Source organism: Helianthus annuus, chromosome 5 (genome assembly GCF_002127325.2).
Source record: "Helianthus annuus cultivar XRQ/B chromosome 5, HanXRQr2.0-SUNRISE, whole genome shotgun sequence".
NCBI classification, from domain to species: domain Eukaryota; kingdom Viridiplantae; phylum Streptophyta; class Magnoliopsida; order Asterales; family Asteraceae; genus Helianthus; species Helianthus annuus.
The window spans coordinates 47,000,605-47,072,693 of NC_035437.2; positions in this window are offsets into that span (position 1 = coordinate 47,000,605).

Genomic DNA, 72,089 nt, shown 5'->3' on the forward strand with positions numbered 1-72,089 from the left:
GATCAAGCCATGTTTCCATATCCGGCACAACGTTCATCTTCAATTCAGCTCTTGCCATATTTGTGAAAGCGCGTCCCTGGATCATGATATGTAGGGCATATCCTGCTAGATGTTCCTGCAAAATAATATTGTAGCAATCGAAAGTGACCGTTAGTATAAGGATCACCTCAATGTCCCATGATCCTGATCCTGAGGTCCGGCTGAGGATCACTGCCTGCCAAAGAAATAAGGATCACTGGTTAGGATCTCGTATAAGGATCATTCATAGTAAAAAATCCAGCCCTAACACAAAGACACAGTGATTTATACGAGGAAAAAGCCCTTGATCAATGTATGATCTCCGGCATAAAAAACCTCGGGTGATGGCAACTACCGATCACCAACTTCAATATAATAAAAATGTAGTTACAACTTCGGATGATAATGAGCTGAGTACAAGGATCACTGAGTGTCTAAGTGTTGAGAGTTGTGTCGTATGTTGTGTGTGTTCTTCCGAATGAGGAAGATGGGTATTTATACATGTGTAGGTAACTTATTTTAGGTAGATAGACCACTAATCAGCTCATTACCCCTTTAGAAATAAAGATAATCTAGCCTAAATTGCTGCCCTTAGATCAAGCCATGTTTCCATATCCGGCACAACGTTCATCTTCAATTCAGCTCTTGCCATATTTGTAAAAGCGCGTCCCTGGATCATGATATGTAGGGCATATCCTGCTAGATATTCCTGCAAAATAATATTGTAGTAATCGAAAATGACCGTTAGTATAAGGATCACCTCAATGTTCCGTGATCCTGATCCTGAGGTCCGGCTGAGGATCACTGCCTGCCAAAGAAATAAGGATCACTGGTTAGGATCACGTATAAGGATCATTCATAGTAAAAATCCAGCCCTAACAGTTAGCCAATGTGGTTGTTGTCCATAAGAAAAATGGAAAGTGGAGGGTATGTGTCGATTTCACCGATCTGAATAAGGCATGTCCCAAGGATCCTTTCCCATTACCCCACATTGACTCCATGGTGGATGCAACAGCGGGGCATGAACTGTTAACCTTTATGGATGCATCATCTGGATTCCAACAAATTCAGATGGAACCATCTGACCAGGAGGATACAGCCTTTATGACCCCAACAGGTTTGTATTGTTATATTGCCATGCCTTTTGGATTAAGAAATGCAGGTGCAACATATCAAAGGCTGGTGAATATGATGTTCAAAGATCAAATTGGACAAACTATGGAAGTATACATAGATGATATGGTAGTCAAATCAAAGAAAGTTGAGGATCACCTAAGGGATTTGGAAGAAGCATTTGATATCCTTGATAAATATAACATGAAGCTTAATCCTTCAAAGTGCCACTTTGGTGTTAAGGCAGGTAAATTCCTAGGATATATGGTAACTCAGAGAGGCATTGAAGCAAGTCCGGAGCAAATTAAAGCACTAGTAAACATCAAGTCCCCTGCCAATGCTAAGGATGTGCAAAGGCTAACAGGCAGGATAGCAGCTCTGAACAGGTTCATATCAAAATCCTCAGAAAAATGTAAAGAATTTTACGATATCCTAAGGAAGAACAAGAAGTTTGAATGGACTGAGAAACATGAGAATGCTTTACAAGCCCTTAGAGAATATATGTCCTCAGCACCAGCATTATCAAAACCCGAAAAAGGAGATGTGTTATCCTTATATTTGGCGGTATCCTCAACCGCTGTAAGTGCTGTCCTTGTGAAGGATCATGAAGGTACACAATATCCTATCTACTATGTAAGTAAGAGTTTACTTGATGCCGAATCCAGGTACTCACACCTCGAAAAACTTATTCTTGCATTAATCATGGCATCAACTAAGTTAAGGCATTATTTTGAAACCCATACTATTGTTGTTAGAACTAACTTTCCAATTAAGAATGTCCTCAGGAAACCAGAGATGTCAGGAAGAATGGCTAAGTGGGCAGTAAAGCTTAGTGCCCATGATATAAGATATGAGCCAAGAACAGCCATTAAATCCCAAGCACTAGCTGACTTTGTGGCTGATTTCAGTAGTGATCTACAAAGAGAAGCAGAATTGGAGGTCCAACAGCTGGATGAGACCAAGGATCCTTGGATACTACACACTGATGGATCCTCAAATGTCAAGGGCACAGGGCTCGGGATACTACTAAAATCGCCACAGGGGGACATAATACCCCACTCCATAGCCTGTGAGTTCCAAGCAACTAACAATGAGGCTGAATATGAAGCCTTAATTGCTGGCTTGCAAACTGCTAAGGATATGGGGGTGAAATATCTTAAAGTATATGTATACTCATTATTGATCACTAATCACTTTAATGGATCCTATGCTGTTAAAGGTGAAAAACTAACCAAATATTTAGAGATAGTCAAGGAATTGGCACTCTCTTTTGTCTCTTTCAGCTTAACACAGGTACCAAGGGAGGATAACACGGAAGCTGATGCATTGGCCAACTTAGGATCATCCTTAAAAATTCCAGAAGACATAAGTATCCCTATCATCCATATCCTGGCTCCTGCTATTGAAAATCAAGTGGCCATGGAAATAGAAGAGGATACTGCAGTAATCCCTAGTGAAGAAGCTCAATCTTATGCAGGATCATGGGTCTCACCAATCATGAAATACTTGCAACATGGAGAGATCCCGGTGGGAGAAAATCCTAGAGCTTTCAGGATCAAGGTATCTCAATTTACAATCTTAAATAATGTGCTATATAAACGATCCCTTGCAGGACCATACTTAAGATGTATTGAGGATCCTGAAATTGAAGAAGTGTTGAGAGACTTCCATGAAGGAGATTGTGGAAACCACACTGGGGGCAGGGCATTATTCTCAAGGATCCTTAGAACAGGATACTACTGGCCAACCATGAAAAGGGATGCTGTAGAATATGCTAGGAAATGTGATCCTTGTCAAAGACACAGCAATATCCTTCATCAACCAGCTGAATTGCTACACCCCATACCATCCTCTTGGCCTTTCATGAGATGGGGGATGGATATAGTTGGCAAGCTCCCTAAAGCACCTGGTGGAAAAGTGTTTATGCTTGCTATGACTCACTACTTCTCTAAGTGGATAGAAGCTGAAGCTTTTGCTCAAGTCAGAGAAAAAGAAGTTATATCCTTTATCAAAAGAAACATTATAACTAGATTTGGCATTCTCTCTGAAATTGTATGTGATAATGGTTCCCAATTCATTGGAAGCAGAACTACTAACTTTTGTGACAGTTGGGGAATCAAGATGATAACATCAACACCAGTTCATCCACAAGCCAATGGCCAAGCAGAATCATCCAACAAGATCATCATCAACAATCTGAAGAAGAAGCTGGGATCCAAGAAAGGAAAATGGGCAGAGGAATTACCTTATGTGCTATGGGCTGATAGAACAACTCCCAAGAATGCTACTGGTCAAACACCCTTTTCTTTAGTATTTGGGGCAGAAGCAGTGATCCCAACAGAAATGGTGATCCCAACTGCTAGAACAAGTGCACGTGATCCTGAAGAAAATGCTACAATCCTGGCTCAGGATTTGGATACTATTGAGGAAATCAGGGATCTGGCTAGGATAAGGATGGCAAGCTACCAACAAAGAATGGCTGGTGCTTACAACAAAAATGTTAGGATAAGGAAGTTCCAAGTCGGAGATATGGTGTTGAGAAAAACATTCCAAAACACTATCAATCCTGCTGATGGGAAATTAGCACCAAAATGGGAAGGCCCCTACTTGATTGAAGCTGAAGCAGGAAAGGGGGCATACAGATTGCTAACTATGGAAGGAAACTTATTACCAAGAGCCTGGAATGCTGTTCACTTAAAGAGATACTTTATGTGAACATGATCCTGCAAACATGCGATCCTTACATTGAAGTATCCTCAAAAAATCCCGGTGATGTCAGTAATCCTTACTCTGGTAATATCCTTATCTTAAAACTGTTACATTTCCTTACTTTTTACCAAAGGATAAGGATCCTGTATCCTTCATCCTCTTCTCACGAACCATTTGAGTTATGATAAGTTCAGGTATCTTCAGCATATCGTCAAAGATCTTCAAAAGCACCGCAGATCCTTGGGTCCAACCCCAGTTATCCTTGGGATTATCCCAAGTTTCCGCCAGCAGCGCATGATGATCCTGATATAGTTCACGTCTTTGGGACCAGTACCCACTTCCGGGGCTGACAACCTCATCGTACTGGCTATACCCAGGATCCTACGTATAATGGTAGACGTACCATACATCCGTTCCTAAGGTTTCTAACGTTGTCACGTTAGCTAAGGTTTTGACATTTTCATGTCACTAAGTTTGGATAGCCGCCAGTAAGGGCCATACTCCAGTTTACATACGATCCTTTGGGCTTGTCCCCAGTGATCCTCCGGGATCGTCCTCAGTTATCCTTTGGGCTTGTCCCCAGTGATCCTCCGGGATCATCCTCAGTTATCCTTTGGGCATGTCCCCAGCTACTAATTTATCTTTTACATTGGCTTAGTCCCAAGATATGTTCCATTTTTCAGGTTTTCGAAGATTAAACAATTAAGGATCCTTAATCCTTATTATCCGTTAAAGTCTTACTTATGGTTGTCCCGATTAAAGGTTAGGATCCTAACTTGGATCCTCAGGTATGATCCTTAACTATTTTTTAATTTCATTATTCATTTGAGTAACCCTTAGACCTTGACAACTGAACCTATGATCCTTAAAATAAACTACCTTGAAAATTTTCGATTATAGGATATTTGATCCAGGATCATATCCTAAATTTCTTGAACATGGTTTGCTCAACTCTCGTTACTCTAACAAATATGTTTCTAAAACAAACTGGAAAATAAGAAGATAATTAAAGGATAACAACACGAGATAAGCCAGAAAAATGAAGGTTATATTATTAACAAAAGGATCTTTAACCCTTTCAAAAAAGTCGTCAAAATTGCTAACCCACATTTCTACCAGCAAAACGTGGCCCGTCCACATGGGTTGGCAAAGGGTGTCCATTGTCTATGCGGTCTTAGCATTGTGCAGGAAATTAAAAGCGGCAGGATCACAAAGGCTTCATCCCCCAAACAGAGGATCCCTCCACCTTTTGCAATCCTACCTATTGTTCAAAGGATCCAGGATCCTTAACCCTAAAAACTATTGTTCGGAGATTACAGACCGGAAATTGTTCACAAACCATCAACAACCACAAAAAAACCACTACCAATCCTAAAAAAATTGGGCTCCGGCCTAGTCTCGAAATATCCATCATCGCCCAATCCAGCAGCTCACACCTTTGCTGCTCCGTCACCACCAGCTTCTCCATCCTGATCCTTCTCAGCATCACCACCTTCCAGCATGGGGATATCCTCAGCCTCATCCTCATCCTCCAGCTCCGCCAATCTTGCCTTCCAACCCTCCACGTCCCATGAGCTCTTGTCAAAGGCAGGATCCTGAGCCTCCGCAGCCATTTGTAGTTGTATCTTGTACATAGCAGTTGCGGCAGAGACCTTGGCATCCTGGATAATCTCCTGCTTCTCGCCATCCATGTCAATTAGCCTTTGAGCAGCCTCATCCTTTGTAGCCCGGAGCTCCTTCTCAAGGTCGGCTATCTTGAGATCCTTTAACACGCCCATTTGTTGGAGGTCGGCGATTTGGCTCTTCTGATCCTCGACGTGGCCAAGGTAGGTCTCAATCTCAGCAAGTTTCTGCAAAAGAGAAAAAAGGTAACTTCAGGATCAGGTGATCCTCAAAAAAGCAGGATATACAAGCAGGATATTCAAGAAGGATAACCAACAGGGGCAACGATCCTTACCTCATTGACATAGTCAAGAAACTGTTGGCGGATCAGGGGAAATCCTTGAAGATCCTCAGGAGCCTTCCTCTTTTTCCCCTTACCTCTAACAGGTGCTTTAGGAGCTGAAGCAGAGGGACTGGCAACAGAAGCCTTCTTTCGTGAAGACTTGACGTTGGCAAGTTCATCAATCCCGAACTTGGAGGCAGACTTGGCAGATTTGGCAGACTTCCCAACACCTACACAATCAAAACAAGATAAGTTCCCTTACTAATTAAACGATCTAGCATATAACTTACTTTTTACAAGGATACTTACTTGACATAGTGGCAGATGCGGAGGATACTTCCTGTGAATCTTGGACGGAGACTTGGAAACTTCTGACCTCAGGATTAAGCTTTTTAAAAGCTAAGACTCTTTCTCTTGCAGCAGGGGTTAACTTAAGATAAGCAATGGATATAGCTGCACAAAAAATAAAAAAAAAGGACGTTAGTGATCCTCATCGTATGAGACAAGTCTGACAGTGATCCTTCCAGGATCCTCTACCCTACCATGAGTGGCCCATTCCTTGGGCAGATCCTTCCCATCTGGGATGGTATCCCTTCTAACAAAGAAAAAGCGACGCTTCCAGTTTGTGTCATTCTTAGTAACCTTGAAGACAGGGTGATCCACCCCAGCTTTCCGTTTTAGCAGATATCGGCAAGAACCAAACGTGGTAAGATCATAAAGTGCAGCCAACTCTGCCATCCCCAAATCAATTCCTTTCTGCTCGGTGATCCTCTCGAAGGTATACAGGACCCTCCAGATCATCGGCATGGCTTGGATATAGGAGATGTCGGTTAAGGAAAAGAAAGATTGGGTGAAGGTTGGAAAAGGATATGAGTACCCTATGGCAAACGGAGTAGCAGGAAAAGCCACCCAGACGTCTGAAACAAAGTCGCTCAAAGCGGTAGGTGTGAAGGATTTGAAAACTGCGTTCGCCGGAAAGCAATGACGAATTCTGTCTACGTGAGCGTCAGTAAAGCAACACCTCTCCGTAGGAGAATCCTTGATGATCCCTTGGCTTTTTAGGGGACTACTCTTCTTGGAATCCTTGTGTGGAGAATTCCGGAGCAACATGCTTGTGACGGAACAGAAACAGAATAAAAGCAGAAAACAGAGCAAGACAAGAAAGAAAGAAAAGAGAGAAGAGGAGAATACCTGATCAATCTTCGGTAGCGATTATAAAGGGAAGATATCTCGAATTTAAATGCAGAGTGATCCTAACCCTATCTCCTATTTATAATCATGATTTGCAGGGATTGTCACATCTATGACGTAAGGGTTGCAACGGCTAGTTCGATATTAACGGCTAGTTATCCGAGTAGTCCGTTGAAGATAAAGATCAAAGCAAAATATAATTCGTTTATTTACAATAAACTCCTTATATTTTGGGGGCAATTGTTAGGGCTGGATTTTTATCATACGTGATCCTTATACGTGATCCTAACCAGTGATCCTTGTTTTTGTGGCAGACAGTGATCCTCAGCAGGACTTCAGGATCAGGATCATGGACCATTGAAAGGATCCTCATGCTAATAGTTACCTTCGTGTAATAAAACATTATTTTGCAGGAACATCTAGCAGGATACGCTCTTAGCATCATAATCAAGGGACGCGTCTTCACAATTATAACACGAGCTTAATCAAAGGTAGACGTTGCAAAGGATATGGAAACTTAGCTTGATTTAAGGGCGGCAATTTAGGCTAGATTGTCTTTTATTTCTAAAGGGGTAATGAGCTGATTATTAGTCTTTTTACCTAAAATAGGTCACCTACACTTGTATAAATACCACTCTTCCTCATTTGGAAGAACACACGACATACAACGCAACTCTCACACACTTAGACACTCGAAACAATAGTGATCCTTGTACTCAGCTCATTATCATCCGAAGTTGTAATCATTTTGTTCTTATATTGAAGTTTGGTGATCGGTAGTTGCCATCACCCGAGGTTTTTTATGCCGGAGATCATATATTGATCAAGGGCTTTTTCCTCGTATAAATCATTGTGTCTTTGCATATTTCTCATAAAAGTGATCCTTTACTTTTATAATTAACCAAGCATCATACCCCGTTTAATAAAGTTTGGTTACATTATCCTTGTGTGATTTTTGACCAAAACAGATACTATAGACGATTTATTAAGAACTTCTCTAGGATAGCTGTACCTTTAACTAAGCTGACCTGTAAAGCCGTTAAGTTTGAATGGGGACCTAGACAAGAAGAAGCTTTTAAGATTCTAAAACACCAATTAACGAATGCTCCAATTTTAGCTTTACTCGAAGGAACAAAAGACTTTGAAGTCTACTGTGATGCTTCAAAATTAGGATACGGATGTGTGTTGATGCAACGCAAAAAGGTAATTGCGTATGCCTCTAGGCAATTGAAAAAGCACAAGGAAAATTACACAACTCATGACCTAGAATTAGGAGCCATAATTTTTGCCCTTAAAATTTGGAGACATTATCTGTATGGAAGTAAGTTTACCATCTATACGGATCATAAGAGTTTAAGGTATATATTTGGGCAAAAAGAGTTAAACATGAGGCAAAGAAGGTGGATGGAAATCCTAAGTGATTACGATTGTGATATTCAATATCACGAAGGAAAAGCGAACGTAGTCACAGACGCCTTAAGTCATAAGTATCATGAAAAGCAAAGACGAGCCCATGTTCTTAGATTAAATCTACAATTAGATTTAATGGAACAATTGAAGAAAATTCAGGAAACGGCAATCAAGGACGATGCCGAAGGAATGAAAGGTTACCTAAAGGAACTAGAACAAGGAAAGGATAGAATTTGGATATTCCACAAGAAAAGAATTTGGGTACCTAAAAAGGAGAATTAAGAAATAAGATTTTAGAAGAATCTCATAAATCAAGGTATACTGTACATCCAGGAAATAATAAGATGTACCAAGATTTAAGAAATAATTTTTGGTGGATAGGAATGAAAAAGGATATAGCCGAATACGTATCTAAGTGTTTAACCTGTTCACAAGTTAAAGCCGAACATCAGAAACCTTCAGGACTACTACAACAGCTAGAAGTGCCTGTATGGAAATGGGAACTCATAACAATGGACTTTGTTACTAAGTTACCCAAAACCAGAAAAGGTAATGATGCTATTTGGGTAATTGTGGATCGATTAACCAAATCAGCTCATTTTCTACCAATGAAGGAAACCTTTAGCATGGAAAGGTTAGCCAAGTTGTATGTAGATGAAGTAGTATCCTTACATGGAGTCCCACTCTCCATTGTATCGGATAGAGATAGTCGTTTCACTTCCCGTTTCTGGACAAGTTCCAGGAGGCAATGGGAACTCGACTTAATTTAAGTACTGCATATCATCCTCAAACGGACGGACAAAGTGAAAGGACGATACAAACAATGGAAGACATGCTCCGAGCATGTGTAATTGATTTTGGTGGTAATTGGGATAGCCATTTGCCATTAATTGAATTCTCCTATAGCAATAGTTATCATTCGAGCATCGAAGCTGCTCCATTCGAAGCACTGTATGGACGCAAGTGCAGAACTCCCGTTTGTTGGGAAGAGATAGGAGAAAGTCAGTTATCAGGTCCAGAGATTGTGCAAGAAACCACTGACAAAATAACACAAATCAAGGAAAGATTAAAGACAGCCAGAGATCGCCAGAAAAGCTATGCGGACAATCGCCGCAAGCCGCTAGAATTTCAAGTTGGAGACAAAGTACTTTTGAAAATATCTCCTTGGAAAGGAGTAGTTGTCACACCCCCAAAATCCCACCTGCGGAGTACTACCGCTTGGAGGCGTGACTGACCAGGATCCAGCCACCAATCATACTGAACAAGCATATAAGTAGTTATAAAAGTTTAACCATCACGATTGGTATTCAAAAACAAATAAGTTTAAGTTGCAAGCGGAAGCCTAAGTTTAAAGTTATAACATAAGTTCCAAAAAATTTCAAGTTAAACATAGTCTTATAGCAATTCCTGTCCCACAACGATCCTCCTCCATGCAAGCTCCAGCTAAGTACCTATGGTCCTGCAAAGCATGTAGTAACGAGTCAACAACTAGTTGAGTGAGTTCACGGGTGGGCGTTCGTTTTAGTTGTTTCGAAAACAGTTTACTTTATCTGGCATCCTGCCGTGGGGGTTACCCCATAGTTTAAAAACGTGACCAGTTCGTTCCCAGTTACTCCGGCACTCCGGCCGTGGGGGCTACCCCATGTAGTTATCAGGCATTTCGGCCGTGGGGGCTACCCCATGTAGTTATCAGGCATTTCGGCCGTGGGGGGCTACCCCATGTGTATACTAGACTCGTTACCGTATCGATTGCTGACTGTAGTCATGTTTATGTGCCCTGAAAACATCAATGTCTATCATCATTGACGTGCCCCAGATCCATTAGTTCACGCCCGTCCTCTGCGGCACGGTGTGAGGCTTGTCAGACCTAAATAGCGCTATCTAACTAATGACCCGCTCGCCATTGGCCCGGCGATTAGTCGATACTAAAAGGAGGGACTTCGTGATAGAGTTTTAGTCTAGTACGTTTATCTGTCCATCCGGACGAGGAATTACATTCCTGAACCACTAACGTCCTACCCAAGGTAGACGAGGAACCCACGTTCCTTAACCCCGTTCCCAACCCAGGGAATCCCATGCTTTGTAAGGGTGTGAACTCACCTTGGTTTGCTCGGCAGTTAATCACAGAAAGTCAATCAAGTCGCAAGTAGTCAATAACGTCCTAACACGGATATCACGTATAATCAGATTCGAACCAAGTAGTGCACAAATGTTCAACACGTTTGGCAAGCACGTTTAGTAGTAACAGTTAACAGTCAACAGTAGCACATACGGTTCACAGGTTCAGCCCAACTACTTAGGCCCAAACACGTAAAAGCAGTTAACACAAAAGCCCATCAGTCTGGCCCATTAACTAAGGCCCAAAGTGTGGTCTCGAGTCGCAACCGGACTCGCAAGCATGGTCTCGAGTCATGCTGTATGTTGATCATGGATGGTTGCGAGTCGCAACCGGTGTCGCAACCGTAGTCTCGGTTCATCATGCTAAGGTCTCGAGTCGCAACCGGACTCGTAACCTGTGGTTTCGGCTTGTCCTGATATGGTTGCGAGTCGCAACCGCGTGGTCTCGAGTCATCACGCTGTGGTTGCGAGTCGCAACGGGTGATTGCGAGTCGGTAAGCTGTCATATTCACGTTCAGGTGCTGATGCAGTTGTAATCAGATTGATGGTACATTATAATCAGGCCCAAATCAGGAAACTACCAATAGCATTTCACTAACATGTTTCCTAATCAGGTTATTGGTCAAAGTGGATCAAAATCACAAGGGTTTTCATATTCTTAACTATCATTCAAAGTGTTCTTCACATATTCAAACACATATTCATCAAGATCATAACATTTTCATTCAACCATACTATGCATTTTCGGACAATAGTTATAACACCACACTAGATATCAATATTCATCTTGCTAGCAACACATTTTTAACTAAGTTTTGCCATTATCATAAACTAGTCCGATTTCATGAATATCAACATAAATGGTTCAAACTTCTTTTAAACACAAAATATCACAACTCTACATGAAGATGTGTTAACCGATTATCATCATTGTACATACAATATCATCACTTGTTAACAAGTAGCAAATCATTTCTCATGTATAAACAATCTAACCTTCAAACCCTAGACATAACATGAACATACTAACATTCAACAAAGCATCAAGAACACTAACCGGTTATGGGTTTCGAGGGTGTGTGAAAAGCTTCCAACCGGGTGTGTGTGTGAGCCGATCCAAGTCCAAATCCGAGAATGATGAAGTGTTAACCGATTGGATCCGAGAGTCTTGGAGGTGTGTTTGTGTTCTTAGTTTTTAGGGGAGAGAGAAGTAGGAGAGTGTGTGTGTTGTATTGTTCAACAAATGGCAAGAACTAACTAAGGGTAGTTTATATATAGGCTAGTTCCAAGTGTGCACCCTTAGTGGGTTTCGAGTGGGGTTTACGGCCCAAAGGCCCAACCGGCCAAAGGTTCTCGGCCCAAGGCCCAAAACCGATTACTAGTCACTCGAGACCTCATGGTCTCGAGTCGGGTTCCTTGTTGTTTCGTGTCGGGTTCTCGGTTCACATATAACACGTACACATATATATACAATACACACGTAACAAAGCACTTATCACATAAAAAGGTTCACGTTATCATTTTAACTAGTCACATAACGTACAAGCAAGTTACAACGAAAGGTTCTAAATTTCGAGTTGTCACATCATCCCCAAGTTGAAAGAAATTTCGTCCCGAAATTTGATGGCACTCACTGAGGAAGCTAGTTAAGTTGCATGGTTTTCCCGGTTTTCCTGGGGTGTCACATCCACCCCCCGTTGATCTGGAATTTCGTCCCGAAATTCCGTAGCTTCAGCCTCAGTAGCGTTTGTACTGTTCTCAAACAGTTGGGGATACTTTTGTTTCATCCGATCTTCGCGCTCCCAGGTAAACTCTGGGCCGCGACGTGAGTTCCAACGAACTCGTACAAGAGGTATTCTAGTGCTCTTGAGGACCTTAACATCCCGGTCCGTGATTTCGACAGGTTCTTCGACGAATTTCAACTGTTCGTCGATCGTGAGTTCCTTCAGAGGAACTACGTACGTCTCATCTGACAGACACTTCTTCAGATTTGACACATGGAAAACGTTGTGAACTGCACCGAGTTCTGCTGGTAATTTCAGTCTGTAGGCCACCTTGCCTATTTTCTCAAGAATTTCGAAAGGTCCAACGTACCGTGGGTTGAGTTTGCCGCGTTTACCAAAGCGAACCACACCCTTCCAGGGTGAAACTTTGAGTAATACCCGCTCCCCAACCTGGAGCTCAAGTGGTTTCCTGCCCTTATCGGCGTATGCCTTCTGACGGTCACGAGCGGCCGCCATGCGTTGTCGTATTTGAGCAATCCGCTCAGTAGTGTCTACCACATGTTCTGGACCAGTGATTTGACTATCCCCCACCTCTGCCCAACAGAGGGGTGACCGGCATTTACGTCCGTACAATGCCTCAAACGGAGCAGCTTTAATGCTGGTGTGGTAGCTGTTATTATACGAGAATTCCACGAGTGGCAGATGCCTTTCCCAGCTGTTGCCAAAGTCGATTACACAAGCGCGAAGCATGTCTTCTAAGGTCTGAATAGTTCGCTCGGACTGCCCGTCCGTCTGTGGGTGATACGCTGTGCTCATATCTAAACGTGAGCCAAAAGACTTGTGCATTGCCTGCCACAGTTCCGAAGTAAAACGTGCATCTCGATCAGAGATAATAGAAGTGGGCACCCCGTGCCTCGAAACAACTTCCTTGAGGTATATTTCCGCTAGAGTGGAGAATTTATCTGTTTCTTTGATTGCCAAGAAGTGTGCGGATTTTGTGAGTCGATCCACGATCACCCAGATAGTATCGTTCCCGCGCTGTGATCTAGGTAAGCCAGTAACGAAATCCATGGAAATTTGCTCCCATTTCCATTGTGGTATCTCTGGTTGCTGAAGTAGGCCTGAAGGTTTCTGATATTCTATCTTGACTCGCGCACAAGTCAAACACTTGCTGACGTAGGTTGCTATGTGGGCCTTCATGCTAGGCCACCAATACGTAGTTTTGATATCGTGGTACATCTTGTCCGAACCAGGGTGTACCGAGTAGCGAGATTTGTGCGCTTCATCCATCACAAGTTCCCGTAAATCGCCATAGTGCGGGACCCAGATGCGCCCTGTTACATAATAAGCACCATCTTCCTTCTGTTCTAAACGTTGCCTTGACCCGCGTAGAGCTTCAGCTCTAACGTTTTCTGGTTTCAGTGCTTCTATCTGAGCAGCTCGTATTTGCGAAGGTAGACTAGAATGGATCGTGAGTTGTAAAGCTCTTACGCGCTTAGGCGTAGTGTCCTTCCGACTGAGGGCGTCTGCCACAATATTGGCCTTGCCCGGGTGATACCTGATAGAGCACTCGTAATCATTCAGCAGCTCGACCCATCGTCGCTGCCGCATATTCAGTTCCTTCTGCTTGAATATGTGTTCTAAACTTCTGTGGTCGGTGTAGATGGCGCACTTGGTTCCGTATAGGTAATGCCGCCATAGTTTAAGTGCGAAAACAACAGCTCCCAGCTCTAAATCATGTGTCGTGTAGTTCTTCTCGTGCACTTTGAGTTGTCGTGAGGCGTAGGCTATGACTTTATCTCGTTGCATCAATACACAACCAAGACCTTGAATTGATGCATCACAGTAAACCACAAAATCTTCTGTGCCCTCTGGCAATGAAAGGATAGGTGCACTACAAAGTCTATCCTTTAGATGCTGAAAAGCTAACTCTTGTGCATCTCCCCAATGATAAACAACGCCTTTCTGTGTTAACAAGGTGAGAGGCTGCGCGATCTTAGAAAAATCCTTAATGAATCTCCTGTAGTAACCTGCCAATCCCAAAAATTGGCGAATTTCCTTTGGTGTGCGAGGCGCAGGCCAGTTCTTAATAGAGTCCACTTTGGATGGATCAACGTGAATCCCATCCTTGTTCACCACATGCCCTAGGAAATGGACTTCACGAAGCCAGAAGTCGCACTTCGAGAACTTTGCGTAAAGCTGTTCCTTCCGGAGGAGTTCCAGAATAAGTCGTAGATGTTGTTCGTGCTCTTCTTTGCTCTTAGAATAGATCAGGATGTCGTCGATGAAGACTATAACAAACTTGTCCAGGTACGGTTTGCACACTCGATTCATCAAATCCATAAAAACTGCCGGTGCGTTCGTCAGCCCAAACGGCATGACCAGAAACTCATAGTGCCCATATCGAGTCCTAAAGGCCGTCTTAGAGACATCCTCTTCCCGAACTCTCAGCTGATGATATCCCGATCTCAGATCGATCTTTGAATAGTAGCTCGACCCCTGCAACTGGTCGAACAAGTCGTCAATACGCGGTAGAGGATAACGATTCTTCACAGTCACCTTGTTGAGTTCTCGATAGTCGATACACATTCTGAAGGTACCATCCTTCTTCTTCACAAAAAGTACTGGAGCTCCCCAAGGCGATGAGCTAGGACGAATAAAACCCTTATCCAAGAGTTCTTGTAGTTGCGTGGAGAGTTCTTCCAACTCTGATGGCGCTAAACGATAAGGTGCACGGGCTACAGGCGCGGCTCCAGGAGCTAGATCAATCTGAAACTCGACTTGGCGATGGGGCGGAAGACCAGGTAATTCCTCAGGGAATACCTCAGGATAGTCGCGTACAACCGGAAAATCCTCTAGCTTCTTCTCCTTCTCTGTGGTATCAGTAACTAAAGCCAAAATCGCAGTGTGGCCCTTTCGTAAGCATTTCTGGGCCTTAAGAAGAGAGATAATGTTCTCAACAGCACTTCTCTTGTCGCCACGAATCATGAGAGGATCACTACCTAAACCAGGAATACGAACGATCTTCTCGTTGCAAAGAATCTCTGCTCGGTGTTGGGATAACCAATCCATCCCAATGACAACGTCGAAACTACCCAAGACAATAGGAATAAGATCGATAGAGAAAGTCTGGTTAGCGAGAATAAGCTGGCAACCCTTGACTACGTGTGAGGCTTCCAAGCTCTTACCATTAGCTAGCTCTACGGTGTGCTTGTCGCTCAGGGGTGTAGGAATACGCTTAAGCATCTTACTAACTTCTAGTGACACATAGCTAGTATCGGCACCCGAATCAAATAAGACTGTAACATAAAAGTCGTCGAGAAGGAACTTACCCGTCACCACGTTGGGATCATTCCTTGCTTCACCTTGACCAATCACGAACACTCGTCCCCTAGCACCATTGTTGTTGTTCCCATTGTTACCATTCCCCTGATTGTTGTTGTTGTTCTGGTTCAGTTGGGGACAATCCTTCTTGAAATGACCTTCAGCTCCACACTGAAAGCACCCTTTGTTGTTACCCTGCTGCTGTCGCTGGTTCTGCTGAGGTTGCTGACGATTCTGATTGACAGGATATGCGCTCCTGCAATCCTTTGCAACATGACCAGGCTTGTTGCATCGATGACAGTTGCCCCTGGTGCATGGCCCACTGTGGTGTAGGCTACAACGATTGCACTTGGGGTGATTTCCTTTGTATCCACCATGACTTTGACCACTAGATGACTGCTGACCGGGGCTCTTGTGATCATCCGTCTTTCTCTGCTGAGACTGGGTTTGCACTGAAGTTGAACCCCTGCTTGAAGTTCCATCCCATTTCCGTTTATCCCCACTAGAAGCACCAGAAGTAGTTGCAGCACCTATACGCTTCGGTAACTTGTTCTGCTCCACCGCTTGGTCAGTGAGACGGTGAGCCAACTGTACAACCTGCTGGATAGTAGTCAACCTTGCTGAAGTCACATGACTTTGGATCTCTGGCACCAAGCCCTTGAGATAGAGTTCGATTCGCTTGTAGGGAGGATCCACCATAGTAGGACACAACAAGGCTAGCTCATGCGATCTCTTAGTGTATGCCTCAATCTCTGACCCCGACATCTTGAGATTGTAGAACTCATCTTCCAGTTTGTGAATGTCGTCACGACTGCAGTATTCCTCCCTGATCATTTCCTTGAAGTTTTCCCATGGGGTGGCGTTGGCAGCAACCAACCCTAACATCTGCACTTGGGCATTCCACCACGTGAGAGCCAAACCCTCGAGAGTACCAGTAGCATACTTCACCCTGCGCGCTTCAGGGCATTCGCACATTTCGAACACAGACTCCAGTTTCTCAAACCAGTGTAGGAGACCTACTGCTCCTTCAGTTCCGCTAAAAGTCGTGGGTCGACAGTCCATAAAAGTCTTAAAAGTGCACACCGGTGCCTGACCTAAGGTAGGTGAAAGAAAAGACAGAGTTTAACACAAAGGTTGGTTCACGAGAGTAGGATCCAAATGATCCTAGGACAATTTCGGACTGCAGGATATACCTCCTGCGTGTGCAGCTGCGAGCGCTGCGGCAACTCGTTCGTTGATCAAAGCCGTCAACTGGGCTTGTGTCATGTTAACGCGTCCAGACATGGTTCTTCATAACAAGAGTAATACGTGTGAGAGAGGTTCGCGAAAGCACGATAGTAGGACAGAGTAAGCACGCACGTGTTCAAATAACAGTAGTTATACTAATCAAGCATACCATGAGCAATGTACTACGTAACTAACAAGTAGGCAATATACATACATTATATTACCTAGAACGTCGAGCCTTGCATGAGGAGCGAAGTGTCGTTGTGGACCGTTGAGCACTAAACCGGTTATAGTCTGGTTTTAACAAAAACGTTTCTCCTTTATTAAAACCAAGTTCACTATAACCAATGGCTCTGATACCAATCTGTCACACCCCCAAAATCCCACCTGCGGAGTACTACCGCTTGGAGGCGTGACTGACCAGGATCCAGCCACCAATCATACTGAACAAGCATATAAGTAGTTATAAAAGTTTAACCATCACGATTGGTATTCAAAAACAAATAAGTTTAAGTTGCAAGCGGAAGCCTAAGTTTAAAGTTATAACATAAGTTCCAAAAAATTTCAAGTTAAACATAGTCTTATAGCAATTCCTGTCCCACAACGATCCTCCTCCATGCAAGCTCCAGCTAAGTACCTATGGTCCTGCAAAGCATGTAGTAACGAGTCAACAACTAGTTGAGTGAGTTCACGGGTGGGCGTTCGTTTTAGTTGTTTCGAAAACAGTTTACTTTATCTGGCATCCTGCCGTGGGGGTTACCCCATAGTTTAAAAACGTGACCAGTTCGTTCCCAGTTACTCCGGCACTCCGGCCGTGGGGGCTACCCCATGTAGTTATCAGGCATTTCGGCCGTGGGGGCTACCCCATGTAGTTATCAGGCATTTCGGCCGTGGGGGGCTACCCCATGTGTATACTAGACTCGTTACCGTATCGATTGCTGACTGTAGTCATGTTTATGTGCCCTGAAAACATCAATGTCTATCATCATTGACGTGCCCCAGATCCATTAGTTCACGCCCGTCCTCTGCGGCACGGTGTGAGGCTTGTCAGACCTAAATAGCGCTATCTAACTAATGACCCGCTCGCCATTGGCCCGGCGATTAGTCGATACTAAAAGGAGGGACTTCGTGATAGAGTTTTAGTCTAGTACGTTTATCTGTCCATCCGGACGAGGAATTACATTCCTGAACCACTAACGTCCTACCCAAGGTAGACGAGGAACCCACGTTCCTTAACCCCGTTCCCAACCCAGGGAATCCCATGCTTTGTAAGGGTGTGAACTCACCTTGGTTTGCTCGGCAGTTAATCACAGAAAGTCAATCAAGTCGCAAGTAGTCAATAACGTCCTAACACGGATATCACGTATAATCAGATTCGAACCAAGTAGTGCACAAATGTTCAACACGTTTGGCAAGCACGTTTAGTAGTAACAGTTAACAGTCAACAGTAGCACATACGGTTCACAGGTTCAGCCCAACTACTTAGGCCCAAACACGTAAAAGCAGTTAACACAAAAGCCCATCAGTCTGGCCCATTAACTAAGGCCCAAAGTGTGGTCTCGAGTCGCAACCGGACTCGCAAGCATGGTCTCGAGTCATGCTGTATGTTGATCATGGATGGTTGCGAGTCGCAACCGGTGTCGCAACCGTAGTCTCGGTTCATCATGCTAAGGTCTCGAGTCGCAACCGGACTCGTAACCTGTGGTTTCGGCTTGTCCTGATATGGTTGCGAGTCGCAACCGCGTGGTCTCGAGTCATCACGCTGTGGTTGCGAGTCGCAACGGGTGATTGCGAGTCGGTAAGCTGTCATATTCACGTTCAGGTGCTGATGCAGTTGTAATCAGATTGATGGTACATTATAATCAGGCCCAAATCAGGAAACTACCAATAGCATTTCACTAACATGTTTCCTAATCAGGTTATTGGTCAAAGTGGATCAAAATCACAAGGGTTTTCATATTCTTAACTATCATTCAAAGTGTTCTTCACATATTCAAACACATATTCATCAAGATCATAACATTTTCATTCAACCATACTATGCATTTTCGGACAATAGTTATAACACCACACTAGATATCAATATTCATCTTGCTAGCAACACATTTTTAACTAAGTTTTGCCATTATCATAAACTAGTCCGATTTCATGAATATCAACATAAATGGTTCAAACTTCTTTTAAACACAAAATATCACAACTCTACATGAAGATGTGTTAACCGATTATCATCATTGTACATACAATATCATCACTTGTTAACAAGTAGCAAATCATTTCTCATGTATAAACAATCTAACCTTCAAACCCTAGACATAACATGAACATACTAACATTCAACAAAGCATCAAGAACACTAACCGGTTATGGGTTTCGAGGGTGTGTGAAAAGCTTCCAACCGGGTGTGTGTGTGAGCCGATCCAAGTCCAAATCCGAGAATGATGAAGTGTTAACCGATTGGATCCGAGAGTCTTGGAGGTGTGTTTGTGTTCTTAGTTTTTAGGGGAGAGAGAAGTAGGAGAGTGTGTGTGTTGTATTGTTCAACAAATGGCAAGAACTAACTAAGGGTAGTTTATATATAGGCTAGTTCCAAGTGTGCACCCTTAGTGGGTTTCGAGTGGGGTTTACGGCCCAAAGGCCCAACCGGCCAAAGGTTCTCGGCCCAAGGCCCAAAACCGATTACTAGTCACTCGAGACCTCATGGTCTCGAGTCGGGTTCCTTGTTGTTTCGTGTCGGGTTCTCGGTTCACATATAACACGTACACATATATATACAATACACACGTAACAAAGCACTTATCACATAAAAAGGTTCACGTTATCATTTTAACTAGTCACATAACGTACAAGCAAGTTACAACGAAAGGTTCTAAATTTCGAGTTGTCACAGTAGTACGATTTGGTAAGAAAGGAAAACTGAGTCCCAGATATGTTGGACCATTCCCAGTGATCCAACGAATAGGACCAGTAGCTTATCGTTTACAACTACCAGAAGAATTAGCTGGAGTACATGATGTGTTTCATATATCCAATCTAAAGAAATGTCTATCAGACGAATCCCTGGTAGTACCTCTTCAAGATATAGAGGTAAATGAAAAGCTGAAATTCATAGAGAAACCCCTACAAATAGAAGACCGGAAGATCAAGTTTCTCAAACACAAACGACTAGTGCTAGTAAAAGTCAAATGGGAATCCACGAGAGGACCAGAGTACACTTGGGAACTGGAATCTGAAATGAAGCAAAAGTACCCTCATCTATTTCAATAAATCTCGAGGACGAGATTTTTCTCAAGGTGGGGAGGATGTAACAACTGCCACTAAAATCAATAATTAGGACAATAATTAGTCAATAAGAAAACCCTAATTGAGACACCCAAGTAATTATGCATTAGCCCTAAAATTTTCAGAATAATCAGAATCAGGATCAGGGCCCCTAAAACTTGAGGGGGGCAAACCCTAGTTGAATAGTTATCTAAATAAAACGTTGCAAAGATCTGATTGGCTGGATTTTTGAATCACCAAGGCTAGTCCCGAGTCTAGGCAGCCTATGAATTAGACTGCTTAGCTTACGGACCGTAAGGGGTCAGGCATACGGTCCGTAAGGGAGACCCAAAAATTACTATAAATAGCCAACCTTGGGACTTGCACTGAGGAGTTGAAACGACGTTTATACCTTCTGTGTACGTCGAATTATCATATTTACGGTACAATAAACACACACACGATCACGAGGTGCTGCCGCAATCAGGGTAATAACTCGATCACTATTACGATTCAACGTCCGATCGATTATAACTATCCAACGATTGTCTGAGTGCTGCTCAAATTGAGCTTATACTTTGTTATTCATTGTGATTTCGACTTGAATGTTTGAGTGCTGTTCGAATTCGGACTATGCTCTGTCATTCGTTGTGAATCCATTGGATTGTTAAGTATCGCACTTGATAATAGTTGTGAGGGTTTAATCTCGTGAATTGATGTAACTGCTGAATTAGTTACTAACCCCGTTTGTGTGTGCATTGTTATTTAAATTAGGTTAAAAGGCTAATCAGTAAAGCTTATACACTGCTCGTAAATCTGCAAAGTGAGTCATTCTCTTTTTATCAAACTGTTTTACAAAACTCCAAATTATTTTCAAAGTTATAATTACAGGGATTAAGTCTATGTAATCACCAAATTACAGCCGGTATGTGGGGTTTTGTATACATTACTTGATAACCGTCACTATTGGACAACGAGTTAGCCAATGAGTGATATGACCATAGTCACAGACACCATCGGGCAAAGAGGCTACCAATGGATGTTCGAGTGACAAGTACTGTGGGTAGTTGGTTTGATATCAGAAACATTGTAATCGCTCTTGATACGGTAATTTATAACAAATGTGTCGTATCAGTAAAATGAATGATTCACTCAGTATTTCCCCGCTGACAAAACCTTTTTCAAACATGTTTCAGGTGATATGTTGTGAGCAAAGAAAGAGAAGTGCCGTGAAGCACTCCTAGCTTAGAAAAGTGCCTCAGTGTAAATAAATAAAAGAAGCATGTTTTGAAAATAAAAGATTTCCCGGAGAAATCATATTATTGTAAATTATGGGATTTATCCCTCAGCTATAAAACGGGCAGTTTGAATTATTAAAAGATCTTGTTTTAGAAAGACTTCCGCTGTCGCCTAAATTAAATACCACGGGATTCCTATCCCGCAGCTCCTGAAACGGGTCAAACCGGGTCGGGGGCCGTGACAGAGGGATCCTGAGTTTCAGGACGAAGCCCTTGGTCATCAGTTAGTATGGTTTATTTTGAACAATATAACAGTTGGAGGTGGATGGATATCGGTTTGAGATGAAACCTTCAACTGTTAAGTAAATATGGTTAGAAACTAATTGTACTTTTGGTGGATGGATCTCAGTTTGAGATGAAACCAAAAGCACAAACTTTTGCTATGTTAATAATATAACTTTCTTTTGGCCTTATCCATTGTTGTTCATTTTTATTTTTACAAAGCTTGTTTTGATAACTGATATTTGGTTCAAGTATAGTTTCAATCTTTAATCATACTTCAAACATTCCAACCAAATACCCTGAAATATATCCTGAGAACATATCCTGATCAGGATACTCATAAATGTTATAATCAAGCTTTTGTTAAACATAGTTTCAGAAATTTAGACAATTTAGACAAGGCTTTTAAAGGAACAAAAAGGAAAGTTCATATCAGAGATAGAGTACAACCCTATTCTTAAACTTCAATCCTTTTGGAACCTTTCCACCGAAGATGTCCCCAGTCTGGGACACTTAGTGAACTAGGCCCAAGCTTGATCCTCTGAGCTTTTCATAATGCCTTAGTAGGAATGTCCCCTGTTTATGTCATTGTTAAATACTTAGAAATCAATTGCAACTATTTGTACAATTTTCGTATTACAGGGGATAAACCCTAAAATATCCTGGAAATAGATCCTTAATATTCTGGGGATAAACCCTTAAGTATACTGGGGAAAATCCCAAATTTTCGTGCGCTACAGGCGGGAGTGTATAAACCCCAAGACTTAGAAAGGTGAAAACCTTTAAACCTGAAAATACCCTTTCGCGAGAGAGGGTGATCAATCCTCATATACCTTTAGGATCCAGGATATAACCAACAATAACGAAATTGTCAGCCACTTTTACATGGCTGGTCCCGCTATCTTGAACTATCCCTGGATAACTTGCGCTCCAGGTGGGGTGTTTAAACCCAATTCAAGAGAAAGGTGAATACCTTTAAACCTGTGAAGGGATCAGGATCCCTTAAACGTAAGAGAGGGGGCCAATCCTCAAATCTTTTGAATTATCCTGAGTGTATATCCTGGAGGCATATCCCGAAGCATATTCTGGAAAATAACCTTAAAATAAGGTGGGTGTTAGCCTGGCTAACACCCCTCCGATGCTTAAGTCAGTATTGGGTTCAAATAAAAAAGAATTATGTTTAAAAGAGATAGAATTCATACCATATTGAGTTAGAAATTAAATTCTAAACTCAGTTGAAACAGGCTTTGAGGTGTATAGCATTCCAGGATCTTGGTAGTATATCTCCCTCCATATTCTTAAGCCGGTATGCTCCTTTTCCGGATTCCGATTCAATCTCATAAGGTCCTGCCCACTTAGGAGCTAACTTTCCATCAGCAGGATTAATAGTATTCTGAAAAGCCTTCCTTAATACCCAATCTCCAACTTGAAACCTTCTAGTCCTAAGATTCTTGTTATATGCTCTGGATATCCTCTGTTGATATGCTGCCATTCCCAACTTTGCCGCATTCCTCGTCTCATCAATATTATCCAATTCTTGACATAGGGTTTCAGGATTCTTCTCAGGATCCCGAAGGTTGGATCTTGCTGTAGGTATCACCATCTCTGTCGGGATTACTGCCTCTGCTCCAAATACCAAGGAAAATGGGATTTGACCAGTTGCATTTTTCACTGTTGTCCTATCAGCCCATAAAACAAAAGGTAATTCTTCTGCCCATCTTCCTTTCTTAGCTCCTAGTCTCTTCTTTGAATTGTTGACAATTATCTTGTTCGAGGATTCTGCTTGTCCTTTCGCTTGAGGATGTACCGGTGTAGATGTGATCATTTTGATTCCCCAACTCTTACAAAAACCGGTTGTCCTCTTACTGATAAACTGAGAGCCACTGTCAAAAATTATCTCAGCTGGTACCCCAAATCTAGTCAGGATATTCCTTTTTATGAAGGATACTACTTCCTGGTCTCTGACTTGAACAAATGCTTCAGCTTCAACCCATTTAGAGAAATAATCTGTCATTACCAGCATAAATACTTTTCCTCCTAGAGCTTTTGGCAATTTTCCCACTATGTCCATCCCCCACTTCATGAATGGCCAAGGGGAAGCAATAGGATATAGTGGTTCAGCAGGTTAATGCAATATATTACTGTGTCTTTGACATGCATCACATCTTCGAGCATATTCTACAGCGTCTTTCCTCATTGTTGGCCAATAGTATCTTGTTCTTAACACCTTTGAGAATAATGATCTGCCCTCAGTATGGTTACCACAATCCCCTTCGTGTATATCCTGAAGCACTTCTTTAGTTTTGGGATCCTCCAAGCATCTCAGATATGGTCCTGCAAGAGATTTCTTATACAAAACATTATTTATAATAGTGAATCGTGATACCTTCATTCTAAAGGCCTTAGGGTTCTCATCCTTTGGGATGTGTCCTTTCTTGAGATATCTCATGATTGGAGCCGTCCAGGACTTAGGATCCTCCTTAGGATATTCATCATCAGGATCCTGAATACTTACTACTTCCTTATCCTGAGTTTTGAAAAGATCCACCGCAGGATATAGGATATGAAGTATTGGTATCTGGGTTCCTTCCGGTATCCTGACTGATGATCCTAGATTTGCCAAGGCATCTGCTTCAGCATTATCTCTCTTGGTACCTGTTCAAGTGTAAAAACATCGAAATATCCTGCTAATTTTTTGAGAATTTCGAGATACTCGATTAACTTCTCACCTTTAACTGCATAGGATCCATTAAAATAATTAGTAATTAACAAGGAATCAACAAATACTTGTAAACTTTTAATATTCATATTCCTAGCCAACTCTAATCCTGCAATCAAAGCTTCATATTCTGCTTCATTGTTAGTGGTAGGAAATTCACACCTAATAGCCTGGGGTAATATGTGCCCCTGTGGCGATTTTAGTAGTATACCCAATCCTACACCTCTTACATTAGATGCACCATCAGTATATAATGTCCATGATTCTAAGTTTTCTCCTAGCTGCTGTACTTCTAGGTCTACTTCATTTTGAATATCACTACTGAAATTAGCCACAAAGTTGGCTAGAGCCTGAGACTTTATGACATTTCTAGGTTCATATACTAAATCATAGGCACTTAATTTTACTGACCACTTAGCCATCCTACCTGACATCTCGGGTTTCCTAAGCACATTTTTAATAGGATAATTAGTTTTAACATGAATCCTATGTGTGTCAAAATAATGTCTAAGCTTTGTCGATGTCATAACTAGGGCCAATATTAATTTTTTTAAATGAGAATATCTAGTTTCAGCATCTAATAAACTTTTGCTAACATAATAGACAGGATACTGCTGACCTTCATGATCCTTTACCAGGACAGCACTTACTGCATTCCCTGATACTGCAAGATACAGGGATAATGGTTCACCATCCTCGGGCTTCATCAATAGAGGTGCAGTTGAGAGATACTGCTTTAATTCCTGCAAGGCTGCTTCATGCTTTTCTCCCCATTCGAATTTCTTATTCTTCTTCAGGATATCATAGAATTCCTTGCATTTTTCTGAGGATCTTGATATAAACCTGTTTAATGCTGCTACTCGCCCTGTTAATCTTTGTACATCTTTCATGTTTGAAGGTGACTTGATATCCAAGATAGCTTTAATCTGTTCTGGGCTTGCTTCGATCCCCCTTTTAGTCACCATGTATCCTAGAAACTTTCCTGCCCCCACTCCAAAATGGCATTTGGCAGGATTTAGTTTCATGTTGTACTGGTCCAGGATATCGGATGCCCCTTCAATATCCCGGAGATGATCTTCAGCCTTCTTAGATTTTACCACCATATCATCAATGTATACCTCCATGGTGCCCCCCAGTTTGTCTTTAAACATCATGTTCAGCAATCTTTGGTATGTTGCACCTGCATTTTTCAAACCAAAAGGCATAGCAGTATAACAATAAATACCTATTGGTGTCATGAAAGCAGTATCCTCCTGGTCCGAAGGTTCCACTTGTATTTGCTAGAATCCTGAGGATGCATCCATGAAGGTTAACATTTCATGACCGGCAGTAGCATCCACCATTGAGTCGATATGAGGCAGAGGGAATGGGTCTTTAGGACACGCTTTGTTCAAGTCTGTGTAATCTACAGACTCTCCATTTCCCATTTTTCTTTTGCACCACAACTACATTTGCTAACCACTTGGGAAATTTGACTTCCCTAATCATCTTTGCTCTTTAATAATCTTTCACCCTCTTCCTGAAAGATTGCGTTCCGTTCAGAAGCAAAATTCCTTCGTTTATGTTGGACAGGCTTGAAAGACCTATCAATTCCGAGCTTGTGTGTTATAATATCCTTGGAAATACTTGTCATATCTTCATGTTTCCATGCGAATGTTGACATCCTGCATTTCAAAAAGTCAGTCAATTGGTTTTCAATATCCTGAGGGATATTGGTTCCTACGTGCACCGAGATATCTGGATTATCCTGATCAAGGATAATTTTCTTAACATCCTGCTCTGAAGACTCCAAGATATCATGGGCTCGCATCTTTAATTGCTATCCTGCTTTGGGCTTTGTTGAGGATTTCATCGAAGAAGAATAACACCCCTTTGCTTCTTGTTGATCACTTTCCACCTTGACAACCTCCCAAGGGGTAGGGATCTTGATACACTGATGATAGGTTGACGGCACAGATTTCATATCATGGATCCATGGCCTGCCCAATATAATATTGTAGCAGGATAAAGAGTCCATGACATAGAAGCGTTCCATTGAGTTGACTCCTTCAACATAAACCGGCAACTTTATCTCTCCCACAGTATTCCTGGCCTCTCCACTGAACCCGACAAGTATAGTAGATTTTGAAGTGATATCCATTGGGGAAACATTCATCCTTTTCAGCGTTTCCAGCTGAATAATGTTGACAGAGCTGCCATTATCCACCAGTATCCTGCGCACAAAGTGATTAGCAACATATAAAGTTATTACCAAACCGTCATGATGGGGATCCTGGACAGTATCACTGTCATCACTGTCAAACGTTATCATTTTATCGGTTGTGAGGGTTATCGTCTTGGTCAGCTTAACTCCCCTTACTGCCTTAGCTTCCTTTGCATGTCTTTTTGCTGCAGAATAAGAGGTTCCACAGATATCGGATCCTCCTAAAATGAAGTTAATTATCTTGGCATCCGCAGGAGGTGATGTTGCTCGTTCAGGATCCTTCTCAGTATCCTTACCCTTATTCTTCTTTCTTCCCAGGAGATCCTTCAGATATACCTTGCTCAGGAGATAGCTTATTTCCTTACTCAGAGCAATGCAATCCTCCGTAACATGTCCAAAATCCTCATGGAAGGCACACCACTTGGACTTATCTTTCCAATCAGCTTTTTGTTGGTTCTTCCAAAGGCCACCTCGCTTTGTCTCCCAAACCCTGCATAGCATACATCAGTTCAGGTATATTAAAAGAAAAACAATATTCTGATAACTCAGGATACTCCTCAGGATCCTCGTCTTCAACAGCATTCACTTTCTTGCTGTCATTCCTGCCATAAGGCTTAGAGCGATGTGGCTTTTATGAGGATTCTGACTTCCTGTTAGTTGATTCATAGGTTGAGGATGAATTCATCCTCTCTTGCATCTTTTTGTCATCTTCCAGCCGAATATATCTTAAAGCCCTGTTTCGAGCCTCATCCAGGTTCATGCAAGGATTCACTACGAGATCCTGATAAAATTGGGAATCATTTTGCAATCCCATTTTGAAGGCCGGCACAGCTGTTGCAACATCAAGGTGTGGGATATCGAGGGATTCCCTGCTAAACTTGTTCACATAATCCCTCAAGGATTCCTGAGGTCCTTGAGTTATCCTGTAGAGATCACTAGTTAGTTTTTCAAAACTTCGTCTGCAAGAAAATTGACTATTAAACAAATTGACTAAATGAGCAAACGATGTAATTGAATGAGGTAGAACATTTAAGAGCCATTTTAAGGCTAATCCTGTCAAAGTAGAACCAAAACCCTTGCAGAGGCATGCTTCCTTGAGATCTGGGGAGATAGGATTAATTTCCATCCTTTCCCTATGTTGAGCAATATGCTCTTCAGGATCCGTAGTTCCGTCATAGAGCTTCATGTTGGGGGTTTGAAATATTTTTTGGGATTTCGGCATCACAAATAGGATATGCAAACCGGGATATCCTGTGGCTGTCTTGGGATACTTCTGGAATTGGCTGGACCACCCCAGGTACACTGGATATCATGTCCTTCAATTTTTAAAGCTCCCTAGAAAATGCTGATGTCATACCTGCATCCTGCAAAGATCCAAGACCATTAGTAACAAGAGAATTTGTATTATTAGACACGTTACCAGTCTGAGGATTCTGGCCATATCCTGAAGCATATCCTGAGCTTCTCATAGTTGACACCCAAACCGAAGAGGGTATCTCAGGAGTATGATTCTGAGTATGACTAGGCACAATATTGCCCCTGTTATCCTCGGTATACACTGCCAAACTGAAGTTCAAAGCCCTGTGCTGCAAAGGAGTGACGGTATCCTCAGCAGGCCTGCTTGAGCTGGATTTCAAGAGTTGTATCTCTCTCATCAGCATCTGATTGGTCTCCTGCTGCTGCTTCATCTGATCCTGTATACTGCCGAACAAAGTCAGAATTTCATCATTAGAAGCCAAAATAGGAGTACCCCCTAAGACAGCGGATCCTTGAACATTCCGAGTGGGGATAACATCCCGAGACAGATGAGTTTCTTTTCCTCTTGAAAGATCCTAAGGCTGTGAAGAGGCTTGCATCCTTGGAGGTGGTGGAAGCACCGAACCAATTGTTGCAGAGGTTGTGGCAGACATAGTAGAAGAGCTCATGTTTGATATTGAGACCATTGAAAATAGTGTAGCAAAAAGTTTCGAAAATAGAAAACCAAGTAATGACTTTGCAAAAGCTTTTAGTAGAAATAGCACCACTTGCCCCACGGTGGGCGCCAAATTGTTTTGGTCAAAAACTACCTAAGTAATTTAGTGATCAAATTAGTTAAGTGAGGTAGTGTGCTAGAAGTATTTGAAAAATATATGCTGATTAAGTTGTTAACAAAAATAGTTTTCAGGATACGGCTCAGGATATCGAGCTGTATCTACAATCAAATTGTAAGGACTCTCAAAATGTCCCTAAACAACCCATAAATGTGAACCCGGACCCTGAAACCCTACTGTACATGAAAAATCAAGAAAATCAAGAAAACTGGGTTTCAGGCGGGCCGCGTAAGGGTTAGCTTAGCCTTACGCGGGCCGCGTCAACTTGAAGTCCGACCGGATAAGAATCTGGGACCACGTGTTGACTATCTGGTGACCCTACTCATGACGAATCAAACCTACGCGTAGACTAGGCAGACACGCGGGCCGCGTAAGGGTCAAGCTAAGGTTCACGCGGGCCGCGTGAACCCCATTTTCACCTATAAATAGATTCGACCATTGCCTGTTCACTGGTGTCGAAACCAACTTTCAAAAACGAATTCCCACTGCTCAAAATCGAAATTTACTTTCAAGGTAGCTAGGCGCTGCCACGATACCGGGTATTAACTCGATCGCTGCTACGATTCAATGTCCGATCGATTGAAACTATCCGATGAGTGTTTAAGTGCTGCTCAAATTAGGGTTTATACTTTGTCATTCGTTGTGAATTCGATGGATGTTTAAGTATTGCACTTTGTCATTCGTCGTGAGGGTTTAATCTCGTGAGTTATCGTAAATGATGTATTAGTAAATGACCTAGTTCATGTGAATTGTTATTTAAATTAGGTTATCAGGCTAATCAGTAGGCTAAATTCCGCCCGCATAAATCTGCAATGTGAGTCATTCTCTTTTTATCAACTATTTTACAATACCTCAAATTATTTTCAAAGGTTATAATTACAGGGATTAAGTCGTGGTTATCTTAATCACTGGCTAATGGGGTATTGTGCACATTACTAATTTCTCACGGGTTAGGCTAATAAATCCTCACCGTGATAAACGTCACTACTTGGGGAAGGACCCAATAGTGGTATGACCATCGTCAGCAAGTGACACAGTGCCAGATAAAAATAAGATAGAAGCCATTGTAATCGCTCTTATGCTGTAATTTATAACTATGTGTCATTTTATCAAAATGAATGATTCACTCAGTATTTTCCTGCTGACAAAAATATTTTTAAAACATGTTTCAGGCGACCTACTGTAAATCCAGGAAAACGTGCTACGGAGCACTAACAAGCTTGAAGAGGTGGCTCAGTTAAAATGAATAAACATGTTTTAAATAAATCAGGGAATTTCCTAGTAAAATTCCTCTATTGTAAATTATGGGGTTTATCCCGAATTATGAAATAAAATAATCGGGCATTTCAAGTTTTTAAAAGATCCTGTTAAAATCTTCCGCTGTCGCATTAATTAAATACCACGGGTTCCTGTCCCGCGGCTCCTGACCGGGTCAAACCGGGGCTGGGGCCGTGACACAAATAACGAGCAAAAAGGTAAAGGATGACACGAGATGTACGAGGAAAGTCCTTGATCAATTTAGATCACCGGCACAAACCTCATGAGCTGACAATCGCAGCTGCCTTGTTCTTCTTATTACTTCAAATATTAGGATACAGTGCAGGATATGATACAGATCAACTAGGTGTTACAATGCGATTTGAATACAAGTGTAAGTGTGAGTGATTACAGCTAGTAGAGAGCAAGAGTGTTCGAAGAATTGTGTGTGTTCTTATCTGATCCGATCAATCCTATTTATAGTAAAACAAAGCTAACTAACTAGCCTACAAATCTGGGATAAAGCGAATATTCACTTTGTGAACGTTGTCGTCCACGTCTTCCGGCTTCAACGTTCCTATTTCAACATATTAGCCCGAGTCTTTGGGAGAAGAGGTCCACTTGAACGTTATAGACTTGCTTCATTAATCTGCACATGAGTTAATTAGTCACTACCAGGATACTGTGTCAGGATGTTACCAATATCCTGATCACAATAAAAGAAACATAGTCACATTATTATTCAGGATATATGAGTAGAAAACCACCCATAACAGTTACGTTCCGAAACCTTCATATCCCCTAAGGCTAATGTAAAGGCCCCGATGAACTTCCGGAAAGAAGTATATTTTACTCAAGGATCGTAAAAGCTTAATAATGATGTACGAATGCAAATAACGATTATGTGGGCTCATGAGGGATATGAAATTCATAGGTAGAATGAATGACATAGCCATGAATGTAGGTTTGTATGTATGTGTATAAATATATGTATGTAGGTACCTACGTATGAAGTAACATTGAATGTATACGAAAGAATAGGGCTTGTATATATATGTATACACAGCTTCAGTATGTTTGAAGGTTAACGTTACTATTCATATGACTTGAGAATGGAATGAGAGTACAAGTACGCTAATGTTGATCTTATGAAGCATTGACGTTGGAATGCAAAGATTAACTTATTTACGCGTGTAATTATTAATGAATTGTGATGTATGTGATTTAAGTACAGTAATTGAATGTGAACAAATGAATGTGACTTTCATGTATGTATTAATTATATAGTCTTGATGAGTACATGTTATGTGTGTTTGTATGTAGGACGTTTGTATGCGATAGGTATGTATGTATATGGATACATGCAAGTGTAATCATGGGTTGTAACTTTTTGAATGTAGATCAATGGTATGTACTTAAGCGAAGTTGTAGGTTTTCAGTACGTTGAGATGTTGTCTTGCTAACCTTATTGCTAATGAGAATGAAACAGGTATGTAGGTATGCAGGTATGTAAGCGTTGGGCCTTCGAAAGTGCGAGGTCCGGTGTAATGAACAAGTTTGAAAGGATAAAATTATGGTGTAGTAAAGATAGTTAGATTGCTATGTAGTTATTGATTATTTGCATATTCAAATAATTATGTATGATGTCACCTTTTACTAACGTGTTGGTCATGTATACTGTCACACCCCGACCACGTAAAACATCAAATCGTGGCGGAAACGTCGGGGAGTGTTGTAACAGAATTATTGTTTCACAACCATGGCATTCAAAGTTATGTTTTATTTATCAAACATGAAAGTTACATTGTCTTAAACGAAAGGAAACAAGAGTACATAACAAAATTAAACTAGTTCTAGCTTCATTTTTAAGTCACTAAGGCACAGGTCCGCCCTAGTGTGTCACGATCATCCTATGCAACAGCTCCTGAAAACACATGTGAAAATAAGTACGTCAGCATAAAAATGCCTATGAGATACATAGATTTTATGAAAAATAGGATTCATGACTTAGGTTTAAAGAAATGTTTAATGAAAATTAGCCATGAACCTTGTTAAGTGTTTTCTTTTATAAATCATATGAAAACTTGATAAAAAAATCAGATTATATAAAAGAAAGGTGTATGGTTAATAAATTAACCAAGTAAAATGAGTTGAGTTGTATAAAATAAAACTGTTTTGTAAAACAATGTCTTATGATAAATATATGTTATTTGTGTAAGATGTTATATGTCTAAATTGAAATGATTTAACTAACGCTACGATTTGTAATATCATACAAGCACTTATATATAGGAAGTACCAGCGGCGTATCCACCATACTTATATCATATTACACACGCCTCGTTACTTAAATCACTTAAACAAACCATCAAAGTAAAATGTTCATGTTTAAACCAATTGTCAAGTGTTATTGTATAAACCATGTCAAATGTTTAATGTCAAAATGTAAATCATGTAATGTGTAAACCAATATCAAAATTTTTATGTCAAATGTAAATCATATAATGTGTAAACAAATGTTGTGTATGGTAAGTAAAATGTGATTACTTAAACCAAATGTAAAAATGTACAAAACAAAGTATTTTGAATATATCAAAAGTCATGTTTTGCAAGATAAATGCATGCTTTACTGATATAAACACTTATGCGGGAAGTTAAACGCATACATTCAAGCATTGAGACTGTAGGATAACCTTAGAGTAAAGGTTATCAAAATGTTTTCGGATTCAATCATTCCTTATATCCAAACAAACCTAGGATATCAGGAATGGGAGTTGTCAAGTCCTATGGTACCATTACTTACTATCGAGCGGCGTAGCTAATGTTAATGAACGTATTTTAGTCCCATTGAACAAACCAAATGTAAACATGTTATGAGAAAACAATGTACTACGTATGCTAAGTTAACATACAAATCAGAAAAGTCATGTAAATCAATGTGTCCATATGCTGAGTAAACATATGTAACAGAAATGTAATGTAAAACAATTTGCTAGCATGCTAAGTGAACATACATAGCAAAACATGCAAGAAATCATGTACTATAAGTGTACTAATGAACATAGTAAGCATATGTTATGAAAACATGGAAAGCATGAAAGTAACAAGTAGGCACATGTGTTTCACCCCAAAACGTTTGAAAAACAGTAAAAGAGGGGTCTATGTACTCACTTGAGATTGCCTAGAAGTCCTTGAGTAACAACCAAGCAATGCTAGAGATCACGGAAATCAAACGGCACCTAATATAGGTAACTACGTTAATAAACCGGACCTAAATCAGAGGATCAGATAGAATGAGGGTTCGTAAACCAAATGAGTACGGGAACTCATGTAATATAGTTTAACAAAGCCTACATACTAAAATGAAACCTAACCTAAGTGCTTTCGACCCATTACGACCCGTTTAGGTAGCTTATGCTACTTTAACGCGTCGTTCGCGTAAAACGCGTTTGGACCACCTAACTAGTCCTATGACAAGTAAAATATGCCTTAACATGTCTAATATTGTTGCCAAATTAGTTTAGGTGTCAAAAATCCTGTTACATAGGCTTAAAAAGAATTTTGGCGCAAAAGGGCTTTTTGGTAATTTTCCTAAGGCATATAAATTACCTATCATACAACTACTTAACGACGTGACAATAAGGCATAACCTCGGAAGGTTATTCCCTATACAACTATGGTCACCTAATGTGTTTGGTCGGATCCTAATGAGCGACCAAATGGGTCGGGTTCGAAAGTATAAGCGATTGATTAGATCGCTTACCTTACGGCCCTATATAAGCACAAATCTAAAAGTGACGAGTTAAACATGTTAAAACATGTTTAACGAGTTTAGAAAACAGGTTTGGAATCAAAACAGAAGGTTTTGATACCTAAAAGTAGTTTGGTTACAAAATACGAAAGAATACGCATTTTGGCCAAAACTACGACTCGTCACTAAGCCTAGATAACGTGGTAATCAGTAGGTATAGTCGATAGGGACTATAACCATCGTGATTACGCTCACGTTATGAAGTTCAAACGAACTTCATGTTGACCATAAACTGGTCAATGCAGAAAGTCAAACACAGTTTGACTTTTAAGCTAAAAATGCATAAAAGAACGAAAGAAGACTTATAACGGGTCCAAGAACGGAAGTTTTGATCTGATTACTCTCAGGTATGAAGTAAATACTCCAACTTAGGGAGCCAAATCAGATCAAATGTGGGTTTTGCAATGAAGTGGGTTGGGGTATTTATAGATTTCTTAGGACTGTTAAGATCGTTCATCGAAAACCGTGCTTCGATCTCATCCGTACATCTGCACCCATGGTTTTGCAAAACCATGGGCACCTAAAAATGGCCCCTAGTTTCATAAAATACCATGTGCAAAGGTTGGAAACTGCTGGAACAGCTGTAAACAGATTTTCTGCAAACCTGGCAGATCCTCGCGGCCCGCGTAATAGACAAGCATGGGCTACGCGGCCCGCCTGGTACCCAAATCAGCAAACAAAGTTTTCTTTTTTACAGTTTCAATCCCTGCAGCTGTTTTAGCTCATTTCTGACACTTTTAAGGCCTGGTAGGCCAACTTTAAGGGCCTAATATGATGCCTAAACATTTTGGACTTGAAACATGCTAAAAAATATGGCGGATGTCGGTTCGTTTGGTCGTACGGACGCGTTATTTGCTTAATTACGACGAAATGCGCATGAACGCGAAAAACGATCCAAATTGCGCGACGATGGATTTTTCTTATGCCAAACACTAAAATAAAATCTTTTAATGCTTACATAAATTTTTGGATGTCTGGATGTATTCAGAACGTAAGTTATGCGCAAAAATGCAAACTTATGCACTTTTTGACGCTTTTAGTCCCTGAATGAGCATAAAGTTTATTATAGCATACCGAACCCCTCAAAGACTATTTCTAAGCTATGTAAAGGATATTTAGGGTATGTTTAACGTATGATCAAGTTCCGGAATGTCCGTTACAGTACGAATCGGCATACTTTCGCAGTTTGTCGAATTTAGTCCCTGTACGCGAATAAACTTGATTTTGCCATACCAAAGCCTTCAAAACTTATTTCTAAGTTATGTAAAGGTTATTCAAGGTATGTTATGCATAAATTGATGTTCTGGAGTATTTTTCACATTAAAATGATTACGTTTACGCACCTGTTTGCGTATAACTCTCTAGAAAGCGATATAGAGTTTGAATTTGAACAAAAATCACAACATGAAAAATGCCAAACATAAACAAACAAATATTGGGATCAAATAACATTATTTTATTGAAAAATGAACTGTTTACAATGATTACAAGCACAGATGTCACAGTCTCCCCTACTTGTGGAAATTTCGTCCCGAAATTTATTTAGAGGAAACTTGTGAGAATAGATGCGGATACTTCGCCTTCATTTGATCTTCACGTTACCAAGTAAATTCTGGTCCACGTTTAGATTCCCAACGAACTTTGACCAATGGAATGCGCTTGCGTTGAAGCCACTTGACTATACGGTCCATGATTTCCACAGGTTTCTCAACAAAATGCATCGTGTTGTCAACACGAATTTCGTCAAGGGATATGTGGAGGTTCTCATCAGCTAGACACTTCTTGAGATTGGACACGTGAAAGGTTGGATGAACATTACCAAGTTCATGAGGTAACTCAAGTCTGTAGGCTACCTTACCGATTCTTTCGACGATCTTGAATGGTCCAACATATCTAGGTGTAAGTTTTCCTGTCTTTCCAAATCTGATCACACCTTTCCAAAGTGAGACTTTAAGTAATACATGATCACTGACTTGAAACTCCAAGGGCTTGCGTCGTCGGTCCGTGTAACTCTTTTCACGGCTTCGAGTTGTTTGAAGGTTATCACGAACTTTCTTAACCTTATCAGTTGTCTCTAGAATGAGGTCAGGTCCAGTAAGCTGAGCCTCACCGATCTCGTTCTAGCAGACTAGTGAACGACATTTTCGACCATAGAGAGCCTCGAAAGGAGCCATATTAATGCTGGAGTGATAACTGTTGTTGTAGGAGAATTCAATCAATGGAAGATACGAATCCCAACTACCACCAAAATCGATCACACAAGCTCTAAGCATATCCTCCAAAGTCTGGATTGTTCTTTCAGTTTGGCCATCAGATTGTGGATGATAAGCTGTGCTCAAATTAAGTTGGGTCCCCATAGCAGATTGCATGGTTCTACAAAAACGAGACGAGAAGCGAGCATCTCTGTCAGAAATAATGTTCAAAGGAACACCATGTCGAGATACGATTTCATCCACATAGATTTTGGCAAGCTTGTCAGCAGAAAAATCCTCACGGATTGGCAAGAAATGTGCTGACTTTGTAAGACGATCAACAACTACCCAGATGGCATCATGACCTTTCTTTGTGTGCGGAAGTTTGGTAATAAGATCCATAGCAATGTTTTCCCATTTCCAAACTGGAATCTCTGGTTGCTCCAATAAACAAGAAGGATGTTGGTGTCCAGCCTTAACCTTGAGACAAGTAAGGCATTTTGAAACGTATAAGGCTATGTCTTTCTTCATACCAGGCCACCAATACTGAGTACGAAGATCCTTATACATTTTGTCTGAGCCAGGATGAATAGAATAACGAGACTTATGGGCTTCATCCATAAGCAAGGTGCGAAGATCATCTTGGCTTGGGACCCACAAACGGTCCATGAAATAATATGATCCATTGTCCTTAAGTTCAAGATCAGGCTTAATGTGATAGGGTAATTCCTTACCCATCAAGTCTTGTGTAACACAAGCATGTTGAGCCTGAGAAATGCGGGTTTGGATATCAGATCGAGCTTGAATATCAGATTGAACACAAACACAATGAAGCTTGATACGTTCTTTACGACTCAAAGCGTCAGCTACGACATTCGCCTTACCGGGATGGTAGCGAATTTCGTAGTCATAGTCGTTTAGAAGTTCAACCCAATGTCATTGCCTCATGTTGAGTTCTTTCTGATTGAAGATATGCTGAAGAGTTTTGTGGTCAGTGAAAACCACACATTTTGTACCGTACAAATAGTGTCTCCAGATTTTGAGAGAGAACACTCAAGATCATGAGTGGTGTAGTTCTTCTCATGTATCTTCAACTGCCTCGATGCATAAGCTATGACTTTGTTCCTTTGCATGAGAACACAGCCAAGACCCAAGTTGGAGGCATCACAATATACGACGAAATCATCATTGCCCTCAGGCAAAGATAGAATAGGCGCATCACAAAGCTTCTGCTTCAAGGTCTGAAACGCTTCTTCTTGTTTGGTTCCCCATTCAAAGGGTTTGTTCTTCTGAGTTAGAGCAGTTAGGGGAACTGCAATCTTCGAGAAATTTTCGATGAAGCGGCGGTAATAACCCACAAGACCAAGAAAAGAACGAACCTCAGTAGGAGTAGTAGGCGTATCCCAATCCTTAATCGCACTGATCTTAGAGGGATCTACATGAATACCTTGTTCGTTAACGATATGTCCCAAAAATTGAACTTCCTTAAGCCAAAATTCACACTTGGAGAACTTAGCAAAAAGTTGCTCTTTCTTTAGGAGTTCCAGAGTAAGACGAAGGTGTTGCTCGTGATCAGCTTGCGTCTTAGAGTAAATCAATATGTCATCAATGAAAACAATGATGAACTTATCTAAATAAGGCTTACAAACCCTATTCATCAAGTCCATGAAAACAGCAGGAGCATTAGTCAAACCGAACGTCATAACTGTGAACTCATAATGCCCATAGTGAGTGCGGAAAGCTGTCTTGGGAATATCTTCTTCATGCACACGAAGCTGATGATACCCAGAACGAAGATCAATCTTCGAGAAACAGGTAGCACCCTGTAACTGATCAAAGAGATCATCAATGCGAGGTAGGGGATATCGATTCTTGATGGTAAGATTATTAAGCTCACGGTAATCGATGCACATCCTGAAAGATCCATCCTTCTTCTTGACAAAAAGAACGGGAGCACCCCAAGGTGAAAAGCTAGGATGGATAAAACCTTTGTCAGAAAGCTCCTGAAGCTGCTTAGACAACTCTTGCATCTCAGACGGTGCAAGATGATATGGAGATCTGGCAATGGGATTTGCACCAGGTACGAGATCAATACGGAACTCGACTTGGCGTGCTGGGGGTAAACCAGGTAACTCTTTAGGAAACAACTCCGGATAATCCTGAACAACAGGGATATCTTGAATAGACTTACCTTTGCCTTCATCTGCTATGACATGTGCCAAGAAGGCCACATAGTTCTTTCGCAGATACCTCTGAGCTTGAAAACAAGACATAAGCTTGAGACTACTACCAGGTTTCTCACCACGAACCTATAGGATCTCACCTGCCGAGAGCGGCACACGAACGATCTTCTCAAAACAAAATACCTCTGCGTGATGCTTGGCCAACCAATCCATACCCACTATAATCTCGAAACTCCCAAGTTGGATTGGCGTGAGGTCGATAGGAAAAAGATGGTCATTAAGGTTCAACTAGCAGTTACGAAGAACATAATCAAGAACAACGGGTTCACCACTAGCAGCTTCTACTGTCAAAGGCTTTCCTAGTTTCGTTCTAGACATGCGAAGCAATGGCTCAAAAGATAACGACACAAAAATCTTATCGGCACCTGAATCAAAAAGAACAGATGCAGGTTGATTATTAACAAAGAACGTACCGTTGACCAGTTCATTGTCTTCTTGTGCCTCTTGTGCATTCATATTAAAGACTTACCCACGAGCCTGAGCCTGATTTTGATTCACCAACCTTGGACACTGATTACGGTAGTGGCTCAGATCCCCACAGTTATTGCAAGAACCAGGTGGGTATGGAGGTCGTGCATCTTGAGCCTGTTGCTGAGTAGGAGGCTGAGCAACTTGTTGAGCCGGGTTCTGAGCTGCCCGATTCTGATTAGCAGGGAGACGACATGTGGCAGGCAGATGACCGGATCTTCCATAGTTGGTGCAATGACGACACAGGAGGTGCGGCTGATGATGACCGTTACACCTGTGGCACAGAGGTGCATTGCCAAAGTATGGTTTCTTAGCAAGTGGTTGCACAGGCTAATTTGGTGCAGCTTGATTTTCCTGTGCAATAACGACGAAGTTTTGGGAAGCCTTACACTTCTTAGAGTTCTTAGCAAACTCAGCTTTCTTTCCTTTCTTGTTCTTACCCTCAACAGATTCCTATTTCTTACCCTTGTCACCCTTTCCATGCAGCTTACCCTTTCGGACCTACGACTCAGTCAATGTCGCAGCTAATTCAATTGCCTGACGTACTGTGGTAGGGTTACTACCAGTGATGATGTCTTGAACAGAGTCAGGTAAGCCATCAATGTACCTCTCGATAGCTTTCTCGAGTGGGGTAACCATGGTAGGGCAAAGTAAGCATAACTCCTCATACCTGTCAGTATACGCACGGTGCTCACCACTATCCTGCTTCAGATAATCAAATTCCCTTTCTAAAGCTCGCAGTTCATGACGAGGACAAAACTCCCTCATCATAAGAGCCCTAAGTTCAGCCCATGTCTGTGCTAATGCAACCTCAGCACCACGGTCTCTCATAACCCCGTTCCACCATCTAAGAGCCCTCTTCTGAAACACACTGGAAGCAAACTCGACTTTCCGATTTTCAGGACACTGAATGTGACGAAACGTACTCTCAATGCTCTCGAACCACTGTAGGAGCCCAGTTGCTCCTTCAGAACCACTAAACTTGAGTGGTTTAGCCGAATTGAAACTCTTGAAATTGCATGGAGCATTTTGGTTATTGTTGGCTTGGTTCACTTGAGCAATAATGTTTGGGAGTACAACAGCCATATGCTGCGCCATGATATATGTCATTTCGGCATTAGATAGCGGATTTTCGCGTCGAGGAGGCATTCTAAAAGCGGAAACATGAGAGGAAGCGAGTGAGATGGTTAGATGAAAAGAATGAGATGATACCAAAAATCGACAAAAAGCAAAGATGGTGGCCATTTGTTCGTTACCACAAAGCAAACAAACGACACACAGTGACTAATCAAAGTAAATGGGTCAAAAATAACGTATTGCGAAGACATGCTCGCCTATAAGTGAACACTCACCCCAAGAGTTCCCAGGTAAGAGTGACTGGTCCGATTATGTGGATTTGTACGAACACTCTAGCCTTAGACAGAAAACCCAGGGTACAGGCATTCACTCTTCCAGTTTGCACGTGTTCACACTATTTAGAACCCAAAACTTTGACGAGATTTTCAAAACTTGGAAGGCACAAGGCCAAAGAATCATTCGATAGCGGATGATAAATTTTCAAAATCATTTTGAAAAATCAAAGGGTTCAAAACCTTATAATAAATCATTTAAAAACAGAAAATTTTTCAAAAATCGTTTCGGAAAATTGGGTTCTTGTTTTGGCAATCACCTAAGGATAGGTGAAGTGCATGTTTTAAGATCTAAACACAAGCTAACTTATGTTGAGGTCCTAGAAAGGTTATAGTCTAGGTCAAAGCGTTACTAATAACCTAATTCCCTATAACCATTGGCTCTGATACCAACTCTTCTGTCACACCCCGACCACGTAAAACATCAAATCATGGCGGAAACGTCGGGGAGTGTTGTAATAGAATTATTGTTTCACAACCATGGCATTCAAAGTTATGTTTTATTTATCAAACATGAAAGTTACATTGTCTTAAACGAATGGAAACAAGAGTACATAACAAAATTAAACTAGTTCTAGCTTTATTTTTAAGTCACTAAGGCACAGGTCCGCCCTAGTGTGTCACGATCATCCTATGCAACAGCTCCTGAAAACACATGTGAAAATAGGTACGTCAGCATAAAAATGCCTGTGAGATACATAGATTTTATGAAAAATAGGATTCATGACTTAGGTTTAAAGAAATGTTTAATGAAAATTAGTCATGAACCTTGTTAAGTGTTTTCTTTCATAAATCATATGAAAATTTGATAAAACTCAGATTATATAAAAGAAAGGTGTATGGTTAATAAATTAACCAAGTAAAATGGGTTGTATAAAATAAAACTGTTTTATAAAACAACGTCTTGTGATAAATATATGTTATTTGTGTAAGATGTTATATGTCTAAATTGAAATGATTTAACTAACACTACGATATGTAATATCATACAAGCACTTATATATAGGAAGTACCAGCGGCGTATCCACCATGCTTGTATCATATTACACCATCCTCATTACTTAAATTGCTTAAACAAACAATCAAAGTAAAATGTTCATGTTTAAACCAATTGTCAAGTGTTACTGTATAAACCATGTCAAATGTTTAATGTCAAAATGTAAATCATGTAATGTGTAAATCAATATCAAAATGTTCATGTCAAATGTAAATCATATAATGTGTAAACAAATGTTACGTATGGTAAGTAAAATGTGATTACTTAAACCAAATGTAAAATTGTACAAAACAAAGTATTTTGAATATATCAAAAGTCATGTTTTGCAAGATAAATGCATGCTTTACTGATACAAACACTTATGCGGTAAGTTAAACGCATACATTCAAGCCTTGAGACTATAGGATAACCTTAGAGTAAAGGTTATCAAAATGTTTTCGGATTCAGTCATTCCTTATATCCAAACAAACCTAGGATATCAGGAATTGGAGTTGTCAAGTCCTATGGTACCATTACTTACTACCGAGCGGCGTAGCTAATGTTAATGAACGTATTTTAGTCCCATTGAACAAACCAAATGTCATGTTATGAGAAAACAATGTACTAAGTATGCTAAGTTAACATACAAAGCAGAAAAGTCATGTAAATCAATGTGTCCATATGTTGAGTAAACATATGTAACAGAAATGTAATGTAAAACAATGTGCTAGCATGCTAAGTGAACATACATAGCAAAACATGCAAGAAATCATGTACTATAAGTGTACTAATGAACATAGTAAGCATATGTTATGAAAACATGGAAAGCATGAAAGTAACAAGTAGGCACATGTGTTTCACCCCAAAACGTTTGAAAAACAGTAAAAGAGGGGTCTGTGTACTCACTTGAGATTTCCTAGAAGTCCTTAAGTAACAACCAAGCAACGCTAGAGATCACGGAAATCAAACGGCACCTAATATAGGTAACTACGTTAATAAACCGGACCTAAATCGGAGGATCGGATAGAATGAGGGTTCGTAAACCAAATGAGTACGGGAACTCATGTAATATGGTTTAACAAAGCCTACATACTAAAATGAAACCTAACCTAAGTGCTTTCGACCCATTACGACCCGTTTAGGTAGTTTATGCTACTTTAACGCGTCGTTCGCCTAAAACGCGTTTGGACTGCCTAACTAGTCCTATGACAAGTAAAATATGCCTTAACATGTCTAATATTGTTGCCAAATCAGTTTAGATGTCAAAAATTATGTAAGGCTTAAAATGAATTTTGGCGCAAAGAAGGCATTTTGGTAATTTTCCTAAGGCATATAAATTACCTATCATACAACTACTTAAACGACGTGACCATAAGGCATAACCTCGGAAGGTTATTCCCTATACAACTATGGTCACCTAATGTGTTTGGTCGGATCCTAATGATCGACCAAATGGGTCGGGTTCGTAAGTATAAGCGATTGATTAGATCGCTTACCTTACGACCCTATATAAGCACAAATCTAAAAGTGACGAGTTAAACATGTTAAAACATGTTTAACGAGTTTAGAAAACAGGTTTGGTATCAAAACAAACGGTTTTGATACCTAAAAGTAGTTTGGTTACAAAATACACAAGAATACGCATTTTGGCCGAAACTACGACTCGTCACTAAGCCTAGATAACGTGGTAATCAGTAGGTATAGTCGCTAGGGACTATAACCATCGTGATTACGCTCATGTTATGAATTTCAATCGAACTTCATGTTGACCATAAACTGGTCAATGTAGAAAGTCAAACACAGTTTTACTTTTAAGCTAAAAACGCATAAAAGAACGAAAGAAGACTTACAACGGGTCCAAGAATGGAAGTTTTGATCCGATTACTCTCAGGTATGAAGTAAATACTCCAACTTAGAGAGCCAAATCAGATCAAATGTGGGTTTTGCAATGAAGTGGGTTGGGGTATTTATAGATTTCTTAGGACCGTTAAGATCGTTCATCGAAAACCATGCTTCGATCTCATCCGTACATGTGCACCCATGGTTTTGCAAATCCATGGGCACCTAAAAATGGCCCCTAGTTTCATAAAATACCATGTGCAAAGGTTGGAAATAGCTGGAACAGCTGTAAACAGATTTTTTGTAGACCTGGTAGATCCTCGCAGCCCGTGTAACAGACAAGCATGAGTATGCGGCCCGCCTGGTACCCAGATCAGCAAACAGAGTTTTCTTTTTTACAGTTTCAGTCCCTGCAGTTGTTTTAGCTCATTTACGACACTTTTAAGGCCTGATAGGCCAACTTTAAGGGCCTACAATGATGCCTAAACATTGTGGACTTGAAACATGCTCAAAAATATGCTGGATGTCGGTTCGTTTGGTCGTACGGACGCGTTATTTGCTTAATTACGACGAAATGCGCAGAACGCGGAAAACGATCCAAATTGCATGACGAATGGATTTTTCTTCTTCCAAACACTAAAATAAAATGTTTTAATGCTTACATAAATTTTTGGATGTCCGAATGTATTCAGAACGTAAGTTATGCGCGAAAATGCAAACTTATGCACTTTTTGACGCTTTTAGTCCCTGAATGAGCATAAAGTTTATTTTAGCATACCGAACCCCTCAAAGACTATTTCTAAGCTATGTAAAGGATATTTAGGGTATGTTTAACTTATGATCAAGTTTCAGAATGTCCGTTACAGTACGAATTGCCATACCAAAGCCTTCAAAACTTATTTCTAAGTTATGTAAAGGTTATTTAAGGTATGTTATGCATAAATTGATATTCTGGAGTATTTGTCGCGTTAAACTGATTACGTTTACGCACCAGTTTGCGTATAACTCTCCAGAAAGCGATATAGAGTTTGAAGTTGAACAAAAATCACAACATGAAAAATGTCATAACATAAACAAACAAATATTGGATCAAATAACATTATTTTATTGATAACTGAACTATTTAAAATGATTACAAGCACAAATGTCACATATACGGTGACCACAGGTTAGTCAGATCATCATCATCATAGGAGAAAGTGGATAAAGATCTAGTTGAAGATCATGGATTGTATGGAGAAGGGGTCACGTAGTTATATTCATATGTTATCTTTGTCATCTTAATCCAGAATGAATGATGTGCTTAGTTTAAGAAAGTACATTTAAATGTTTTAAAGTACGCTAGAACAACATAAGAAAGAAAATTTTTATGGTTCATATTCCGCTGCGACGTTTTCGGTTAAAACATGTTAGGTTGTTTCAAGTTCATACCTGAGCTCTCAAGGTCTCGCACTAACCCAGAGTACATATATTAGTATAATATATTCACCTGTAAGACTGAATCTAGGGAATCTTAATACAGGAGGATATTCTGAGGTGGGACACGCGAATAAGTTAAGTTCTTAAGACACTAAATCTCGTATCATGAAATCAGTTGAAGTTTGTGTGAAATTTTAAAGTGGATCAATATACTGATAATCTAAGTGAATCGTTTAGAACTTAAAGTGTTTACAGCTCAACGGTGCTAGTGATTTGTCATAAACTGATATGATCCTCTGACACGAACTCAAACAAAAATATTGTCTGTAAATATTTGTTTACTGCTTTATGCTTCAAAAAAATTCAAAAAGATTTTCATTCTATTTTTGTCACACCCCCAAAATCCACCATGCGGAGTATCACCGCTTGGAGGCGTGACATGACCAGGATCGAGCCACCAATCATATTGAACAACGTAATTAAGTAAATAAAACCAACCACAATACAATTGGTGACCAAAAGCAAGTTAACCAAGTTTAACTTAAACAGCAGAAGCATAAACGTAAGTCCAAAACATAAGTTCCATAGTTCATAAGTTTAAAGTCCAAAACGTAGGTTTAATAAGTTCATAAGGATTAAATGTTTAGCACGGAACATAATAATCCGTATTCCACAACAACCTCCTCCTCATGCAAGCTCCATAAGCATCTAACGACCTGTAAGGCATGTAACAACGAGTCAACAACAAAGTTGAGTGAGTTCACGGTTGGTTGTTTTAGTTTCAAGTTATTTCTGAAAACATGGTTTGTCTTTTCATTGGCGTAATTGCCGTGGGGGTTACCCCATAGTTGAAAGTATGATTAACCAGTTCCTTCTTTATTACCCAAACCATTTCCATGATCAGTGGGGGCTTCCCCATGTGAACTACTAGACCATTACCATATCGACAACTGACGAACATTAAATGTGCCCTACGTCAATGTCTATCATCATTGACAGTTTGCCATAGTCCATTAGTACACGCCCGTCCAAACGGCACGGTGTGAGGTTTGTTAAACCTAATAGCGCTATTAACTAATGACCCGCTCGCCATTGGCCTCGGCGATTAAGTCGATATAAGAAGAGGGACTTAATGATAGAGTTTTGTCTAGTAAGTTTTAAGGTTGTTGTCCTACCCAAGGAGGACGAACGTACGTATTCTACCCAAGGAGAATACGCATGATTAATATTGGCATCCTACTTATGGAGGATGGCCGTACATATCCTACCCAAGGAGGATATGTAGATTCCATTTTAAATTCTTTAACCCATTCCCAACCACCGGGAATCCCATGCCTTAGAAAGTGTGTGAACTCACCTCGGTTTGCTCGGTTAGATTAATTACTCAAATAAATCAGGAAATCAAGCATGTCCTAATAAGGTACATGTAACAATCAGTTTCTCATGCATAACACGTATCCCACGTACGGTTTATCTACTCATTACTTCTATCACATACCACATAGTTCAAATGTCAAGTTATATCGTTAAGTTACATCATTTAACCCTAAAATAATATAACTATCTCACAAATAAACAAGTATCCACCCAAGTGTTCTAATATATGATATATATATCTTATATATATATATTATATATATATATATATATATATATATTTACCCATTTTTATTTACCAAAACCAACCTCCGACACTTTGTGTTTTGTTACAAAAATTATGGTGAAGTTTATATTCGAAACACAAGTTATAAAATATACTTGTAACGCTTGTTTAGAAAAATATTTTCTAAGTGTTTGAATTTTTAGAAAATTCCGCCAGGGTTTCCTTTGTAAACGGAGGTGTCCATGCTTACTATCATATCATTTTCTTTTCAAAAATTCATTCAAACAATTCTCAATCAACAATGTACAACCTCTACTTACCGAACTTGCCAAAAACAAGCATAAACTATAAACTCATGAACTTGAAAATTTATAGAAATATGTAGTAACTTACTAGCATACTTAGTAAGTCTTGTTACCCTTTTTAAATGTGATTAGTTCTTTAAAAACTTTATTTTTAAAGAGTTTAAATGTTTACAACTTCCAACCGTATTTTCTAAAAATATTTATTTGTGAACTTTTCTTATTACACAAGTGTTTCTACACTTGTTTATCCATCAAAAAATGTGATTAGTTTTTGTAAGGTCCAATATTTAATGAAACTTATATTTTTCACTTGGTTCTTTTGAAAAACCACTCATGGATGTTTAGATCTATATGACTATCACCCACTCTGATCCTTTTTTTTCAAGAAAAACATTCATTCATTCAAGTTCATAGTTTATTTGTGGATAAGCCATCATCCTTTAACATTCTTACTTTTCTCATCTTGCTAGATCATGTTTTTAATCATGATCTAGCAAGACTACATGATGATTCACATCATTTCTACTAACAAACAATGATCAACATGCATATCAACTTGTATTTATCATGATATCTTCATCTAGCAAGTTTATGTTCACGTCTTCTTCATAAGATTCATTAGTGTTCTTAATATTTTGATCATGATACATCATTAACCACTTAAATAACATGAAAAATGAACGGATCTAAGTTCTTACCACTAGTTCAAGACTAGGGAAGTTCAAGTGAAGAAATGCGGTGGATAAAAGATGATGAGAGTGGTCCTTCAACTTCCGAACACACCGAGCTTCGTTGTATGCCTTCTAACACCTATGTATGCTCTTAGAATGCTTGAAAGTGATCAAGTGAAGCTAGTGGTGCTCTTGGGTTCGGCCGAAGCCAAGGAGAGAAGAGAGATGGAGAGTTGTTTTGAGTTGATGTGAAGATGAAGTGGAGGTTAGAAAGATCTAATGGTTCTTATAGATAATCTTCCAACATTGTTTTAACCACTAGGTCTTATGTCTCCCAAGTACTTAGCAAGATCACATTAATTAATTAAACAAGATCATGGGGTCCCACAAGTTCCATAACCAGTTTGGGGGGGGGGATGCTTAGTTGAGTTTCAATTCTTGGTTACTTCATCTAGTTAGGTTTTAAGTGTTAAATTTAGGGATTTATGTGTTTAGTATTTATATAATGTATTATGATGTTCGGTGACCAATACTAGCTCAGAAAAATAAAAACAATGTCTTTAACAATAATTTAGTGTTCCGGATAATGTCCGGTTGCTCGGTTTGATACTGTTCCGTTAAAGTGCTTAATTAATCCGTAAAGTGTCTTTTATATAACTTTTTGTAACACTTTTAATTCCTGACACTTAGGAAAACATTCAGGACCATTTAGTCAATTTTCTACACAATACTAGTATGTTAACAAGCACATGTAGGTATGACGCAGTAACCAGAAAGCAGTTAAGTAATTGTACATAGTCATCAAGCACTTTAATTAATATAAATAAATCGTACGGATACATGAAATTTTGAGGGTTGTCACATTCTCCCCCTGTTAAGAGAATTTCGTCCCGAAATTTAGCACGTGGTTACTAAGGAAGCTAGTTAAGTTGCGTGGTTTCCTGGTTTTCCTGGGGTGTCACATCATCCCCCCGTTGGTTTGGAATTTCGTCCCGAAATTCTGCAGTAGCTTCAGCCTCAGTAGTGGTTGCACTTTTCTTAAACAGCTGGGGGTACTTGAGTTTCATTTGGTCTTCTCGTTCCCAGGTATACTCTAGGCCACGACGGGAATCCCAACGAACTCGAACGAGAGGTATTCTGGTACACTTGAGAATCTTAACATCTCGATTCGTAATCTCTACTGGTTCTTCGACGAATCGCAGCTGGTCATCGATAGTGAGCTCCTTGAGATGAACTATGAGGGTCTCATCTGACAGACACTTCTTCAGATTCGACACATGGAAAACATTGTGAACTCTGTTGAGTTCTTCAGGTAGATTCAGCCTGTAAGCGACTTTGCCAATTTTCTCAATGATTTTGAAGGGTCCAACATATCGCGGATTGAGTTTGCCTCGTTTGCCAAAACGAACTACACCTTTCCAAGGTGAGACTTTGAGTAGCACCCGATCCCCAACCTGGAACTCGAGTGGCTTTCTTCGCTTGTCAGCATAGCTTTTCTGACGGTTTCGAGCTGCCGCCATTCGTTGTCGTATCTGACCAATCTTCTCGGTTGTATCCACTACAAGTTCTGTGCCTGTGATTTAACTGTCGCCAACCTCTGCCTAACAAAGAGGTGATCGGCACTTCCGTCCGTACAATGCCTCAAACGGAGCGGCCTGGATGCTAGTGTGTTAACTGTTGTTATACGAAAACTCCACTAACGGGAGGTATTTTTCCCAGCCGTTACCAAAATCGATTACACATGCCCTAAGCATGTCTTCAAGGGTTTGGATGGTGCGTTTAGACTGCCCATCCGTCTGTGGATGATATGCCATGCTCATGTCTAACCGGGAGCCAAAGGACTTGTGCATAGCTCGCCACAATTCAGATGTAAAACATGAGTCACGATCAGAAATGATGGAGGTTGGCACTCCGTGCCTTGATACTACTTCCTTTAGGTAGACGTCTGCTAGAGTAGAAAACTTATCCGTTTCCTTGATAGCCAGGAAATGTGCAGACTTAGTCAGTCGATCCACGATCACCCAAATGGTATCATTTCCGCGTTGAGATCTAGGCAGGCTAGTAACGAAATCCATGGAAATTTGCTCCCATTTCCATTTCGGGATCTCTGGTTGTTGGAGTGGGCCTGATGGTTTCTGGTATTCGACCTTGACCCTAGCCCAAGTCAAGCATTTACAGACGTAGGTTGCTATGTTGGCTTTCATGCCAGGCCACCAGTATGTAGTCTTTAAGTCGTGGTACATTTTATCCGCACCAGGATGTACTGAATAATGAGACTTATGTGCTTCATCCATCACAAGCTCGCGTAGGTCTCCATACAGTGGAGCCCAGATGCGCCCGTTAACATAGTAGGGTCCGTCTTCCTTTTGTTCTAACCGCTGCCTCGACCCTCACAGGGACTCAGCCCTGATGTTTTCTGCTTTCAATGCTTCAACCTGAGCATCACGAATTTGAGCGTGAAGGCTAGAGTGAATGGTAAGCTGTAACGCACGTACACGCTTAGGTATAGTATCCTTTCAACTAAGGGCGTCGGCCACAGCATTGGCTTTACCCGGATGATATTTGATAGCGCATTCATAATCATTCAAGAGCTTGACCCATCGATGTTGACTCATGTTTAACTCCTTTTGCTTGAAGATATGCTCGAGACTCCTGTGATCGGTGTAAGTGGTGCACTTGGTACCGTACATGTAATGTCTCCATATCTTAAGTGCGAAAACAACTGCTCCCAATTCCAAGTCATGCGTAGTGTAGTTCCTTTCGTGAACCTTAAGTTAGTGTGATGCGTAAGCAATGACCTTGTCGCGTTGCATTAACACGCAACCAAGTCCTTGGATGGAAGCGTCGCAATAAACCACAAAATCATCTGTGCCTTCAGGCAATGAGAGGATAGGCGCGCTGCAAAGTCTATCTTTTAAATGCTAAAATGCGGACTCCTGTGCATCACCCCAACGATAGGTGACACCCTTCTGAGTTAGTGAGGTGAGAGGTTGCGCAATCTTTGAGAAATCCTTGATAAATCTTCTGTAGTATCCTGCCAAACCCAAGAATTGGCGGATTTCTGTTGGTGTACGGGGTGCAGGCCAGTTCATGATCGAGTCAACCTTGGATGGATCCACATGAATTCCATCCTTGTTTACCACATGGCCTAGAAAATGGACTTCACGAAGCCAGAAGTCACATTTCGAAAGCTTGGCATACAACTGCTCCTTTCTAAGAAATTCCAGAATAAGCCATAGATGTTGTTCGTGTTCCTCCTGACTCTTCGAATAGATCAGGATATCGTCAATGTAAACTATGACAAACTTATCTAGGTAAGGTTTGCACACTCGGTTCATGAGATCCATGAAGACCGCAGGTGCATTCGTTAATCCGAAAGGCATAACCAGAAACTCGTAATGGCCGTAATGAGTTCTGAATGTTGTTTTGGAGACGTCCTCCTCTCGGACTCTCAGCCGATGGTATCTCGATCTCAAATCAATCTTAGAGTAATAACTCGACCCTTGCAACTAGTCGAACAAATCATCAATGTGTGGAAGAGGATAACGATTCTTCACGGTCACCTTGTTGAGTTCGCGGTAGTCAACACACATCCTGAAGGTACCGTCTTTCTTCTTTACGAATAACACTGGAGCTCCCCAAGGCGAAGAGCTAGGACGTATGAAACCCTTTTCCAAGAGTTCTTGTAGTTGCGTGGACAGTTCTTCAAGTTCTGATGGAGCTAGACGATAAGGTGCTCGAGCTATGGGCGCTGCTCTAGGAGCTAGCTCGATCTGGAATTCAACTTGACGATGAGGCGGAAGACCAGGTAATTGCTCAGGAAATACCTCAGGAAAGTCGCGTATAATAGGAATGTCTTCTAACTTCCTTTCTTCTGAGGTTGTATCAGAAACGAGGGCTAGAATAGCAGTGTGGCCCTTTCGCAAACACTTCTGGGCCTTAAGGAAAGAGATGATGCCGACAACAGCACCACTCTTGTCGCCACGAATTACCAGGGGTTCTTTACCAGAACGAGGGATGCGGACAATCTTCTCGTTGCAAAGAATTTCCGCTTGCTGATGAGATAACCAATCCTTCCCAATAATAATGTCAAAACTACCCAGGATGATAGGAATAAGGTCGATAGAGAAGGTCTGACCAGCTAGGACAAGGTTACAGCCCTTAACTATGTGTGTGGCTTCAAGACTTTTACCGTTTGCTATTTCTACTGTGTGTTTGGTGTTCAGAAGCGTTGGAGTGTGCTTAAGCATTTGGCTAACTTTTAAGGACACATAACTAGTATCGGCACCCGAATCAAATAAAACAATTACAAAGAAGTCGTCCAGAAGAAACTTACCAATCACAACGTTGGGATCGTTCCTTGCATCACCTTGAACAATCACGAAGGCACGACCTCGGGCGCCATTGCCATTATTGTTACCCCCATTGTTGCCTCCGTTGTTGCCTCCATTGTTGTTCCCATTGTGGTTCCCGTTTCCTTGGTTGTTCTGATTCTGGTTCAGCTGAGGGCAGTTCCTCTTAAAGTGGCCTTCAGCACCACACTGAAAGCATCCTTTATTGCCCTGCTGTTGCTGTTGCTGCTGCTGGTGGTTCTGTGGAGCTTGTTGTTGTTGTTGGCAATTTTGATTCGCAGGACGTGGGCTCCTTCAATCCTTGGCTTCATGACCCAGCTTGTTACATCTCAGACAACGACCCTTGTGGCACTGCCCGCTATGATGCTTGTTGCACTTGTTGCACTTGCGGTGGTTCGCTGCTGGGACTGAACCGAAGTAGAACCCTTGCCCGAATTTCCATCCCACTTGCGCTTGTTATCATTGGGGGCATCAGTAGTAGCAGCGCTAGTACGCTTGGGCAGCCTGTTTTGTTCAACTGCCTGATCAGTGAGATGATGAGCCAACTTGATGATTTGCTGAATGGTGCCAAGATTAGCTGAGGTTACGTGGCTTTGAATTTCTGGCACCAAACCCTTAAGGTACAGCTCGATACGCTTGATAGGAGGATCCACCATAGTGGGACACAAGATGGCTAATTCATTCGATCTCTTTGTGTAAGCCTCGATTTCAGACCCCGTCGTCTTCAGATTGAAAAATTCTACCTTCAGCTTGTGGATGTCATCACGAGTATAATACTCTTCTTTGATCAGTTCTTTGAAACCGTTCCATGGGGTGGCATTAGCAAACGCTAGCCCTAGCAGTTGAACCTGTGCTTTCTACCAGGTTAACGCAACACCTTCGAGTGTTCCAGTAGCAAATTTCACCCTACGATCTTCAGGGCATTCACACATCTCAAAAACAGACTCAAGCTTCTCGAACCAGTGAAGAAGGCCCACAGCTCCTTCTGTGCCGCTGAAAGTACTAGGTCGGCAATCCATGAATGTTTTGAATGTGCACATAGGAGGCTGAGCATGTTGACCTGTGGCGCGAGAATAAAAGACAAGGTTAAGCACAAGGGTTGGTTTGCGAAGGTAGGATCTAAACGTCCTAAGATGGGTTGATATGGCAGGTTATACCTCCTGCAGGGACAGCTGCGAGTGCCTCAGCAACTCGTTCATTGATCAAAGCCGTCAACTGGGCTTGAGTTAGGTTGATACGTCCTCCGCGTCCGTTCATGATCTTCACAACGAAGCAACGTATGTGAGAAAAGTGTCGCGAAAGTGCGTAAGTGTAGGACGACAGTAGAGAGTAAGCACACAAGGTTCAAATAGCAAGTATCACATTAATTGATGCACCGTGTGAACTATCTAACCGATAATATAACATAAATCATACCACCTATTGCGTCGAGTCTTGCACTTGGAGCGAAGCGTCGTTGTGGATCGTTGAGCACTGTACAGGTTATAGTCTGGCTTTGTCAAAAAGCTTTTCCCTATTTAAAACCAAGTTCACTATAACCAATGGCTCTGATACCAATCTGTCACACCCCCAAAATCCACCATGCGGAGTATCACCGCTTGGAGGCGTGACATGACCAGGATCGAGCCACCAATCATATTGAACAACGTAATTAAGTAAATAAAACCAACCACAATACAATTGGTGACCAAAAGCTAGTTAACCAAGTTTAACTTAAACAACAGAAGCATAAACGTAAGTCCAAAACATAAGTTCTATAGTTCATAAGTTTAAAGTCCAAAACGTAGGTTTAATAAGTTCATAAGGATTAAATGTTTATCACGGAACATAACAATCCGTATTCCACAACAACCTCCTCCTCGTGCAAGCTCCATAAGCATCTAACTACCTGTAAGGCATGTAACAACGAGTCAACAGCAAAGTTGAGTGAGTTCACGGTTGGTTGTTTTAGTTTCAAGTTATCTCCGAAAACATGGTTTGTCTTTTCGTTGGCGTAATTGCCGTGGGGATTACCCCATAGTTGAAAGTATGATTAACCAGTTCCTTCTTTATTACCCAAACCATTTCCTTGATCAGTGGGGGCTTCCCCCATGTGAACTACTAGACCATTACCATATCGACAACTGACGAACATTAAATGTGCCCTACGTCAATGTCTATCATAATTGACAGTTTGCCATAGTCCATTAGTACACGCCCGTCTGAACGGCACGGTGTGAGGTTTGTTAAATCTAATAGCGCTATTAACTAATGACCCGCTCACCATTGGCCTCGGCGATTAAGTCGATATAAGAAGAGGGACTTAATGATAGAGTTTTGTCTAGTAAGTTTTAAGGTTGTTGTCCTACCCAAGGAGGACGAACGTACGTATTCTACCCAAGGAGAATATGTGACACCTGTGTCACCACAAACACCAAACAAATGCCAAATCAATGAAACATTGTGTTTCGTACTTGGGATTTGTATAAAAATCGTATCATTTACACATATCAATTCTTGTTCGATTTCGAGCTTTAAATCGCTTTCTGGAGAGTTATACGCGCATTGGTGCGCAAACTTAATCAGTTTAACGCGACAAACACTCCGGAATAGTGAACTAGGATTAACATACCTTAAATGACCTTTACATAACTTAGAAATAAGTTTTGGAAGGTTTGGTATGGCAAAAACAAATTTATTCGATCGCAGGGACTATTTACGTCAAACTCTGAAACTATACCGATTCGTAAGGTAACGCATAGTCCGGAACTTGATCATAAGCTAAACATACCATAAATAACCTAAACATAGCTTAGAAATAAACTTTGGGTGGTTCGGTGTGCGAAAATATGCTTATTTGATCTTACAGGGACTAAAAGTGTCAAAAACGGTGTAAGTTTGCATTTTCGCGCATATCTTACGTTCTGGCCACATCTGGACATCCAAAATTTTTGTACACACTAAAATATTTTTATTTTAGTGATCAACATGCAAAAACTTGGTTCGTTTCGCAATTTGGATCGTTTTCGCGTCCGTTACGATTTCCGTCGTAATTAGCCGAACAACGCAACCGTACGGCCAAACAAACAAACATCCGGCATATTTTTGAGCATGTTTCATGTTCCCCATACTTTAACTTCATTATGGAGCTTAAAAATGGGCTTGACGGGTGTTAGAAGTGCCAATACGCATCGAAATAAGCTCAGGGGCCAAAACTGTCAAAGTGTGAAACTTGCTGATCTGATGCAGGGTCCTTACGAACCGTAAGGAGTCCCTTGCGGACTGTAAAGCATGCCCAGCGACCAGAAACTTGAAATCAGCTGCTGTTTTGCAAAATCAGGCCCTTGTATGCAATTTCCATGTTTTGGGGAACAAGTTATCTTTTCTCCAAGGCTTCTAACCTGCTTGCAACACTTGTATGGCCATGATTTTTCCTTGATCAACACACAATCCACATGTCTTGATCTTGTTCTTCACCAACAAGTATAAATAGCAAGCCAAACCTCCTCATTCTTTGCTCATTTCCTCTTACCCTCTTCTCTAATCTGATTAGGAGCTCTCTCCAGTGATTGGAAACTTGTTCCTTGTAGAAAAGATAGCAAGGACCTTTAGTGAGCATTGTTTCATTCTTTTATTGCTTACTAGTTTAAAAAGTCAAACAATGTTTGACTTTCAGTTTGACCAGTCAATAGTCAACGCAAAGTTCGGTTGAACTTTGCAACGTGATTGTAATCACGATGGTTATAATCCTTAGCGATTATACCTATTGATTACCACGTTAACTAGGTGTAGTGACGAGTCAAAGTTTCGGTCAAAATGCGTTTTGTTTTGGTCAAAAATCACACAAGGATAATGTAACCAAACTTTATGTAAACGGGGTATGATGCTTGGTTAATTATAAAAGTAAAGGATCACTTTTATGAGAAATATGCAAAGACACAATGATTTATACGAGGAAAAAGCCCTTGATCAATATATGATCTCCGGCATAAAAAACCTCGGGTGATGGCAACTACCGATCACCAAACTTCAATATAAGAACAAAATGATTACAACTTCGGATGATAATGAGCTGAGTACAAGGATCACTATTGTTTCGAGTGTCTAAGTGTGTGAGAGTTGCGTTGTATGTCGTGTGTTCTTCCAAATGAGGAAGAGTGGTATTTATACAAGTGTAGGTGACCTATTTTAGGTAAAAAGACTAATAATCAGCTCATTACCCCTTTAGAAATAAAAGACAATCTAGCCTAAATTGCCGCCCTTAAATCAAGCTAAGTTTCCATATCCTTTGCAACGTCTATCTTTGATTAAGCTCGTGCTATAATTGTGAAGACGCGTCCCTTGATTATGATGCTAAGAGCGTATCCTGCTAGATGTTCCTGCAAAATAATGTTGTATTACACGAAGGTAACTATTAGCATGAGGATCCTTTCAATGGTCCATGATCCTGATCCTGAAGTCCTGCTGAGGATCACTGTCTGCCACAAAAACAAGGATCACTGGTTAGGATCACGTATAAGGATCACGTATGATAAAAATCCAGCCCTAACAATTGCCCCCAAAATATAAGGAGTTTATTGTAAATAAACGAATTATATTTTGCTTTGATCTTTATCTTCAACGGACTACTCGGATAACTAGCCGTTAATATCGAACTAGCCGTTGCAACCCTTACGTCATAGATGTGACAATCCCTGCAAATCATGATTATAAATAGGAGATAGGGTTAGGATCACTCTGCATTTAAATTCGAGATATCTTCCCTTTATAATCGCTACCGAAGATTGATCAGGTATTCTCCTCTTCTCTCTTTTCTTTCTTTCTTGTCTTGCTCTGTTTTCTGCTTTTATTCTGTTTCTGTTCCGTCACAAGCATGTTGCTCCGGAATTCTCCACACAAGGATTCCAAGAAGAGTAGTCCCCTAAAAAGCCAAGGGATCATCAAGGATTCTCCTACGGAGAGGTGTTGCTTTACTGACGCTCACGTAGACAGAATTCGTCATTGCTTTCCGGCGAACGCAGTTTTCAAATCCTTCACACCTACCGCTTTGAGCGACTTTGTTTCAGACGTCTGGGTGGCTTTTCCTGCTACTCCATTTGCCATAGGGTACTCATATCCTTTTCCAACCTTCACCCAATCTTTCTTTTCCTTAACCGGCATCTCCTATATCCAAGCCATACCGATGATCTGGAGGGTCCTGTATACCTTCGAGAGGATCACCGAGCAGAAAGGAATTGATTTGGGGATGGCAGAGTTGGCTGCACTTTATGATCTTACCACGTTTGGTTCTTGCCGATATCTGCTAAAACGGAAAGCTGGGGAGGATCACCCTGTCTTCAAGGTTACTAAGAATGACACAAACTGGAAGCGTCGCTTTTTCTTTGTTAGAAGGGATACCATCCCAGATGGGAAGGATCTGCCCAAGGAATGGGCCACTCATGGTAGGGTAGAGGATCCTGGAAGGATCACTGTCAGACTTGTCTCATACGATGAGGATCACTAACGTCCTTTTTTTTATTTTTTGTGCAGCTATATCCATTGCTTATCTTAAGTTAACCCCTGCTGCAAGAGAAAGAGTCTTAGCTTTTAAAAAGCTTAATCCTGAGGTCAGAAGTTTCCAAGTCTCCGTCCAAGATTCACAGGAAGTATCCTCCGCATCTGCCACTATGTCAAGTAAGTATCCTTGTAAAAAGTAAGTTATATGCTAGATCGTTTAATTAGTAAGGGAACTTATCTTGTTTTGATTGTGTAGGTGTTGGGAAGTCTGCCAAATCTGCCAAGTCTGCCTCCAAGTTCGGGATTGATGAACTTGCCAACGTCAAGTCTTCACGAAAGAAGGCTTCTGTTGCCAGTCCCTCTGCTTCAGCTCCTAAAGCACCTGTTAGAGGTAAGGGGAAAAAGAGGAAGGCTCCTGAGGATCTTCAAGGATTTCCCCTGATCCGCCAACAGTTTCTTGACTATGTCAATGAGGTAAGGATCGTTGCCCCTGTTGGTTATCCTTCTTGAATATCCTGCTTGTATATCCTGCTTTTTTGAGGATCACCTGATCCTGAAGTTACCTTTTTTCTCTTTTGCAGAAACTTGCTGAGATTGAGACCTACCTTGGCCACGTCGAGGATCAGGAGAGCCAAATCGCCGACCTCCAACAAATGGGCGTGTTAAAGGATCTCAAGATAGCCGACCTTGAGAAGGAGCTCCGGGCTACAAAGGATGAGGCTGCTCAAAGGCTAATTGACATGGATGGCGAGAAGCAGGAGATTATCCAGGATGCCAAGGTCTCTGCCGCAACTGCTATGTACAAGATACAACTACAAATGGCTGCGGAGGCTCAGGATCCTGCCTTTGACAAGAGCTCATGGGACGTGGAGGGTTGGAAGGCAAGATTGGCGGAGCTGGAGGATGAGGATGAGGCTGAGGAGATCCCCATGCTGGAAGGTGGTGATGCTGAGAAGGATCAGGATGGAGAAGCTGGTGGTGACGGAGCAGCAAAGGTGTGAGCTGCTGGATTGGGCGATGATGGATATTTCGAGACTAGGCCGGAGCCCAATTTTTTAGGATTGGTAGTGGTTTTTTTGTGGTTGTTGATGGTTTGTGAACAATTTCTGGTCTGTAATCTCCGAACAATAGTTTTTAGGGTTAAGGATCCTGGATCCTTTGAACAACAGGTAGGATTGCAAAAGGTGGAGGGATCCTCTGTTTGGGGGATGAAGCCTTTGTGATCCTGCCGCTTTTAATTTCCTGCACAATGCTAAGACCGCATAGACAATGGACACCCTTTGCCAACCCATGTGGACGGGCCACGTTTTGCTGGTAGAAATGTGGGTTGGCAATTTTGACAACTTTTTTGAAAGGGTTAAAGATCCTTTTGTTAATAATATAACCTTCATTTTTCTGGCTTATCTCGTGTTGTTATCCTTTAATTATCTTCTTATTTTCCAGTTTGTTTTAGAAACATATTTGTTAGAGTAACGAGAGTTGAGCAAACCATGTTCAAGAAATTTAGGATATGATCCTGGATCAAATATCCTATAATCAAAAATTTTCAAGGTAGTTTATTTTAAGGATCATAGGTTCAGTTGTCAAGGTCTAAGGGTTACTCAAATGAATAATGAAATTAAAAAATAGTTAAGGATCATACCTGAGGATCCAAGTTAGGATCCTAACCTTTAATCGGGACAACCATAAGTAAGACTTTAACGGATAATAAGGATTAAGGATCCTTAATTGTTTAATCTTCGAAAACCTGAAAAATGGAACATATCTTGGGACTAAGCCAATGTAAAAGATAAATTAGTAGCTGGGGACATGCCCAAAGGATAACTGAGGATGATCCCGGAGGATCACTGGGGACAAGCCCAAAGGATAACTGAGGACGATCCCGGAGGATCACTGGGGACAAGCCCAAAGGATCGTATGTAAACTGGAGTATGGCCCTTACTGGCGGCTATCCAAACTTAGTGACATGAAAATGTCAAAACCTTAGCTAACGTGACTGTTGGGGCTGGATTTTACTATAAATGATCCTTATACGTGATCCTGACAAGTGATCCTTGTTTCTTTGGCAGATAGTGATCCTCAGCCAGACTTCCGGATCAGGATCATGGGACGATATGGTGATCCTTATACTAACGGTCATTTTCGATTACTACAATATTATTTTGCAGGAATATCTAGCAGGATATGCCCTACATATCATGATCCAGGGACGCGCTTTTACAAATATGGCAAGAGCTGAATTGAAGATGAACGTTGTGCCGGATATGGAAACATGGCTTGATCTAAGGGCAACAATTTAGGCTAGATTATCTTTATTTCTAAAGGGGTAATGAGCTGATTAGTGGTCTATCTACCTAAAATAAGTTACCTACACATGTATAAATACCCATCTTCCTCATTCGGAAGAACACACACAACATACGACACAACTCTCAACACTTAGACACTCAGTGATCCTTGTACTCAGCTCATTATCATCCGAAGTTGTAACTACATTTTTATTATATTGAAGTTGGTGATCGGTAGTTGCCATCACCCGAGGTTTTTTATGCCGGAGATCATACATTGATCAAGGGCTTTTTCCTCGTATAAATCATTGTGTCTTTGCATATTCATCACAGAAGTGATCCTTTACTTTTATAGCTAACCAAGCATCATACCCCGTTTACATAAAGTTTGGTTACATTATCCTTGTGTGATTTTTGACCAAAACAGTTTGGCGCCCACCGTGGGGCAATTGGTGCTTCATTCATAAAGAAAATCTTTTGTTCGAAATCATTTCAAAGAGTTACATGGCTTCATCATCGAAGAACACCTCCACGGCGATGTCTGCAGTCACCTCAGCACAAACCACTCTACCTCCTCCACCGGCAGGATCCCAGAGAAATGCTGAGAAGAGACCAACCCCTTCTTTCTCTAAACCTCCATTTTCTTCTGCTATGAATTCTTCTACTCCCAGTACTAGTGATGTGTTTGCTTTAATTTTGCAGATGAAGGATCGTATGCAGCGGCAGGATGAAACTAATGACAGGATCCTCAGGGAGATTGGAGATCTCAAAAGACAAAAGAAAGCGGCAGAGGATCATTCCCCACTGATGCCAAAATCCTTGAGTTTTGAGACTCCAATGGTCACCTCTCAGCCATCAGGGATCCCAGACGTACAGATCACAGGGGAGACGAGAGGATTACATCTCAAGTCAGCAGCAATGACTCAGACATCGGGCTCGTATTTTCAGCCAGCAGGATCCTATCCTCAGTATGTGGGATCCTTCATGAATCCGGAAGCCTATCCGGGGGCACAGCAGTTTCAAGGATCCTACTTTATTCCAGGATCGTTCCAGGGCCAAGGATCCTCCTTTGTTCCAGGATCATCCCAGGTTCGAGGATCCTCCTTTGTTCCAGGATCATCCCAGGTTCGAGGATCCTCCTTTGTTCCAGGATCATCCCAGGTTCAAGGATCCTCCTTCGTTCCAGGATCATCCCAGATACCAGGATCCTTACAGATGCCAGGATCCCTAAAAAGCTTGCAAACAGGGAGTCTAGATGTCCATCAAGGGGACTTCATTCCAATGCAGACCATTGCTTCCACTGGTCCCTCCGTTGCTCCAGAATCCCAGCAATATGGATTCCCTAACTTGAACCCAATGGGAGGTAACACTTTAAATAATTATCCTACCACTAACCATGGATTCATGCAGGATACAGGTACCAATCATGTTATGGCCAGGGAACTACAGAAACTAAAGGACATGATCTCAAGTGTTCCAGGGGTAGTCAAGCCTATCCCAGAGATTGCAGATGGGAGCCACAAGGTATCTCGCTTTGCACCACCAATCTGTGATGCAGAGGTACCCAAAAGGTTCCATATCCCTACCATGAAGTTGTATGACGGCACAACGGATCCAGAGGAACATATAGCACAATACAGGGAAAGGATGGAGATCAATCCTATCCCAGAAAAATTGAAGGAAGCATGCCTATGCAAAGGATTTGGATCTACTCTTACTGGATCAGCCCTTAAATGGCTGCTAAGTCTTCCCCCTTACTCTATTACTTCATTTGCTAATTTAGTTAATTTATTCAATAACCAATTCTCTTGTAGTAGAAAATTTGAAAAATTAACTAGTGATTTGTACAGGATAACTCAAAATAATAATGAATCATTAAGGGATTATATAACTAAATTTAGTAAAGAATCCTTGGATATTCCCAACTTGGATATGGCTACGGCTGTTGAAGCCTTCAAAATGGGACTTCTTAAGGATTCATTGTTCTATGATGATCTTGTTATGACACCTTGCAGGAATTTAGATGAAGTAAGAACTCGAGCACTCAGGTTTATCCGGCTAGAGGATGATAAGAGGATCCAGGAGAGACAAGTAGGATCCTCAAAACAAGATAAGCAAGGATCCTCCTTCAAAAACAACAAATTCAAATCCTACCATAGAAACGAGAACAAGAATGTGCATGCTGTCGACCAAGAAGAGGATGATGAAGAATATCCTCCAATCTCAGAATATTGTTTTTCCGTTGATAATCATGAACTAATCCTTGCAATGCAGAATCTAGGTGAAAAGGCTAGGTGGCCCAGGAAGAATGATAAACCATCCGGGACTAAAGACAAGTCCAAATGGTGTGCATACCATGAGGATTTCGGCCATCTAACTGAAGATTGCATAGCCTTAAGAAAAGAAATTGGATACCTGCTAAGCAAGGGGCATCTAAAGGAATTGTTGGGAAGAAAAAAGCAAAGGACCCAGGATCCTGAAAGGATCCCTGAAAAGGCTCCAGCACCTCCGGCAAATGCACAAGTGATTAACTTCATATCCGGAGGATCAGACATTTGTGGAACATCCTTCTCAGCGGCCAAAAGACATGCAAAAGAATCAAAAATGGATAATGGAGAAAGGCCTATTAGAACCTCAAGCGTCTCAGAAGGAAAGATGATAACATTTGATGAGGATGATCGCATCAACATCCAGGATCCTCATCATGATAGTTTAGTTATCACTCTCTTTATCTCTAACCATTTTGTCCGCAGGATCCTTATCGATGGAGGGAGCTCAGTGAACATAATCCAGCTTGATGTCTTGAAGAAGATGGGAATCCCAGAATCAGACATCACACCAAGATCCTCCGTGCTTGTAGGATTCAGTGGAGAAACGAAGAAAACTCTGGGGGACATCAAACTCCCAATCTACGTGGAAGGATTACATAATTACCAAAAATTTTGTGTTATTGACTGTTTATCTTGTTGCAACGTTATCCTTGGCAGGCCTTGGATACATGACATGAAAGCAGTTCCATCTACCTACCATCAATGTGTGAAGCTCCCTAGCCCATGGGGGATAATCAAGATCGACAGTGACCAGCAAGAAGCTAAGGATTGCTATACCTCATCCATGAAGCCAACCTCGAAGCCAAGGGAGCAATAGCAATTACAGTATCCTCCGAGGAACGTCTTGGAGGCAAGGGAACAAGATGTAGATGAAATCCTCTTGGACCCTAGTGATCCTGAATCAAAAATCTATATCGGATCAGGGATCCTTGGCAAGATGAAAGAAGACATGATATCCTTCCTCAAAAGAAGAAAATCTACCTTTGCTTGGAAACATGAAGATATGACAGGTATATCTAAGGATATTATTACTCACAAACTTGGCATTGACAGGTCTATCAAGCCAATCCATCAAAAAAGGAGGAAGTTTGCACCAGAAAGGAATGCCATTATCCAAGAAGAAGTAGAGAGACTACTTCGAGCAGGTATGATCAGAGAGGTAAAGTATCCTAAATGGTTAGCCAATGTGGTTGTTGTCCAAAAGAAAAACGGAAAGTGGAGGGTATGTGTCGATTTCACTGATTTGAATAAGGCATGTCCCAAGGATCCTTTCCCATTACCCCACATTGACTCCATGGTGGATGCAACAGCGGGGCATGAACTGTTAACTTTTATGGATGCATCATCCGGATTCCAACAAATCCAGATGGAACCATCTGACCAAGAGGATACAGCCTTTATGACCCCAACCGGTTTATATTGTTATATTGCCATGCCTTTTGGACTAAGAAATGCAGGTGCAACCTATCAAAGGCTGGTAAATATGATGTTCAAAGATCAAATTGGAAAAACTATGGAGGTGTACATAGATGATATGGTGGTCAAGTCAAAGAAAGCTGAGGATCACCTAAGGGACATGGAAGAAGCATTCGATATCCTTGATAGTTACAACATGAAACTTAATCCTTCAAAATGCCATTTTGGTGTTAAGGCAGGAAAGTTCTTAGGATACATGGTAACCCAGAGGGGCATTGAAGCAAGCCCGGAACAAATCAAAGCATTAATAAATATCAAGTCTCCTGCCAATGCCAAGGATGTTCAAAGACTAACAGGCAGGATAGCAGCTTTGAACAGGTTCATATCGAAATCCTCAGAAAAGTGCAAAGAATTCTACGATATCCTAAGGAAGAATAAGAAGTTCGAATGGACTGAGAAGCATGAAAATGCTTTACAAGCCCTAAAAGAGTATATGTCCTCAGCACCAGCATTAGCAAAACCGGAAAAAGGAGATGTGTTATCCTTATATCTGGCGGTATCCTCAACCGCTGTAAGTGCTGTCCTCGTTAAGGATCACGAAGGTACACAATATCCTATCTACTATGTAAGTAAAAGTCTACTTGATGCCGAATCCAGGTACTCACACCTCGAAAAACTCATCCTTGCATTAATCATGGCATCCACGAAGTTAAGGCATTATTTTGAAACTCATACTATTATTGTTAAAACTAATTTTCCAATTAAGAATGTCCTCAGGAAACCGGATATGTCAGGGAGAATGGCTAAGTGGGCAGTGAAGCTTAGTGCCCATGATATAAGATACGAACCAAGAACAGCCATTAAATCTCAAGCACTAGCTGACTTTGTGGCTGATTTCAGTAGTGATCTACAAAAGGAAGCAGAATTGGAGGTCCAGCAGCTGGATGAGACCAAGGATCCTTGGATCCTACACACTGACGGATCCTCAAACATCAAAGGCACAGGGCTAGGGATCCTACTAAAATCGCCACAGGGGGACATAATACCCCACTCTATAGCTTGTGAGTTCCAGGCAACTAACAATGAGGCTGAGTATGAAGCCTTAATTGCTGGCTTACAAATTGCTAAGGATATGGGGGTAAAGTATCTCGAAGTATATGTAGATTCATTATTGATCACCAATCACTTTAATGGATCCTATGCTGTTAAAGGTGAAAAACTAACCAAATATTTAGAGATAGTCAAAGAATTGGCACTCTCTTTTGTTTCTTTTAGCTTAACACAGGTACCAAGGGAGGATAACACGGAAGCTGACGCATTGGCCAACCTAGGATCATCTTTGAAGATTCCAGAAGATATAAGTATCCCTATCATCCATATCCTGGCTCCTGCTATTGAAAAACAGGTGGCCATGGAAATAGAAGAGGATACTGCAATGATCCCTAGTGAAGAAGCCCAACCTAATTCAGGATCATGGATCTCACCGATCATGGGATATTTGCAACACGGGGAGATCCCGATGGGAGAAAATCCTAGAGCTTTCAGGATTAAGGTATCTCAATTCACAATTCTGAATAATGTATTATATAAGCGATCTCTTGCAGGACCATATTTGAGATGTATCGAGGATCCTGAAATTGAAGAGGTGTTGAAGGATTTCCATGAAGGAGATTGTGGAAACCACACTGGGGGCAGGGCATTATTCTCAAGGATCCTTAGAACAGGATACTACTGGCCAACCATGAAAAGGGATGCTGTAGAGTATGCTAAGAAATGTGATCCTTGCCAAAGACATAGCAATATCCTTCACCAACCAGCTGAATTACTACACCCCATACCATCCTCTTGGCCATTCATGAGATGGGGAATGGATATAGTTGGCAAGCTCCCTAAAGCACCTGGTGGAAAAGTATTTATGCTTGCCATGACTGACTATTTTTCCAAGTGGATAGAAGCTGAAGCCTTCGCTCAAGTCAGAGAAAAGGAAGTCATATCCTTCATTAAAAGAAACATTATAACCAGATTTGGCATCCCCTCTGAAATTATATGTGATAATGGTTCTCAATTCATTGGAAGGAGAACCACTAACTTTTGTGACAGTTGGGGAATCAAGATGATAACATCAACACCAGTTCATCCACAAGCCAATGGTCAAGCAGAATCATCCAACAAGATCATCATCAACAATCTGAAGAAGAAGCTAGGATCCAAGAAAGGAAAATGGGCAGAGGAGTTACCTTATGTGCTATGGGCTGATAGGACAACTCCCAAGAATGCCACTGGCCAAACACCTTTCTCTTTAGTATTTGGGGCAGAAGCAGTGATCCCAACAGAGATGGTGATCCCAACCGCTAGAACAAGTGCTCGTGATCCTGAAGAAAATGCTACAATCCTAGCTCAGGATTTGGATACTATTGAGGAAAACAGGGATCTAGCTAGGATAAGGATGGCAAGCTACCAACAAAGGATGGCTGGTGCCTACAACAAGAATGTCAGGATAAGGAAGTTCCAAGTCGGAGATATGGTGTTGAGAAAAGCATTTCAAAACACCATCAATCCTGCTGACGGGAAGCTAGCACCAAAATGGGAAGGTCCCTACTTGATTGAAGCTGAAGCAGGAAAGGGGGCATACAGGTTGCTAACCATGGAAGGAAACTTGTTACCAAGAGCCTGGAATGCTGTTCACTTAAAGAAATATTTCATGTGAACATGATCCTTCCTGCATGTGATCCTTACATTGAAATATCCTTGAAGGATCCTGGAGATATCGTTGATCCTTACTCAGGTAATATGCTTATCCTAAAACTATTGCATTTTCTTACCTTTTGCCTAAGGATAAGGATCATGTATCCTTCATCCTCTACTCACAAACCATTTGAGTTATGATAGTTCAGGTATCTCCAGCATATCATCAAAGATCTTCAAAAGCATCACAGATCCTCGGGTCCAACCCCAGTTATCCTTGGGATTATCCCCAGTTTCCGCCAGCAGCGCACGATGATCCTGATATAGTTCATGTCTTTGGGATCAGTACCCATTTTCGGGGCTGGCGACCTCATCGTACTGGCTATACTTGGGATCCTACGTATAATGGTGGACGCACCATACATCCGTTCCTAAGGTTTCTAACGTTTTCACGTTAGCTAAGGTTTTGACATTTTCATGTCACTAAGTTTGGATAGTTGCCAGAAAGGGCCATACTCCAGTTTACATACGATCCTTTGGGCTTGCCCCCAGTTATCCTTTGGGCTTGTCCCCAGTGATCCTCCGGGATCATCACCAGTTATCCTTTGGGCTTGTCCCCAGTGATCCTCCGGGATCATCACCAGTTATCCTTTGGGCTTGTCCCCAGTGATCCTCCGGGATCATCCCCAGTTATCCTTTGGGCTTGTCCCCAGTGATCCTCCGGGATCATTCTCAGTTATCCTTTGGGCTTGTCCCCAGTTACTAACTTATCTTTTATATTGGCTTAGTCCCAAGTTATATTCCATTTTTTCAGGTTTTCGAAGTTAAACGATTAAGGATCCTTAATCCTTATTATCCATTAAAGTTTTACCTATGGTAATTTCGATTAAAGGTTAGGATCCTAACTTGGATCCTCAGGTATGATCCTTAACTACTTTTAATTTCATTATTCATTTGAATAACCTTTAGACCTTGATAACTGAACCTATGATCCTTAAAATAAACTATCTTGGAAACTTTCGATTATAGGATATTTGATCCAGGATCATATCCTAAATTTCTAAAACATAATTTGCTCAAACTTTTCAAACAAACATGTGTCAAAACAATTGAAAATCAAAAAGGATAACAACACAAGATAAGCCAGAAGGATTAAAAGTTATATTATTAAACCAAAGGATCATTAACCCTTTCAAAAAAGTTGTCAAAATTACCTACCCAAAGCTTCTACCAGCAATACGTGGCCCGTCCGCTGGGGTAGGTAAAGGGTGTCCATGATAATAGGTTCAAAAGTATTGCAGGGAAATTAAAAGGCGGCAGGATCACAACGGCTTCATCCCCCAAACAGAGGATCCCTCCACCATGTGTAATCCTACCTATTGTTCAAAGGATCCAGGATCCTTAACCCTAAAGAAACTACTGTTCAGAAATTACAGACCATAATTGTTCACAAACCATCAACCACAAACCACTACCAAAAAACCTAAAAAATTGGGCTCCGGCCTAGTCAACAATATCCATCATCGCCCAATCATGCAGCTTACTTCTCTGCTGCTCCATCTCCACCAGCATCTTCACCTTGATCCTTGCCAGCATCACCTCCCTCCAGCATTGGGATGTCCTCAGCATCATCGTCATCTTCCAATTCTGCTAGCCTTGCCTTCCAACCTTCAACATCCCATGTGCTCCTGTCAAAGGAAGGATCCTGAGCCTCCGTAGCCATCTGCAGTTGTATCTTGTACATGGTTACCGCAGCAGAGACCTTAGCGTCTTGGGTAATGTCATGCTTCTCATAATCAAACTTGATCAACGCTTTAACAGCCTCATCTTTGACTGCCCGGATCTCCTTCTCAAGATCGGCAATCTTAAGATCCTTCAGCCCACACGTCTGTTGAAGGTCAGCAATTTGACGATCCTGATCCTCAACCTGATTGACGTAAGTCTCCATTTCGGAGAATTTCTAAAGAAGACAACAGGAAAGCAACATCAGACACATGTGATCCTCGGACTTGTCGAAGACAATTAACAGGGGCAGTGATCCTAACCTCATCAAAATAGTCAAGGAATTGCTGACGGAGAAGAGGAAATCCTTGAAGGTCATCTGAAGCCTTCCTCTTTTTCCCTTTGCCTCGGGCAGGTGCTTTAGGGGCTGAGACTGAAGGGCTGGCAGCAGGAGCCTTCTTCTTCTTAGAAGACGTGACATTGGCAAGGTCACTTATCCCAAACATGGAGGCAGATTTAACAGACCTGGCAGACTTTCCGGCACCTACACCATTCAAAAACAAGATAAGTTCCCTTGTTAAATTAAATACTTTCACATAAAACTTATTTTCTATGAGGATACTTACTTGACATTGTGGCAGATGCAGAGGATATCTCTTGAGAATCTTGGATAAAGATTTGGAAGCTTCTGACTTCAGGATTAAGCTTCTTGAAGGCTAACACTCTCTCTTTGGCAGCAGGGGTCAACTTTAAGTGAGCAACAGAGATAGCTGCAAAAAAGAAAAGACATCAGTGATCCTCATCATAAGAGACAGGACTGATAGTGATCCTTCAAGGATCCTCTACCCTACCATGAGTGGCCCATTCCTTGGGCAGATCCTTTCCATCCGGGATGGAATCCCTCTTAACAAAGAAAAATCGACGTTTCCAGTTGGTATCATTCTTGGTAACCTTGAAGATTGGATGATCCTCCCCAGCTTTCCGTTTCAACAAGTACCGGTGAGAACCAAAGGTGGTGAGATCATAAAGTTCAGCTAACTCTGACATCCCCAAATCAATCCCTTCTTGCTCGATGATCCTCTCGAAGGTATATAGAACCCTCCAGATCATCGGCATAGCCTGGATATATGAGATGCCGGCAAGAGAAAAGAAGGATTGGGTAAATGTCGGAAAAGGATATGAATACCCGATGAGGAAAGGAGTAGCAGGAAAGGCCACCCAAGTGTCCGAAACAAAATCACTCAGAGCAGTAGGATCAAAGGGTTTGAAAACAACATTCGCTGGGAAACAATGGCGAATCTTGTCTATTTGGATACCGGTAAAACAGCATCTCTCCATAGGAGAATCTTTGATAATCCCCTGGCTTTTCAAGGGACTATCCTTCTTAGAGCCTTTGTGCGGTGAATTCCGAAGAAGCATATTCGAGATGAAAACAGGGTAAAAGCAAGAAAGAACAGAGCAAAGAAGAAAAAGAAGAAGATGATACCTGATCAAGCCTTCGGTGACGATTATAAAGGAAGATACTTCGAATTTAAATGCAAAATGATCCTAACCCTATCTCCTATTTATAATGATGATTCGCAGGGATTGTCACATCAGTGACGTAAATATCACAACGGCTAGTCCATATGTAACGGCTAGTAACCCGGAATCGTCCGTTAGAGATAAGCTCGAAACAAAATATAACTCATCCATTTACATTTAACTCCTTATATTTTGGGGGCAATTGTTGGGGCTGGATTTTACTATAAATGATCCTTATACGTGATCCTGACAAGTGATCCTTGTTTCTTTGGCAGATAGTGATCCTCAGCCAGACTTCCGGATCAGGATCATGGGACGATATGGTGATCCTTATACTAACGGTCATTTTCGATTACTACAATATTATTTTGCAGGAATATCTAGCAGGATATGCCCTACATATCATGATCCAGGGACGCGCTTTTACAAATATGGCAAGAGCTGAATTGAAGATGAACGTTGTGCCGGATATGGAAACATGGCTTGATCTAAGGGCAACAATTTAGGCTAGATTATCTTTATTTCTAAAGGGGTAATGAGCTGATTAGTGGTCTATCTACCTAAAATAAGTTACCTACACATGTATAAATACCCATCTTCCTCATTCGGAAGAACACACACAACATACGACACAACTCTCAACACTTAGACACTCAGTGATCCTTGTACTCAGCTCATTATCATCCGAAGTTGTAACTACATTTTTATTATATTGAAGTTGGTGATCGGTAGTTGCCATCACCCGAGGTTTTTTATGCCGGAGATCATACATTGATCAAGGGCTTTTTCCTCGTATAAATCATTGTGTCTTTGCATATTCATCACAGAAGTGATCCTTTACTTTATAGCTAACCAAGCATCATACCCCGTTTACATAAAGTTTGGTTACATTATCCTTGTGTGATTTTTGACCAAAACAGTGACAACGTTAGAAACCTTAGGAACGGATGTATGGTACGTCTACCATTATACGTAGGATCCTGGGTATAGCCAGTACGATGAGGTTGTCAGCCCCGGAAGTGGGTACTGGTCCCAAAGACGTGAACTATATCAGGATCATCGTGCGCTGCTGGCGGAAACTGGGGATAATCCCAAGGATAACTGGGGTTGGACCCAAGGATCTGCGGTGCTTTTGAAGATCTTTGACGATATGCTGAAGATACCTGAACTTATCATAACTCAAATGGTTCGTGAGAAGAGGATGAAGGATACAGGATCCTTATCCTTTGGTAAAAAGTAAGGAAATGTAACAGTTTTAAGATAAGGATATTACCAGAGTAAGGATTACTGACATCACCGGGATTTTTGAGGATACTTCAATGTAAGGATCGCATGTTTGCAGGATCATGTTCACATAAAGTATCTCTTTAAGTGAACAGCATTCCAGGCTCTTGGTAATAAGTTTCCTTCCATAGTTAGCAATCTGTATGCCCCCTTTCCTGCTTCAGCTTCAATCAAGTAGGGCCTTCCCATTTTGGTGCTAATTTCCCATCAGCAGGATTGATAGTGTTTTGGAATGTTTTTCACAACACCATATCTCCGACTTGGAACTTCCTTATCCTAACATTTTTGTTGTAAGCACCAGCCATTCTTTGTTGGTAGCTTGCCATCCTTATCCTAGCCAGATCCCTGATTTCCTCAATAGTATCCAAATCCTGAGCCAGGATTGTAGCATTTTCTTCAGGATCACGTGCACTTGTTCTAGCAGTTGGGATCACCATTTCTGTTGGGATCACTGCTTCTGCCCCAAATACTAAAGAAAAGGGTGTTTGACCAGTGGCATTCTTGGGAGTTGTCCTATCAGCCCATAGCACATAAGGTAATTCCTCTGCCCATTTCCCTTTCTTGGATCCCAGCTTCTTCTTCAGATTGTTGATGATGATCTTGTTGGATGATTCTGCTTGGCCATTGGCTTGTGGATGAACTGGTGTTGATGTTATCATCTTGATTCCCCAACTGTAACAAAAGTTAGTAGTTCTGCTTCCAATGAATTGGGAACCATTATCACATACAATTTCAGAGGGAATGCCAAATCTAGTTATAATGTTTCTTTTGATAAAGGATATAACTTCTTTTCTCCGACTTGAGCAAAAGCTTCAGCTTCTATCCACTTAGAGAAGTAGTCAGTCATAGCAAGCATAAACACTTTTCCACCAGGTGCTTTAGGGAGCTTGCCAACTATATCCATCCCCCATCTCACGAAAGGCCAAGAGGATGGTATGGGGTGTAGCAATTCAGCTGGTTGATGAAGGATATTGCTGTGTCTTTGACAAGGATCACATTTCCTAGCATATTCTACAGCATCCCTTTTCATGGTTGGCCAGTAGTATCCTGTTCTAAGGATCCTTGAGAATAATGCCCTGCCCCCAGTGTGGTTTCCACAATCTCCTTCATGGAAGTCTCTCAACACTTCTTCAATTTCAGGATCCTCAATACATCTTAAGTATGGTCCTGCAAGGGATCGTTTATATAGCACATTATTTAAGATTGTAAATTGAGATACCTTGATCCTGAAAGCTCTAGGATTTTCTCCCATCGGGATCTCTCCATGTTGCAAGTATTTCATGATTGGTGAGACCCATGATCCTGCATAAGATTGAGCTTCTTCACTAGGGATTACTGCAGTATCCTCTTCTATTTCCATGGCCACTTGATTTTCAATAGCAGGAGCCAGGATATGGATGATAGGGATACTTATGTCTTCTGGAATTTTAAGGATGATCCTAAGTTGGCCAATGCATCAGCTTCCGTGTTATCCTCCCTTGGTACCTGTGTTAAGCTGAAAGAGACAAAAGAGAGTGCCAATTCCTTGACTATCTCTAAATATTTGGTTAGTTTTTCACCTTTAACAGCATAGGATCCATTAAAGTGATTGGTGATCAATAATGAGTCTACATATACTTTAAGATATTTCACCCCCATATCCTTAGCAATTTGCAAGCCAGCAATTAAGGCTTCATATTCAGCCTCATTGTTAGTTGCTTGGAACTCACAGGCTATGGAGTGGGGTATTATGTCCCCCTGTGGCGATTTTAGTAGTATCCCGAGCCCTGTGCCCTTGACATTTGAGGATCCATCAGTGTGTAGTATCCAAGGATCCTTGGTCTCATCCAGCTGCTGGACCTCCAATTCTGCTTCTCTTTTGTAGATCACTACTGAAATCAGCCACAAAGTCAGCTAGTGCTTGGGATTTAATGGCTGTTCTTGGCTCATATCTTATATCATGGGCACTAAGCTTTACTGCCCACTTAGCCATTCTTCCTGACATCTCTGGTTTCCTGAGGACATTCTTAATTGGAAAGTTAGTTCTAACAACAATAGTATGGGTTTCAAAATAATGCCTTAACTTAGTTGATGCCATGATTAATGCAAGAATAAGTTTTTCGAGGTGTGAGTACCTGGATTCGGCATCAAGTAAACTCTTACTTACATAGTAGATAGGATATTGTGTACCTTCATGATCCTTCACAAGGACAGCACTTACAGCGGTTGAGGATACCGCCAAATATAAGGATAACACATCTCCTTTTTC